General features: G+C 43.7%; 5 protein-coding genes across 6 annotated transcripts in view; 2 read left to right on the forward strand and 3 right to left on the reverse strand.

Moving 5' to 3' along the window:
- Positions 1-808, reverse strand: part of LOC308172477 (uncharacterized protein) — a 6,319-nt gene extending 5,511 nt beyond the window's left edge. Inside the window, exons 1-3 of the mRNA XM_080547377.1 lie at positions 741-808; positions 426-534; positions 117-261 (exon numbers count right to left, since the gene is read on the reverse strand). Of these exons, the coding sequence (XP_080403503.1) occupies positions 117-261; positions 426-525 (245 nt within the window). The 5' untranslated portion in view covers positions 526-534; positions 741-808. The remainder of the gene's footprint in view (positions 1-116; positions 262-425; positions 535-740) is intronic.
- A 16,114-nt stretch (positions 809-16,922) lies between these two features.
- kpna1 (karyopherin alpha 1 (importin alpha 5)) lies at positions 16,923-34,386 on the forward strand. 2 transcript variants are annotated; one of them, XM_080547546.1, is made up of 14 exons: positions 16,923-16,972; positions 17,842-18,001; positions 18,556-18,696; positions 18,906-19,005; positions 24,905-24,999; positions 25,197-25,328; positions 25,859-25,947; positions 26,620-26,719; positions 27,116-27,279; positions 28,797-28,875; positions 29,031-29,156; positions 29,447-29,574; positions 33,300-33,475; positions 33,667-34,386. In XM_080547546.1, the coding sequence occupies exons 2-14, from the start codon at positions 17,876-17,878 to the stop codon at positions 33,852-33,854; spliced, it is 1,644 nt and encodes a 547-aa protein (XP_080403672.1). In that variant the 5' UTR covers positions 16,923-16,972; positions 17,842-17,875; the 3' UTR covers positions 33,855-34,386. The 2 variants fall into 2 exon arrangements, with proteins under 2 accessions (XP_080403672.1, XP_080403673.1); XM_080547547.1 differs by having other exon boundaries at positions 18,583-18,696.
- Positions 34,387-34,576: 190 nt separating this feature from the next.
- On the reverse strand, positions 34,577-40,654 carry fam162a (family with sequence similarity 162 member A). Its single transcript, XM_080547548.1, has 5 exons — positions 40,510-40,654; positions 38,818-38,919; positions 38,167-38,278; positions 37,496-37,604; positions 34,577-37,269 (listed from the first exon to the last, which is right to left on the reverse strand). Exons 1-5 carry the CDS (start codon positions 40,550-40,552, stop codon positions 37,159-37,161), a joined length of 477 nt encoding a protein of 158 aa, XP_080403674.1. The 5' UTR covers positions 40,553-40,654; the 3' UTR covers positions 34,577-37,158.
- Positions 40,655-41,103: 449 nt separating this feature from the next.
- On the forward strand, positions 41,104-59,211 carry mix23 (mitochondrial matrix import factor 23). Its single transcript, XM_080547615.1, has 5 exons — positions 41,104-41,181; positions 57,240-57,365; positions 57,726-57,872; positions 58,207-58,266; positions 58,406-59,211. Exons 1-5 carry the CDS (start codon positions 41,131-41,133, stop codon positions 58,454-58,456), a joined length of 435 nt encoding a protein of 144 aa, XP_080403741.1. The 5' UTR covers positions 41,104-41,130; the 3' UTR covers positions 58,457-59,211.
- A 3,419-nt stretch (positions 59,212-62,630) lies between these two features.
- On the reverse strand, positions 62,631-66,121 carry LOC308172342 (cystatin-B-like). Its single transcript, XM_080547254.1, has 3 exons — positions 65,933-66,121; positions 63,468-63,569; positions 62,631-63,013 (listed from the first exon to the last, which is right to left on the reverse strand). Exons 1-3 carry the CDS (start codon positions 66,002-66,004, stop codon positions 62,885-62,887), a joined length of 303 nt encoding a protein of 100 aa, XP_080403380.1. The 5' UTR covers positions 66,005-66,121; the 3' UTR covers positions 62,631-62,884.
- Positions 66,122-72,089: the final 5,968 nt, after the last annotated feature.

Raw genomic sequence — 72,089 nt, forward strand, 5'->3', positions numbered from 1 at the left:
TCTTGATGTAGTTACAGTGCAACCATAATTATCAAAGGAAGATTCAAGCCTTGTGTGTGATACTACATTACACACTTTCTAAATGAAATAATATGGACAAAAGTTGATTATCTTACTTTCTGCACAGGCCAGATAGGATGTAGACAAACATTGAAGTCAGCATGGTATAAATCACCCCCCAGATGGAGAAGGTCCATCCTGAGGGGGTTATCTGGGTGTCAAACCTGTCTGACACATTACCTGTGCCATCTAGAAAGGGATCTGGGGAAGATAATACAAATATTGAATATTATTTATTTTTCCCAAACGTGTTTGTCTTGTGACTTGTTTGTCTGGCTCCCAATGGTAATAAGCAGTAATGACATGTCAATATGATCTACACACAGAATTATTTTTCAAAATCCTGGAAAATGCTTTGAACTTACAAATTCCAGGTCCTGCCAGTGCATTGAACACCAGTATAATGACAAAGAACAAAACTGACACCAGTATTACGGCCAGACGTCCAGCATTGTGTTTTCCCATTGTGGTCAACTACAACAACAAGAGGAGTTCATTATATATAGTAAATAGTAAACAGTAAACAGTAAACAGCTACATCATGTATATTGAGCACAGTCAGTTCAAAAGGTGCTACAGAATACTGAATACTGGTTTTAATATTCTCTTAGGTTAGTAACATTTACATCTTTAATATGTTCTCTAAAGTAAGTGGTCACCATCAGACATAACATACACACCTCTTTTTTTTGCTCCTCAATTTGAAAAAGTAGCTGGTGAACAACAGAAACAACAGTGCCTGAGGATTGGGCTTTGCTTACTTTATAAAACGGCAAATTGTGTAACTGGGTTATGACCTCCGCATACGTGCACCTCTTATCTCTCTTGCGACTGTGCATACACTTGTAGCAGCTTGTAAAAGGACATGTAAGCATATAGTCTTTTAAAATGCAGACTTTGTCCTGTCTTGCCATTGTCATTGCCATAAGGTATTTTCACCACCCAGTTCAACACAAAGCATACCTTAAGAGATTGAATCCAGACCAGCAGACCTATAGCAAAGAGAGTAAGTAGGAAAGGACACCAGTGGCGGCTGGTGATGATACTGAGTGGGGGGGCTAATAAATCCATACCCATCAATAGTTCACACTGCAGCAACAGCAGCATCACATCCGAGATACAGTGCCAACTAAGTTACAGTAATAATGCTCTACAACAAAACTAGAGAAGTAGGCTACCTACAAAAACGTTCTGATGCCAAAAGCGCTCTGTTTTTTCTCTCTCTCTCTCTCTCTCTCTCTCTCTCTCTCTCTCTCTCTCACACACACACACACACACACACACACACACACACAAACACACACACACACACACACACACACACACACACACACACATACATACACACTTTTCTCAGTACACATTATCCCATGCCATTTTTAACAAAAACACAATTCAAGAATGATGAAATGATAGGCTACATGATAGAAGAGACGCTCTAGCATAGCCTAAGCCTACAATATCAGAAAAGGTCCACCTATGCACTTGAGCCTACCTTATTTGAAGAGAAGCTCACATCGCCTTTCTAGGACGCAAACAGGTTAATCACCATGTCATGTGATCCCGTGATTTTTGGATGATGTTCCGCTCAATAGACAGCATAGCCAGGGCGTTCAGCCTATCTTGTCCCATAGTACTTCTGAGGGGAGCGTACCTATGTTCCCCGGGTCCTATGTTCCCCGGGTTCTATGTACCCCGGTTCCCCGCTTCCGAAAAAGGGTTCTATGTTCCCCTTTTTTTATTTTTATTTTTTATTTATTTTATTTAAAAAACAACATACACAAATACATAATCATACTGTCTTTTTTTTATTTGTATTTTTTTTATTTAAAAAACAACATACACAAATACATACACAAATACATAATTATATGTATCAATGTCAATCATATGTATCAATGTCAATATCAATATCAATGTCCTGAGGTTGATACACTAATGTATGCTGACGACACTGTACTATTTGTACATGGTCAGACCAAGACGGAGGTAGCTGCTGTACTTACCAAATCTATGGCTCAGGTGACTACATGGTTGAACCACTGTCGTCTCCAACTTAATGTTTCCAAGACGGTCAGCATGTTTTTTTACCAAAACAAACCGTTCTGCTGAAGAAGCATATGTCATTATCTCAGGAGAACAACTACAAGTTGTGAACGAGTTCAAATATCTTGGGGTGCTGTTAGATTCCAACCTCTCTTTTAAGGCACATATCAAAAAGGTCTGTAAAATTGTCAAGTTCAATCTGTCCAACTTCCGCTTTATAAGGGACTACATGTCAACAGAGGCAGCTACCATGTATGTCCACGCCATGATCTTCACACACATCAACTACTGCATAACAAGCTGGTCACAAGCAAATCCCACAACCTGCAAAGCACTCGAGTCACTATACAAACAAACAATCAAAACACTAGACAAGACACTAGCCAAGACACTTTCACCACTGCATAATACTGAAGAAACACAACATTCTAAGCTGGGACAATCTGAAAACCTACACAAACCTCTGCCGTGTCTATAAAACTATCCACAATTTAGCCCCACCACCACTTAACACCTTCATCTCACGACCAGGTACAGCACGCACCACAAGGGGTGTCACCAGAGGGGACTGCACCATCCCATTTAAGAGGAGTGCCTTTAGTCAGTCTGCCTGGTCAGTTAGAGAGGCACGTGAATGGAACCTGATTCCAGGGCACCTTAAAGAATTAGGCACCTTTAAATCATTTAGAAAGCACCTAAAACAGTGGATGATCAACACACACACCTGCCAACATTGAAATGTCCTGTCCTATACCTGTATGTCATGTGTACCGCCTTTCTGTGTACCGCCTAATGCCGCTTTTCCATTACAGGGCCAAAGCAGGCCAGCCCGCTTTGGCCCTGCTTTGGCCTGCTTCTTTTTCCTTTTCCATTTGTCGGCCCAGGTCGCGTCAGCTCGGTTCGGCTCGCTTCTTTAGCTCCACATCGAGTCCAGGGTCTAAATGTTGATATCCGGATCTTTTTGCCAGGCTGCGTGTGACGTGTGACGCTGCACACCGTTGATTGGTCAATGGAAATCGTCATCCCATGTCCCATCCCATAGATTTCTTCAATAACCGCCATGTTAAAATACCACATTCACTCTTGGAAAATGTCACTACAGTTTCTGTAATAGCTTATTAATAAAGATTCGAAAAATGATGCTGACCATCGTATTATCTTAGTTTAATGTCATTTCAATTAATCATAGAACTTTTATTTACAACAAGCACAACACAAAAATCGCTATTATGCACCGTCTTTGCCCGTGAATAACACCGGCTGTGGAGGTGGTACAAACACAATACTCCTTTGCTAACTTCACCATCGGTCTACGGTCATTTTGAGCCCTTAACCACCACGCTGACACCCCGAGAAGATATGCTTTTAACCGTAAACTCGATGAACCGGGAGTTCACCCTCTGCTGCTGCTGTGCTGTCCAGCCATTTTCGCCGTTCACTCATGAGTCAAATGCCGGTAGATTCGCGTCTTGTCGGCGTTTCCCGATGATGATACTACAGTTCATAAAGCAGACAAGTGAAGGCAGTGGTTTTAAGGGTTCAAAAAACATGACTTTATTATGTGTACATAGCTTCCTCTCTCTCTTTCTCTTTCTCTCCCCAAAAATCACGGCTGTTGTTGCTGTGTACACCCGGAAGCTTTTTGCCAGGCTGCGTGTGACGCGTAACTCCGCCTACTATCGTCTACTCCTCCTCCTAGTCCGGGTCGGTTTGTGTATAATGGAAAACCAGAACTGATCTAAACCGAACTGGGCCGACCTGACGCGAACCGAACTGGGCCGACCTGGGCTGCTGATGGAAAAGCCCCATTACATGTCTTACCTGTACAGTCTGTGTGCTTGTTTTTAGTCTGCTTACCGAATATGTACCCTCCCTTTAACCGCCTATGATTAATGTATGCTCTTTTAACCCTCCGCTGAAATGTACCCTCCTTTTAACCGCCTATGATTAATGTATGCTCTTTTAACCCCCTATGTTATGCCCTTAAGCTAAATGCTTGTCCTGTCTACTTTTTTGAGCCTAGGTCTACCTATATTTTATCTTTTAAATGTATTTTTTTCGGGACTGCGGATGAAAACTAGCTTTCGGGCTAACTCTGGCGTATTTACAATTTATTTTTGTTTTATTAATATGCACTGTCCCTTGAATAAATAAATGAAACTGAATCTGAAATCTGAAATTTAAAAAACAACATACACAAATACATAATCATATGTATCAATATACATAATATATAATATGTAATAATCAATGTCATAGTATTGTCTCAGCATTTTATATAACTCCCTAGATAGATCATTTTCGAGATGGAATTAAAAATCTTATATTCCTAAAAGAACACCAGTGATATATATAATATATATATACACATTATTAAATATTTTTTCTATATTTTTGTCAAACGGAATCAAATAAATACAGTAGAGATATCAATCCAAAATATAGGCTTTTATTGCAACCAACCCAAAAAAATAGACTATGTTTGTGCATACATAATAACAATAATAACAATAACAATATTTAGGCCAATAACAATAACAATAACATAATAATAACAATAACAATAATAATAACAATAACAAAATTAGGCCAATAACAATAATAATAACAACAACATAGGCCAAAGTGCTATCAAAATAAATGTGGAAAAATGAAAAAATCAAAAAGATCTAGCCCATACGGACGCTACGGCTGACAGCCCTCCAGTACGAAGCCAGATCTCTGAGGCCCTGCATATACTGTCCTTTCAGCCTCAGTAGACGGGCCTCAAGCAGCACAGAGACACACTAAATATCAGAGTGCAACATTGTCCCCTGAAACATACAAGTATATTATATCAATGTGTTTCTATGCAATATCAATAGCATCTAATTTAGATTTTTATTTTAGTTGTTTATCTAAAGAAAATAATATTTTAAAATAATGAATTATCTAAAATAATAAATTAAAAACAATCTAAATGATATGCTATTATCAATAGCATACCCCTTTTATAATTAGCATACTGAATTTCATTCTCAGATTTGATATAAAGACTATCAGAGTTGGGTCATTTGTGGAGACAACCCCAACCCAACTCAACCCAACCCTACTTGGTGAAGACAGGAACCACAGGCCACCGGTGAAAATCACAGGCATATGGGCTACCTGGAATACTTGACTGTTAAATGCCGACCCACATACCTCCCTAGGGAGTTTAACGCGGTGCTAATTACATGTGTGTATATAGCGCCTAGCGCAGACAGCAAAGTAGCATTGGCGCGACTATATGAAGTCATTAGTAGCCAACAAAGCACTGATCCACAGGCTATTCACATCATAGCGGGGGACTTTAATCATGTCGACCTGAAGGCAGTACTACCCAAGTTCTATCAGCATGTAAAATGTGCAACGAGAGGAGAAAAAACACTGGATAAGGTATACACCAACATCAAACGTGCTTACAAGGCTAGTCCGCTAGCTCATCTAGGCATGTCTGACCATGTGTCAATCCTCCTGATTCCTGCATACACTACAATGGGGAAAAGTGCTCCCATCACCACTAAGACTGTCAGAACCTGGCCAGAAGGGTCCGCTCCACTGCAGATCTGCCTAAATTACACCCTATGGCAGGAATATGAGCATGAGGACCTGGAACAGTACACGTCGTCGGTTCTGAACCACATAGTGAACTGCACCAACTCAGTCACCGTGGACAAACGGGTCCGGGTCTACCCCAACACGAAGCCATGGATGACTGGGAAGGTCCAAAAATTGATAAATGAGAGGGACAACGCCTTCTTCGCAGGGAAGCGCACACCGCTGTACAGCTCCACCAGGGCCAACCTAAAGCGCGGCATCAAAGCGGCCAAGGCAGAGCACAGAGAGAAGATTGAGGAATGCCTCCTGAGCAACGACTCCAGGCGGATGTGGCAGGGGGTTCAGCAGATGACAAACTTCAGAGCCAACAGGCTCACAGCCGCAGAGGACGACCCCCTGCTGGCGGGAAAGCTGAACACCTTCTACGCCCGGTTCGACGAGGGGCGAACGGAGGTAATCACAACACAAACACCACTCTCTCCAGCTCTCAGCAGCCTCACCCTCACAGAGCATGAGGTGAGACGCGTACTGAAGGCGGTGGACCCCAGGAAAGCCTCGGGGCTGGATGGCGTCCTGGGACGGGTGCTGAGAGACTGCGCCGACCAGCTGGCCGGGGTTTTCACCAACATCTTTAACCAGTCCCGGTCCCAGGCCACCGTCCCACCCTGCCAGAAAACCTCAACTATCATCCCAGTCCCGAAGAAAAGCACGGTGAGCTGCCTAAACGACTACCGCCCGGTGGCACTCACACCAATCATCATGAAGTGCTTCGAGAAACTAGTCCGGGCCCACATACTCACACGCCTCCCGCCCAACCTGGATCCATACCAGTTCGCCTACAGAGCCCACAGGTCCACAGAGGACGCCATAGCGACGACTCTCCACGCCACTCTATCCCACCTGGAGAGGGGAAACAGCTACGCGAGACTGCTCTTCGTGGACTTCAGCTCCGCCTTCAACACCATCCTTCCAGACAGGCTAGTGACCAAACTACTAGACCTGGGTCTATCACACTCTATATGTGCGTGGATCAAGGACTTCCTGACCGACCACCCCCAGAGGGTGCGGGTGGGCCCCCACACCTCCACAGCCCTCAGCCTCAGCACTGGGTCCCCCCAGGGCTGCGTGCTAAGCCCCATCCTCTACAACCTCTACACCCACGACTTCACCCCCGTCCACTCCAGCAACTACATCGTAAAGTTTGCAGACGACACCACCGTGGTGGGATGTATCTCGGGGGGGGACGAGGCGGCGTACAGGGATGAGGTAGAGCAACTGAGCAAGCTGTGCAAGGTTAACAACCTGCTGCTAAACAAGTCAAAGACCCAGGAATTCATCGTAGACTTCAGGAGGAAAAAGTCCGAGATCCAGCCCCTGCTCATCGACGGAGAGAGCGTGGAGAGAGTCTCAACCCTCCGATTCCTGTACCATCACATGCGGGATGACCTGGCCTGGAAGGACAACACAAAAGGCACCATCAAGAGGGCACAACAGCGGCTATACACCCTGAGATGCCTCAGGAAAGAACACAACAAGCAGGAGATACTGGTGGCCTACCACGGCGCAGTGGAGAGCATCCTCACCTACGGCATCTGCAACTGGTTCCACAGCTGCACAACAGCGGAGAGAAACGCGCTACAGAGAGTCGTGAGAACAGCACAGAAGATCACCGGCGCCCCCCTCCCCTCTCTGGAGGAGCTGTACAACACACGCTGTCTCAGGAGGGCCTCCAAGATCTCCAGGGACCCGACCCACCCTGGGCACGTACACTTTGTCAGGCTGCCCTCGAACAGGAGGTACAGGACCCCGGCCGCTAAGACAAACAGACTGAAGAACTGCTTCTACCACAGGGCCGTCAAGGCCCTGAACACAGAAAAGGCCTAAGTTCTGGGCCCAGGACAGTCCGGACGGATTGTATAGCAGCTAGTGCTGAGGCACAAACATGTCAATTTTCAAGCCTGCAAACTGTGACACTTTAAAATAACGTGAAAAAATACTTTTGTGCAATATGACAACCCTAGTTGACTATCTGTGCAGTATAGCACAGTGGATTGTGTACATAGCCTTTATTGATGTAAACCAGCTCCTTACCTTCTTGTGATTTTATGCTTTTATGCTTTTTCTAAAAAAAATAAAAATAATTCCCTTTCCTAACACCAGGGGAGCCACCCCTCCTAAATTTCGTTGTTTGGTACCTGTACTGTAGCAATGACAAATAAAGTCCATTCCATTCCATGTCAGGTAAAATAGTCTTACTGAAAGACCTTGTATAAAAAATATTGATGGGAATCTATAGCCTACCTTAATACTTGATGTCTTTTATTTTCAGAGAATCCACAGCTCCTGTTTGAAGGGACCGTGTTCCTGCCACTCCACAGAGAAGATCCCCTGACAGGCTGTGAAGAGTACAAGGAGGGAGCAAAGCTTCTCTTCCCACCCTCAGCCATCACTGACACCCTCCTGTTCCTACATCATAAATGTTTTTGGGAACCACGCCAACTTGTTGGGATAGGTATGAATTCAACTGCCACCAATGGGCAATACTGTGAAATTGTTGATAAAAGAGTAGTCCACAACATCAGGAACACATGCTACCTGAAGAATACGTTTCTCCACTCTCATATGGAGTAACTCTCCCATGTCACACTGTGATGGTGGACATTGTAGTCTGTCTGGGATGGAGGATGTCAGTGTAGTCTCTTTCAGAAGGACAGTTTAGTCTCTCTGTGGTGGAGGGGAATCTTGGGGGAGTTGTTACACAACACATTCTTGTTTATTTATTTATTTGTATTTTAAATAATTAGAGCAACCTGGTCTCACACGTTTATGGACAAACGTCGAATTCTGACGTGTGATCGCATCCAAACGTCGAATTCCGACGTGACATTTGCATCCAAACGTCGAATTCCGACGTGACATTGGGGTATCTCGTCCTGTTATGTGCGCCTGTCGGGGCTTCTCTCGGGATTATTCCATTTTGAATTGCACTTGCATTAATTAGTTAGGCCACATTTAGGGTTAGGGTTAGGGTTAAGGTTAGTGAAGAAGACTCCTCAATGTCTGTTTATAATATTTATTTAGACAAAGATGTCAACACCCTGTGGGTGAGAATACAGCGTATGGGTAAATACAATTACCATAACAAGACATACATAACAAGATATAAACAAACATGAACGATTACTGTTCACCAAAATCTGATAACAAGATACATATAACTAATAACAGACTTACGTATAACAGGCAAACACGTCCTAAAGAGAGAGGAGAAACACCGTGTATCCTCTGACCACCTGGCATCCACAATGGCAGCCACAACTTCTCCTAACTCTAACCTCTTAACAGAGAGTACTAAACACATAACCCAATACTATCGCCCCCTAGCGGTCGGGAGTACACTCCACCCTGCATCCCCCCCAGACCGGGGAGCCACGAATCCACGTGGGTCCACGGGCTCAAATCCATTGGCCAGACTCAGCGTCATACTGCTTAGGTGGCCTCCTAGCACGGGCCGGCCGGGCGGGCCGCAGTGGCGACGGCGCAGGAAGAGGTGTAGCGGGAGCCACACCAGCGGGAACTAGGGGCGCGGGGAGAGACGACGCCCTGCCTGAAGGCCCTAGCAGAGAGGGGCCCAGAACAGCAACACGGGGCCCATCCGTCCCCAGCCGGGCGTCACCCTGGGGCACCACTGGACCAGAGGGGGTAGCTAGGGGCAGAGAGTCCAGGGAGGGAGGAGGCAGGGGAGGCGGCGACGGCAGCCGCTGGGTACATGGGGCGACTGGCGTGTAGCCACGGAGGAACCGCCGGTTGCGCAACGTCAGGCGTCCTGAGCCATCAACTCTCACCCGATACTGATCGTGGCCAAGCGACTCCACCACCACCCCAGACCTGTCCCACTTATTGGGGCTCGGGCCCTGCTGATTCTGGATAAACACCCTCTCACCGAGTGCCAGAGGGCGAAGTGGTCTTGAATGAACCCCCAGAGACTCGGTGGTACGGGACATCCGCGTACGAAGGGCATCCTCCTTCACAGCCCATGCCTGACGCCAGAGAGGACGGATATGCGGGTTCGAAAACTTCTCCAGCCTGTTAACGAAGGAGAGCGAACCTCGAAGGGGGTGACCGAAAATGATCTGTGCTGGTGAGAGGTTGCAGTCTGGGTCGGGTGTGTTACGCAACTGTATCATCGCGCGCAAGAAGCGATCCTGGTCGAGACTGCCCGCCGGGCCACTGTTGGACATCAGAAGCCGCTTCGCAGTCTTAACAGCGACCTCCGCTCTCCCGTTAGACTGTGGGAAACTGACGGAGGACACACGATGCCTGATCTGCCATAGGCGGAGGAAGTCCTGAGTGTGGCTTGCCATAAATTCCGGGCCGCCATCGCTTGAAAGCTCCTCAGGCACCCCAAAGGTCCGAAAGAATGAGCGGAGGTGGCGAACAAGGCCAGCTGCGCCTCCAGCATCAGTCCCGGCCGCAGCGCCCAGGACCTCCACCCAGCCTGAGAGCCGATCCCCGACGACCAGGTAGTGGCGGCCCCCGTAATCAAAGAAGTCAGCAAACACTGCCTCGAACGGGGTGGACGGTGGCGGAGATGACAGAGGGGGCGTAGCTGCCTGTGATGGAGCATTGCGGTTGCAGTCCGCGCACCCGGTCCTGACAGTGCGGATATCCCCAGACATCCCAGGCCAGTAGACTATGGCCCGGGCGTGCTGCTCCATCGCCGAAACCCCCTGGTGGGCAGCATGAAGGTGTCGAAGGACTCTCTCGCGGAGGGATAGGGGAATCACGACGCGATCCTGATACAGCAAGACCCCGTCCTGCGCATAGATGGAGTCACAGACCGGCGACAAACTCACCACGGCAAGGTCATGCGCGTCCACTCCGTCCCCGTGCTCAATCATGTCCAGCAGGCGGCCGAGGCATGCGTCAGCCGCTGTCTCTTGCGCGAGGAGGGGCCAGGAGACGGCGCCGAGCTCCTGAGCATCGATGCAGATGGAAGCCATGAGTGCCAACTCGACAGTGTCAGGCACGCCTGGCGGTTCCAGGGAGAGGCCGCTAGCCGAGCCCGAGGGGGAAGGGTGCCTTGAGGCAGCGTCAGCGGCATGGTTGCTCACGCCAGGGAGGTAAACAATCTCGAAACGCCATGGGAGGGTACGCTGTTTGAGCCTGAACAAGCGTGAGTTTGTGATCTTGTCGAGTGTGTGGTCCCCGAAGATCTTCACCAGGGGCTTGTGGTCGGTGACCACGACGAGATCGTCGCATCCCTGCGTGAAGTATCGTGCCTGCTCCAGACCCCAGGCCACGGCCAGGGCCTCCCCTTCGATAGCCGCATAACGCTGATCCGCGGAGGACAGGAAGCGAGACCCAGCGAGTGTGATTCTCCAACCTCCCGGGCAGCAGTCCGGCACGCCCGAGGCACAGCTGCAATGCTGTTGGAGAAGGAAGTAGCCAATGCCTCGCCTGGACCAGTCGGGGCGGAGGCAGGTGCGCTTCTGCATGTCATAGATCTCTACACCTTCGCGAATGGCCCCAATTATGGCATGCTTAGACGCCTGGAAGGCCTCCTCCAGCTCGGTTGACCATGCAAACTTGCAATATGGGCTGAGGAAGGGCTTGAAAGGAGCCATAGTATCGCGCAACTGGGCGTAGTTAGTCACTTGATTGACAAGGCCGAACCAGCTTCTGATATCTGTCGTGGAGACCGGGCTGGGGAAGTCCCGGATGGCGTCCAGGTATTTGGGAAGTGGCTCGATGGTAGCGTCCGACACCCTGAAGCCAGCGAAGTCCACGCTCCTCTGCGCAAACTGAAACTTGCCCGGGTTCAACACGACGCCTGACCGCCCGACACGTGTCAGGAAATCGATGGTCCTCCACCAGTGCTGCTCCAAGTCGGTGTCGTAGTGGACCGTGTCATCCACACACCGTTCCTTGCGTTCAAAGTCTGAGAGGATAGCGTCAAAACGGCGGTTGTAGCCATCACCCGACGAGAGGAAACCCTGTGGTGCCCTGGTGTAACGCCACCGGCCAAAGGGAGTGATGAAAGTTGTCAGATGACGGTCAGACTCGCGCAGTGGCACACTGTGATAACCATTCCAAGCGTCCGTGACTGTCTTCCAGGTGCCCTTCGGGACACGACGTGCGAGGTGGAATGGGGACTCAGTGGCGAACGTCTCACGCTGGCAGAACTTATTTAGAGGGGAAAGGTCCACGGTCCTGCGGGGGGACCCGACGTGCTTCCGGGTAACCACCATCCGGTGGCACCATGTAACCGGTTCGCCGTACGGCACACGCTCGATGACACCAAGGGCCTCGTCCCGGAGAAGGTCGTCGTGGACCTTCTGCTGCCAGTGGAGAGGCACACCGGCTGCGGTGTGGCACGCTTTCGGCGCGGCAGCAGGGTCCACATGCATCTCGACGGGCGGCCCCTCCATGCAAGGCAATGCCCGATGGGGGCACGTGTTAAATGTAGATGAGGCATACCTCTCAATCAACCACCCCTTCATCCGGCTATTGTTCTCAGGCTCGCAAGAGAATGGCAGCGCCGCGGGGCGTGACGGAGGGACTGCACGCTGTGGACACGAGCACCTGGCGTCATGGGGGTCGCTCGGGCCGTCGCAGCCGCCGTTGGCGGACTTCAATGCATTCACAGACAAGGGCCGATCCGGCGAGGAAGGGGGGGCAGGATCGTGCGTGTCCCTGGGTCGCCCCGCACCACCTGTTGGGAAGTCCTTAGGCAGGAGGCTGAGGTTGAGCAGCGACTCATAGGAGAGGTACATTCCCCGGACCGAGCTGCTCACATACACCATTGAGCGGCAGGACGACACCTCGCCGCCGTTGGAGACCGCCGAGAGTGTAGCAAAGAATGCGCCATCAATGGCTATGGGGGAGCGATTTGCAGCCGAGAGGCTGAGGCTAACAGGGCGCAGGTCGTCACGCGAGAATCCGCAGGACAGGTACTCCTCTAACGACCAAATGTCCGACTGCGCACCTGTGTCTGCGATGGCGGACACCTCCACCATGTTCCCCGAGGGCCGACAGCCGGCGCCGCCCCCCTGACCCACCGGATTGTCAATCGAGACGGAGATCAGTGCCCGGGGGTGTTCCCTCAGCCTGGCCCGCCTCCATTCGCCCTTGGAGAAGATATGGTGCTCGAGTCTGAGTGGTGCCGTTGTGCGGCGCCGACGATGGTTCCCGTAGTGTCGATCTGGGCGCGCCTCAGACTGAATGACCGAGAGCTGGGAGATTGGCTCCGACTCCAGGGCGGCCTGCTGATAGTTAGACGGCGTCCGCAACCACACCTCGGATCCCATGGTAGCCTGCTGACCGTCAAATGGTGGCAGCCGCCGCTTGCGTCGACGGGCCTTGAAGCAGTCGACACAGAGCTGGTGAGGCCTGATGTTCCATCCGCGAGACCCCTCTGTAAAGACATGGAACGTGTTCTGACACCCTGGGCACACGGCTCGTTTTGCCACATCAGCTGGACTCGGGGCCAAGGAGGGGCTCCGCTGTGGGCTTGGCTGTGGGTCCTTCCTCAAGCGCTGGAATGAGGAGACAGCCGACAGGGCGGATGATGGAAGGGCGTTACGAGCCATCTCCTTGCCCTCGACGAGCGCGACCACATCATTAACGGGCTTCAGAAGAATGTCAGGCGTCCCTAACGCCTCGCGGCGTATGTCCGGGTCGTAGATCCCATTAACAAGGACATCGCGGATGATTGATTGATTGATTGATTGAAAACTTTATTAGAAGATTTGCAGAAGTAGGTACATGAAAGTACATATTACATACAAGGTCAACTAACAGGATAAAAACCCAAGAAAGCCACTGGCTTATTTCAATTGGGGTCCTTGATTCTCAATTCATCGTTACATGTAAGACAGACAAAAAAGCTAGTACTATCTACAAGATAATACAGACAAATAACTATTACTATCTACAAGATAAACACACATCCATCATGGGAAGAACAATACAACAAAACATAAGGTATGTACAGCGGGTAGGACAGGTGGGGACATACACCACAGGTGGGGGCGGGGGACAAAACACAAAGTATGTACAGTTGGTAGTTCGGGTCTTTTAATCTGATTTTTGATTTAGAGGGTCCAGTTACGGATTGCAGCCTCCTGTAAATGTTTTTTGAGAGTGGTTTTGAAGGTGGGCAGTGTTTTGCACTCCTTTAAGATTATAGGAAGGGCGTTCCACATTTTTACTGCATAGTTTGCAAACGAGTTTAACCCCTTGTTTGTGGTGCAACGCGGTTGAACGTGGTTCGTGGAGCTTCCTCTGGTGTTGTATGTGTGGACGTTGTTCACTTTTTGGAAGTATGTTGACAGGTACTTGGGTGTCTTTGTGGTGTAGCGTATCTTGAAGACCAGGCCCAGTGCAAGCTGCTGCACTCTGTCAACTACTCGTAGCCAATCAAGGCTCAAAAAATGAGCAGCGGTTAGATGTGTCCTAGGGTTGAGGCCTAGCAGAAGCCTAACCAGTTTATTTTGGGCTGTCTGGAGTCTTGTTTTATGGGCCTTTGTGGTTCTATAGTACCATGATGTTACGGCATAGTCGAAGTGACATTGAATGAGAGCTCCTGATAGGGTCCTCAGTGTGTTTTTACTGACAAGTGAGGATATCCTGTACAAGAATCTAGTTCTATGGTTAACTTTTTTGATGTGATCAGTGTAGCTCACACTCTTGCCACACTCGCACACAGCCACGTAAGAGCACGTCTCCGCCTTCCCACGCACTCTGGCAGTAAAGGCGCGGAATGTCTCATCGCGTTCCTGGCGCAGCTGAAGCAGCTCTGTGCGCAGGACGCATGTGGCGACCGGGACAACGGCCAGCAAGCGCATAGCAGCAAGTAGTTCCTCTAGAGCCCCAGAGGCGACGTCCGGGTCCGCTTTCAACAGGCTGTCTCCAAGTTCGATCCCCGCGCACTGAAACAGCTGGAACGGGGCCTGGGCCGCTCCAATGCCCGACCCCGCCCGGAAGACCTCCCACCGCCGGACGAACACGTTCCACTCCTCCGTTGAGATGCCGGTGTCAACCCTAGGCCGCTCCATCCTCGGGCCTCGGGGAGCTGGGGTCTGAACCGCCGCACCTCGATGGAAATGTCCATGGTTTGTCAGCAAGACGATGGCGAGTGCTTCGGACACGTCTCTGGTCTCGAAGTCGCAGCCGGGGAAGGGGCATTCCACCTTCATGGTGTTGACATGAAGAAGACTCCTCAATGTCTGTTTATAATATTTATTTAGACAAAGATGTCAACACCCTGTGGGTGAGAATACAGCGTATGGGTAAATACAATTACCATAACAAGACATACATAACAAGATATAAACAAACATCTGATAACAAGATACATATAAGATACATATAACTAATAACAGACTTACGTATAACAGGCAAACACGTCCTAAAGAGAGAGGAGAAACACCGTGTATCCTCTGACCACCTGGCATCCACAATGGCAGCCACAACTTCTCCTAACTCTAACCTCTTAACAGAGAGTACTAAACACATAACCCAATACTATCGCCCCCTAGCGGTCGGGAGTACACTCCACCCTGCAGTTAGGGTTAGGGTTAGGGTTAAGGTTAGGGTTAGGGTTAGGGTTAAGGTTAGGGTTAGGGTTAGGGTTAAGGTTAGGGTTAGGGTTAGGGTAACCATAGGGTTTCCAATTCAAAATGGAATAATCCCGAGAGAAGCCCTGACAGGCGCACATAACAGGCGCACCCCTGCGCTATCAGAACGAGCTACCCCAATGTCACGTCGGAATTCGACGTTTGGATGCAAATGTCACGTCGGAATTCGACGTTTGGATGCAATCTCACGTCAGAATTCGACGTTTGTCCATAAACGTCGAATTCTGACGTCTGCCGTGTGAGACCAGGCTGATTAGAGTTAGTAGATTTGTGACAGCCCCCCAGTGTGTCTGAATTGGAGTCCTAGTATACTGTACTTCCAAATGGTTTAGCATGGGGGGTCAGCTTCAGTACTAGATTTGGGCCGAGGTCCAATAGTGTCCTACCTACAAAAGGTTTTGTACATATAATCATTTTGTTCATATAATAATGTTGTACACATAATAATGTTGTTCCTATGTATAATAGTTCCTGCAATTTCCTGTAAATGTCTATCAATTAGTAATCCACAGTATGATTATGTATTTGTGTATGTTGTTTAAAAAAATAAATAAAATAAAAAAATTAAAAAATCTCACGGAAGCGGGGAACATAGAACCCTTTTTTTTCTTCTTCTAAGAAATCGGGGAACATAGGACCCGGGGATAGGGATGACCCCCTTCTGGGAAATGATTTGAAGGGTACTGAAACACCTCTCTGACTCTGCGATGTCATAGGGGTATTTGCGTCAATTTCAATGTCTCCGAAAAAGTGTTCTGAAGATTGTTCTCAGTAATCATCCTCAAAAGTGACACCTGTCAATCACGATGTGACAACAATGATTGGAAGATGATGCTAGGAGTTTGGGCTGTAAAAAATCAGCCCATTTAGATATATCCTGCGTTCTTTGTGACTATTCTGTGCGGTTGCTTCTCTAGGTTCCACCAAAATCGTCTTTAATTTAATAACTTTCTCATATTTATTGTAAAAGATAGGTGGGGGGGCTTAGCTGTCTGGTAGGCATGCTCCATTCATTCGAACTCATGTTTCTCCTCAACTGAAGATTGAAACACTTTGGTATATGTTAGTTAGAGATCAAATATTATAATTTAATAAACCAAACGAAATATAATTTATTTGTCACTTATATCGCATATAGTTGTAATTGACAAAGTGAAATGTTTTGGGAACTTGCCCCATGCTGAACAACAACAGCAACAACATTCAATAAGAATAGTAGTGCAATAATACCAGCAGCTTCTGTGTGGGACAACGACGACGGAAATGGTTCCAGAGCCTGTTGATCCATAAAGTATACCAGGTCTGGATGCACCTTTTGCCAGAAGGCAGCATGGAGAACAGGGCATGACATGTTCAAGGACCCCAATTGAACCCCAATTGAAATAAGCCAGTGGCTTTCTTGGGTTTTTATCCTGTTAGTTGACCTTGTATGTAATATGTACTGTCATGTACCTACTTCTGCAAATCTTCTAATAAAGTTTTTCAATCATTCAATCAAACCGTGGACGGAAGCCTGGTCTAGCCAAACTCAGGCGCAGGAAAAAAGAAAAGAAAACATGTTTACTGGACATGCGCAGTATGACACCGGCGGCGGTTGTGGAAGCGGTGGCCTAGCGTAGTTGGGGATTATAAACGGAATTTGACAGGTCAGTGACTTTTACGATGTTTATCCAGAGACATGTATTATTATGGCGCTTGAACTCGTTGCCTCTTTCTGTGTAACCAGGCTGTTAGCTGGCTTGTTCGTTTGTTTATACGTAACGTAAGCTTCCTTTCGCAGAGGAATATACATACCGTTAGCTCCGGATAACAGTTAGCTGGATAGCTTTCATGCTAGCTGATATAGAAGCTAACAGCGGTGGTTACTATGGCTCTGGTCTGCTAGCTTTGAGTAGTTGAAATACGTGTTGGGTAATAGACAGATTCATTGATGTTTCCTAGCTGCCGACAGTTATCGACGACGCGTGTAAATCAGACGACGAGAGAATCAATATTCTCACCCTAAATGCCCTTAGTTCTAAATGCCCTTAGTTCTAAATGCCCTTAGTTCTAAATGCCCTTAGTTATAAATGCTCTTAGTTAGCCAACGTTTGACAGCGCAGTTGACACCCGCCTCACTCTTCATCATTAATTCGTCTGTGTGAATAATGTCTTGTATGTCTGGCATCCAATCCAGATAGTGTTAGATGTCAGATAATGTTTACGTTATTAGAACAATATGATATCCTGTGTCAATTCTAACAGTAGGCTATGTAGGTGTCCACCATGTCATGCGCTTTGTGTGTGGATAACATTAATCACAACAATGCATTTTTTTGTCTTGGTGACTAGTAGATGAATGTTGGAAGTATTTAAATTTGATCAGTGTAGAGTGTAGACTGTAGAAGAAGATTGTATTAATTGCTGTCAGAGTTATATTTGACTAAACTAGTTACGAGTTTAATTTACTTGCCATAGTTCATAGCAATTCATGTTGGTTACTCAATGAATCTGAACTGCATCCCTGTGCTTACAGCCTGCTTGTAATCACCGGCTTGTAGACTGTCAGGATGAGTCAGGCTAAGGACAATGCACGGCTCAAGAGCTACAAGAACAAGTCGCTTAACACAGACGAGATGAGGAGAAGGAGGGAAGAGGAAGGCCTACAGCTACGCAAACAAAAGAAGGATGAACAGGTGAGCCATGAATGCAGGAGGAGATGGCCTCAGAGCATAACATGCTGTTGCTTTGCAGTTCCAGTGCCATATAGTGTTCCCTTTCCTTAGAGGTTGTTGGCATTGATTCTTGGATGACCTGTTTTCGGGAGTTTCAGTAGTCTTCTTTGGAGTCGTAATGAGTTGTAACCTAAGCCTTTGATGTAGGTGTAGCTTCGACACGAGTCCACAGTATCATGTTTGGAGTTTACCACCTCTGTTTCAGGTATAAAGTATATGGATAGGATATTGTATGGATGTTAAGCTGCCTTTTGTTTATTTTGTGAGGCCGATGAAAATCTCAAATGATGGAGAGTACCGTACGTGGATACTTTCAAAACTGGGATACGTAGATGTAGAACCAGGTAAGGGCACTTGGCTGAATTAAGTCGAACGCTCCAGCGTTCATTACCACCATATTCCATCTCATGAAATGATATGGAGTGTTGTGTCAAAAGTAATGCAGGTGTAGTAGGGAGGGAATGTGCTAAATCTTAACCTGGCCTGTTGAGTTCCCCTTTTAAATGTTCCCAAAGGTGCTTATTGTGCTGGAACCTTTACAGCTGTTCAAACGGAGGAATGTTGCAACGGTGGAGGAGGATGGAGCACTGGAGGATGATGGGATGGTGGATAGCGGGTACCTGGAGTCCCAGGCCCACAACATGGACCAGCTCACGGTGAGAGATTTTTCTCACACACACATACACACACAAACGAAACACATGTAGATAGTGGAATAAAGACGCATAAAGTACATAGTACTTAGTAGTGCATGTACACCATTTAGATCACAACATCTAGATCAGAATTCAGTAAACACACACACATATACACACACACTCACACACTCACACACTGACAATCTCCTTCTCCCTCTGTCCTACAGGGGGGGGCAATCACAGAGGACATGACTCAGATGATCTTCTCCAGCTCTCCCGAGCAGCAGCTGATGGGCACACAGCGCTTCAGGAAGCTCTTGTCTAAAGGTAACGTCTTACCAGAGATACTGTTTTACCTCAGGCCCTCTTACCTCTCCTCAATGACACTTTGACGCACGTCTCCCAGACTATCTCAACAAACATCCTTTGTTTCAGCGATTCCAGATCTTTTATGGATTGTACTACTCTTTTAACTGTTTTACTGTCGATGCAAATGAACAGTAATCTCAATATACTGAGATAAACTAGAAGCCTGATTGCTGTTTTAATTCGGCGTGTTCTTGCTTGGACAACAAACTTTTACCTGTTCGACGGTCGTTGGATCCCTGTTAGAACACCCGCTCGCTAACCAACAGGGGACTACTACTCCACGACATACTGGATGATCGTAAGGTTGATTTCTTGGTGGTCTAAATATCAACCTGAACGATGTCTACCTGTAAAAAGATGCCTCCACTTACCCCAGAGGAATCCGAACTGGACATCTTAAGGTCCGAGCTCCATACCATCGAGGGAGTACTGAAGGATGTCCTCCGAAGGAAGACGGCGGTTCAATCCAGGCTGGACAAACTGGATCCAAATGGACCCCGCTGTTCCAGTCCCACTCCGGGTCCATCCTGGGTGTCGGTTGTGAGGAACGGGAGAAAGCGTTCCATCCCCTGGTTCTCTCCGGGAGGCCCCGACAGCCCTATCCCACTGGACAATTTCTTCTCTCCACTGGCTCGTTTTCCTGAGCCTCAGGCATCCTCGGAGCCGGCGGCTAGCAGCGGGCTAGCTTTGGCTAACGAGACGCTAACACCTGCCACATTGGAGTGTGTGGCTAACGGGCTGTCACCAGTCCCTCGCCTGCTAGCTGACCACAAGCAACAGGTCCGCTCCAAACCCAATAGGAAGCGTTCCTGTCCCTCGTCCCCGGTAATCCACCGTAAATGTTCACGACGGTTTACCCCCTCACCTCCTTTTGTCCCTCTGTCCGAGACTGTTTCCACTCCTAGCCTGCAGCTCTCTCCCCCACTGCCCAACGGAGTTTCGGACACAGGTGTGTCCAATCGTGACGTCACCAACTCTATCGACGTCATCATCAGTAAGGGAATCCCTGTCGACTCTCCGGTGTCTATCACTGCTGTCCGCAACGTTAATGGTTGTCTACCCAACGACGTGCCCGACACAGATGCGGCGAACCATGACGTCACCGACGCAATGTCCGAAACCCCAGCCACAGAGTCTGTCTCCACTGCCACCAATGCCACCGTGACCAGTATTGCTGAGGGCAATCCACTATGGTCCAAACTCTCTGTTGATAAGGGAGGATATAAGGACAGGTTTCCAGAGATAATTATTATGGGTGATTCTATAATTAGAGCAGTTATGATCCCTGGCGCCATCACATATTGTCTTCCAGGTGGTAAAGTCACTGATCTCATAGAGCTGGTCCCTGTTGTCTTAGACCTTCATCCCACAGCACATATCCTGATTTTTCACGTTGGCTCTAATGATGTGCTGAACAGACTCTCGGTTAAACTCAGGGAAGATCTCGAGTCATTAGCCACCACTGTACAAAGCCTGGGCAAAACTTGTGTGTTCTCTGGCCCCATCCCAGCCCCCTCAAAGAGTCCTGAACATTTTAGTAGACTTGTGAGCCTGCACGAATGGCTAAAAGCCTTCTGTCAGGCCACATCAGCAGATTTCATTAGCAATTTCGACATGTTCTGGACCAGAAACCACCTGTATAAACCCGATGGCCTGCACCTCAATCTAAAAGGCCCAAAGCTATTAATCATTCAATTGATTAATTACATCGCTTTCAGCTGTAAATGACATGCACCACAGCATGATCCCACCATAGCTTCACACTGCATTCATCACAAGCATCTCCCATTGGGTCATGCTAACTCTATATCCCTTTCCTGTCCTCTGACCATCCCTGTTCTTATTAGGACCAGACACCTTTCACTCAACAACTTCACCCCTCGCACAGTCATTCCATCAAACCTCACTCACATTCCTTGTCTACCTACAGCTCCTCGGACTAAAGGCCGGTTTAGGCTTCTGCGTAAAGTCGACGCCGTAGGCTACGCGTAAGCTTACGTAGTCCCGCGTGACCGTGCGTAGCCTTGACGCGCTCCTCTCAAAAAATCTAACCACGCGTCAGAGCGCACGTAACCGTAAGCTCTGTGATTGGTCCGCTTGGTTGCGTCACATGATTCTATTTCCGTTTCGCATCGCAGCGAAAACCGAAACCGGCATATTTGAACAAACACTGCACTAGTATACTGCACTACTTATTAATAAAGATTTGAAAAATTATGATAACCATCGTATTATCTTAGTTTAATGTCATTTCAATGCATCATAGAACTTTTATTTACAACAAGCATTAAAAAAAAAAACGCTATTATGCCGCTTTGAGTAGAGCGCCCTATGGAAGCGTCAGGCACAACCCGGAGGCACCCTCTGCGGGTTAATAACTGTGGTTTACTGTGGGTTAGGATAACAATTCAAACGTGTCCGGATAGGGGAGAGGACAGGGAATCTGAAACAACGATCGACACAGCTAGGAGCGAATTCCCGGGAAGAACTTGTCTCTCCCCCCGCTGTCAACGGTAGTTTCATCCACCAGGAAGCGGTGGTGCGCGCAGCAGCGGGGGGGGGGGGGGGACCCGTCACTTACGGCCGAATATCTCCGCGTCACAATGGGTTAGAATTCCAAACAAAAATTCTCCATGACCAGAATAGCATGCTGAACACACTGAACTTTGAATGGAGTCGTAGTCATGTACCGTTAACGAGATAGAATAAGAAAAGCATATTTTTCTATGCCGTTATGAGTACACCGACCAACGCGACGCGGTCCGCGTAGAACGTAGAACTATAAACTTGGAGACCCCTTACGTAGGCTACGGCGTAGACGTGCGTAAATTCGACGCAGAAGCTTAAATCGGCCTTAAGTCTGTACCATTTAAGATGGCATTAATTAATGCTAGGTCAGTGAACAACAAGCCCTATATTATAAGGGACTTTTTTAAAATCCCATGAGCTTGATTTTCTATTTTTAACAGAGACCTGGCTGAAAAACAATGACAACATCACTATAAATAAGCTCTGTCCTGCCGCATGTAGTGTTATCAGTTCTCCTAGGATGTCTGGCCGTGCAGGTGGTTTAGCCGTTATCTTCTCCATAGCCGCTCTGTAGACATTGGTAATTTTAGAACTTTTGAAGCACTGCTGCTTAGAATAGGATCAGCTAACCCTCTCTTTACTTTGCTATGTTATCGCCCACCAGAAAAGTCAAAAAGTGAGTTTTTAACAGAATTTCCTGAGTTTTTATCATCTGTTGTGATGAAAGTCGACAACCTGGTGCTGGCCGGAGATTTTAATGCGCATATTGATAATGCCTCTGACAACTTCGCGAATGAGTTCATTAGTTTTACCCAATCACTGAATTTGACTCAGCATGTCTCTGGACCGACCCATGACCGGGGCCACACGCTGGATTTGATTTTTACACTGGGCTTGAACATCAATAAGCTATGTATAGGTGAGTTTTTTATTTCTGACCACAAATATATTACTTTTAATATTGATTTTATTGCTGAGTCCCTACCAAGCAAACGGTCAGTCAGCTCCCGTACACTCAACAGCTCCTCTGCTCTCAAATTTTCCTCTGCCTTCGCAGACCTCAGTAATGATGTGACAGTGTCAACTGACACAAATGGCCTGGTCCACCATTTTAATCACCTCTGTTTGTCTGCCCTAGAAATAGTTGCCCCCCTCAGAACAGTGCAGCTAACTCATCCCCATGGATAAATGATGACATCCGCAACCTAAAAAGAGAGTGTAGAATAGTTGAACGGCGGTGGAAGAAGACTAAGGGGACAGTTCACTTCATTCACATGAAGGAACTCCTCACCTCTTTCAACCTAAAAGTTGAGGATGCAAGAACCATATATTTCTCCAACCTGATCCACCTTAATAAGAATAAGCCTAAAGCTCTTTTTGCAGTTATAAACACCCTGGTTAATCCACCTCCTCCCCCAGTTCCTGTCTACTCTGATAATGACTGTGAACTATTCGTATCATTTTTTCTAGAAGAACAATATAAGATCCAAGATAACACCTCCAAACATCATCATTGTCGACCAGCCTCCTCCAGCTCCCTCGCTACGCCAGTTCAACATTATCTCCTTAGATGATCTTACCCCAATTATCTCACTCATGAACCCCTCCTCTAGTCCTGTTGACACCATCCCAACCACACTTTTAAAAGCTGTCTTCAATAGCCTCAGTCCCTACATTTTGTCTATTATTAACAGTTCCATATCCTCTGGGTGTGTGCCTGATCATTTCAAACATGCCATCATCCAACCTCTCCTGAAAAAACCAGGCCTTGATCCCCTAGTCCACAGTAATTACCGGCCAATCTCCAAACTCCCATTCATTTCGAAGGTCCTGGAAAAAGTTGTTTGTAACCAACTTTTACAATTTCTTGACAATAACAAGTTGTTTGATAAATTTCAGTCTGGCTTCCGTCAGAAGCACAGCACCGAGACTGCACTTCTTAGAGTGTCGAGTGACATCATTATGAGGGCTGATGTCGGAGAGTGCTCAGTGCTGCTGCTGCTTGACTTAAGCGCAGCATTTGACACTATTGACCACGACATCCTTTTAAATGGGCTCCAACAGTGGGTGGGTTTAGATGGGGTAGCTCTGAAATGGTTTTCGTCCTATCTGTCAGGGAGAAGTGTGGCTGTCGCTATCGACAGCTATGTCTCCTCCACATCTCCCTTGGCCTGTGGGGTCCCCCAGGGTTCAATCCTTGGTCCAATCCTGTTCTCCCTCTACATGTTACCCCTTGGTGCTCTTATTAATAGTTTTGATGGCATATCCTATCACTGTTATGCAGATGATACACAATTATATGTTTCTTTTAAACCAAGTGATCCCAGCAGACTGTATTGCTGGAATAAATAATTGGATGGCACAAAACTTCCTACAGTTAAATGCAGATAAAACTGAGATACTAGTTATAGGCCCTGAGAGTACCTCGAATGAAATTCGGCGGTCCCTCGGTTCATTGGCATCCAATGTAAGTAACACCGCCAAACATCTGGGAGTCTTTTTTGATAGCCACTTGAATTTTGAATACCATGTAAAAAAGGTCACACAGTCATGTTTCTACCATCTTCTCAATATCGCAAAAATCAAACCAATCCTTACTTCTCAAGACCTCGAAAAAATTATGCACGCATTTATCTCCTCACGTCTAGACTACTGTAACGGACTCTACTCTATCCTCAGCCGCTCTTCTATTAACAGACTACAATTAGTACAAAACACAGCTGCCAGAATTCTCACTAACACACATCGCAGAGCTCATATAACCCCGGTTTTGGCCGCTCTTCACTGGCTACCCGTTAAATCCAGAATTGATTTTAAAATCCTTTTAATAACTTGTAAGGCATTACACGGGCTGGCCCCTCTCTATATCTCGGAATTATTACAGGCAAAGCCCAATGTGAGATCTCTCAGGTCCTCGGACAAGGGCCTCCTGGTCATACCCTCGACCAACCTCAGAACCAAGGGTGACCGAGCTTTTGTAGTAGTGGCTCCCACACTGTGGAACGCTCTCCCAGTGTCGATAAAGAATGCTCGATCTGTTAACTGTTTTAAGAACTTGTTAAAAACACACCTGTTTTGTTTGCACTTTATTCTATGATATTTTCACCTGACCCACTTCTATAGGTCATTGTTTTGTTTTATCTCTTGTTGTTTTATTGCTCTTATGCCCTTATGTGCCCTATGTGAACTTGTTTTTACCTGATTGTTTTTGTTTTGTCCACTGTACAGCACTTTGTAACTTCGTTTTGAAAGGTGCTTTATAAATAAAATGTACTTACTTACCTGATCTAGGACCGGTCTCTCAATCTGCGGTGTGTTTGTAATATAGAACCCAACCCACCCATTGATGAGGTCATTGCCACCCAAGGAGTGGTGGAGCGTTTTGTTGAGTTCCTGAAGAGGAGAGAAAACTGCACACTCCAGGTATACACACACACACACACACACACACACACACACACACACACACACACACACACACACACACACCCACACACACCCTTAGTGCAATGTCACCTCCGAGAGATAACTCTGAAAGAGTTAAAATAAAATGAGCATTAGTTTCAAGTTGTTACAGTGGACATGGTGGTGATAGTGGTGTTTGATGTCTGTGTGTGCAGTTTGAAGCTGCCTGGGTTCTGACCAACATTGCTTCAGGGACGTCCCACCAGACGCGTGTTGTGATCCAGGCGGGAGCCGTGCCCGTCTTCATACAGATGCTCTGCTCCGACTTTGAGGACGTCCAGGAACAGGTACAGGAGGAAACAAATCAATCATTCATGTTTTTATGATGGCAGTGCTGTTTTGCCATATATGCATCCTATCATTAAAATGTACCACTAGCTTTTCTACGCTGGTGTTTCTATGCTGTGCTCTATACATCTCTTACTGCTGCTATTACTACTCGTTCTACTTTAACTCCATTCTGGCATAATGCAAACATGATGTCACACCGTTGATGTCTCTTGGAACAGGTGTTCTGTTTAATGTCAGTGTACTCTATATAGATCATTTCACCAGTGATATTGAGTGTGTGTAATATGTCATACCAGTCGTATATGGTGGTGTCTGTATAGTAAATGGCTGCGTTTGTAAAAGTTGTGCTGGAAATCACTCCTGATCAGCACTCCTGGAATGCCCCTTGTCCAATCAAATTAATTGGTCCCTTTATGACATTAAACCCAGTGTGCACTCTGGCACTCTTAGAACTAATTTATGAACGCGATGTCCAAAATCCAATGTTGCTGGTTAACATCCTTGTTAATATGTGTTGACACTGCAGGCAGTGTGGGCCCTGGGTAACATAGCAGGCGACAGCACAGAGTGCAGAGACTACGTAGTGGACTGCAACATCCTGCCCTCCTTAATACAGTAAGTGTATGAACTCACCTGATTCTCCTGTGGTAGACATTCTTCTATCTGTATTTGAGGCTATTTGAATAGCAAAACTACCACATTCGATCGGAACGGCCCACTGTGTCCATTCCACAATTGCTAGATTCTCCAGTTCCTGGAGAACATGGGGGTTATTCACCTGGGAAGTGAGGCAAATGTATGAATGAATGAGATGTCCTGTGCCCGCATGCAGTCCGCTGTCGCATTTGCGAGAGAAATAGAGTGACCAGTCAGGAAATCAACCGTGCCAACCGGATTGCATTTGCAGCAGCAACCACACCAGACAACTCTGAATTTACATGAAACCTGTCTACCATCATCTAATACATTGAAATGACATTAACTAAGATAATACGATGGTTATCATAATTTGTCAAATCTTTATTAACGAAGAATACAAATTATTACATTTGTGGTTGTCTTCCTCATTGCAAGAGCAACATCAGATTCTTGTAGATGATTCGCAAGGCATTCTGGGATTTCATAAGACGTAGGCCTATGGCTACCCCTACCCTACACATGAACGTGCAAAACGGAGCTGTAGGGCTGAAGACGGAGCTGTAGGGGTGAATTGGGATTGGGCCTTTGTCTAAGTAGCAATTGCTGAAAAACTTGCCATAGGTAAATATCCTGTTGGTTTCCTCTTAGGCTGTTGGCCAAACAGAACCGTCTGACAATGATGAGGAATGCAGTGTGGGCTCTATCCAACCTGTGCAGAGGAAAGAACCCGCCCCCAGATTTCACCAAGGTAACAGCCCACCTTTCACTTTACCTAAGTAACAGGCCACCTATGAGGCATCCAGGGTATAAAATACAGTTTTGGTGTCTGGTGGATTGAAATAAAATTCACCTGCCATTCAGATCTTTTTACCAGGCACATTTTTTTAAAACCAATTTGCAAAGATCACAAAAAACATTAGCCTGACTTCTGACACATTGAAAATTACTGCCTGCACAGAATTAACCTCCTGTAGTAGGCTTTAAGTTTTGAGCCTATCCCTGTTAAAATACCGCAAACATATTTCCCCCTGCACATTTTCTATCCCATGCTATTAGAGGTGGTTTGTCAGCGTGTCTTTGCGTGTATGTATCTGAGTAAACTCCTTTTAACCCATCTCTCTCCCTCCCCCCCTACACCGAGCAGGTGTCCCCTTGTCTGAGTGTGCTGTCCTGGCTGCTGTTTGTCAATGACACTGACATCCTGGCTGATGCATGCTGGGCTCTCTCCTACCTGTCTGATGGCCCCAATGACAAGATCCAGGCTGTCATTGACTCAGGAGTCTGTCGCAGGCTGGTGGAGTTGCTGCTGTAAGACCTCTTACTACAACTGTAATCATGATGTTGAAATGACCAGTGTTCAGTTCTGATCCTGGACACAGAGGTCAGATTCGACAGCTGAGATGAGACTAGACAATACTGGCCAGCAGAGGTGGCTCAAGTTGCAAATTTGAGGACTCGAGACTTGCCTGAATAACTATAACTAATTATGTTTAGCAATTCTAGGTATTGAGAAGTTATAATGTTTTGTTTTGAAACGCAATTGGGTGACTTCTAGCGCAATGAGCGTAACCTGTTACCTGGCAACCTACTGGACGCAGCACACCAGTAGAGGCCAATGGGCAGCTGTCATGGCACAGTGATTATTTTGTCGACAATGGTAATAACAAGTGAGCAGTGTTATGAAAAGTCTGCAGCTCAGAAATCTGTGACACGACCACTACCACAACATCCAACTTCATCTGTCACTAGAAAACCCAGAAAGAAAGGTAGCTAAGTGAAGGTGTCTTTTTAGCTAACTTATTGGCTGGTTACGTTTAAGCTGGTATGTCTGTGTTCAAGGTGGCAATAGTTATAGCAGTACCTGCATCATAGGGCTGGGTATCGCCACTGATTTCCTAAAACGATTCGATTCCGATTCACAGCTCCGGATTCGATTCGATTCGATTCCGATTCGATCTAGTTACAATATACATTTTTTGCTTGAATATGAAAGAGATTCTCCGAACTAATGCTATAAATGGTTCAAGGAACCATATAACATGTAGCATTGTTAAACATATCAATGAATTGACTCCAAAGCAGTTACATGAATGTACTTTTTATTTACATATGACTTTGCTTTTGTCCAGCTCATCTCTATCGTCACATTTTTTAAATCCAAAATGCACCCAGACATCTGACTTTAAGCCTGGTGGTGACTTGAGTGTCCCTGCCATCGCCATGTTTTTAGATTTTAGTGTTGAGACCTCACGTTGCGTGAGATACATTCTTGTAAAAAAAAAAAAAGAAAAAAAAAGCGATCTCGGGATTTATGAATCGATAAATCGCTCATTTAATGAAGATCGATTCAGAATCGGGAAATCGATTTTTTGAACCCAGCCCTACTGCATCAAGTGCACCAGTTGAACGTGGTGATAATGCGACCGTGTTATTGAATGCCACAAAATGTAAAAAAAAACGTTTCATGACCGCTGTCTATTAACTGATTTAAATGTAGAAACTGGGGTAGATCATCAGAATCATATCAAACATTCATATTAATTGACTTGTGACTTGCTTGACCTGAGCAATGACTTGACTTGACTTACTTGACTTATAGCAGGGACTCCACTTGACTTGCTTGATTCTCACCACAGTAACTTGGGACTTGCTTGAGACTTGAAGGTTAAGACTTGAGACTTGCTTGTTACTTGCACATGTATGACTTACTCCCACCTCTGCTGGCCAGTTTTAGAATGTTTTGGTAGACACAGTCTTGCTAGTTAGCTGAATTGCTGTAGCAATGTCATGGTTACAACAGTGTCTTCCCTGCTCTGTTATTTCAGACACTCAGATTATAAGGTGGTCTCACCAGCACTGCGAGCTGTGGGCAATATTGTCACAGGAGATGACCTGCAGACCCAGGTAATAAGAACATACAAAACGTTGTGCTTGTATTAATCATTGCAAATCAGTTGCTTTGTGTTAGTGTTTTTATATATATATATATAGTATGTCTGTCGTCTGTATGTGTGTGTGTGTGTGTGTTTTCTCATGTACTCTCTTTCCCTACTCCCCAGGTGATCCTGAACTGCTCAGCCCTACAGTCTCTGTTCCACCTACTCAGCAGCCCAAAGGAGTCCATCAAGAAGGAGGCCTGCTGGACCATCTCCAACATCACTGCAGGGAACCGAGCTCAGATACAGGTGTGTGGGAGCATGCACAGTGTGAGTTTATAGGTCAATGGCTCATTTGGGGCTCTTGGAGATGGTGTCAAAGAGGAACAGATGGTTGTGCCTAAATGCGCTAAAACACAGCAAAATAATTGCACTTTCGCTTTTAAACAATGTCATTGGCAATCAAAGATAGTTACTCAATCAAATACCATTTCATTTGCTCTGACATGTTAACATAATGGCTGAGTCAAGTCAACAAGGTGGCACAATGCCCTGCTTACATTCTCTCTCTCCCTCCCTCTCCCTCCCTCTCTCTGTAGTTGGTGATGGATGCAGGGCTGCTGCCCCCACTCATCAGTATCCTGCAGGTGGCAGAGTTCCGGACACGGAAGGAGGCAGCCTGGGCCATCACTAACGCCACCTCAGGGGGCTCCCCAGAGCAGATCAGGTACATGCTTATGTCTAGGGCTGGTCTCAAACCGGTTTACCTTCTTAAAATACCTGCTACACTATATACATTATTATATATATATATATATATATATATATATATATATATATATATATATATATATGTATTACATTTATATTAAGTGGAATGCAGGGCTTAAAGTACTCCGGCACAGTGCCGGATTTCCGGCGCGGGAGAATAATAAAAAAAAAAAACTGCAATTGCGCCGACGTGGTGGCGGGGGCGCTGTTTCACAAATAACTTAGCTTTCGTGTTTGCTAGCGAAACAGCTGATAGTTGATGTTGACTGCTCAAGGAGAATACATATTTGAAAGTACAGAATGCCTGAGAGCCTTATATTGCATTATATTACATTATATTTTGAGTGGCCATCTGGTGCCTGAATATTGTTTTTTCCTTTACATATATAATGACATTTCCACCATAAATTGATGGCGAAAGGGCACAAATTGGTGCATATAAATTCACCAGAATGCAAGAAATTAAGTGTTTGATGCTCTTTTAAGGACCCCCAGACAGCCCTGCTTCATGGGTCCCCCCCGATGTCAAACACCACTGGTACCACCTCCGCCTCATTTTGAGCCAGGAAAAACCCTGAGTAGTGACGGGAAGCCTTATGGGACGTGGTGCCAAGAAGGAGAATATAAGTGATAGTGGCTTAATAAGTAATCAGTTTGTTCTTTTAAAGACATGTATATAAGTTCTGGGCCCTGGACAGTCTGGACGGATTGTATGGCAGCTGCTGGACTGAAAAAATCAGGTGTAGTGCTGAGGCACAAACATGTACATTTCAAGCCTGCAAACTGTGACACTTTAAATAACGTGAAAAAATACTATTGTGCAATATGACAACCCTAGTTGACTATCTGTGCAGTATAGTACAGTGGATTGTGTACATAGCCTTTTTTTTATGTAAACCAGCTCCTTACCTTCTTGTGATTTTTTCTTTTTCTAAAAGTTTTTGTTTTTTTTCCCTTTCCTAACACCAGGGGAGCCACCCCTCCTAAATTTCGTTGTTTGGTACCTGTACTGTAGCAATGACAATAAAGTCCATTCATTCATTCATATTTTATTCTGTATTGTTATAGTGATAGTGGCTTAATAAGTGATGCAATCAGTTTGGCCTTTTAAAGACATCTATTTTTTATTTTATTTTATTAAGTATAAAACAGTATTATGAATGAATGAATGAATGAATGGTCTTTATTGTCATTACAGTTTTTCCCAATTGCTAAAACACAAAAGCCAATTCTCTAAACCAAATGACCAGTTCTCTAAACACATTTAATAAAACTAGCTCCCATTTGCCAAAACCATAAACACATTTCACATGAAGACACAATTCACAAAACACAATCCTCCTTTTCTCATAAATCTAAACACATTTTGTCTTGCTAAAACACAAGTTGCAAAAAACTCTGCTCAAAATGTCAAATTCTCAAATTAAAGCTCATGTGATGCAAAATGCTTGCCACAGTCAGCAACATTTTAACACAATGAACACACCTGGCTTCATTCATTAAACATAACGACTCAAAATTTAAGACACTTGTTGCAAATGATTGTGGTGTGTGTGTGTGTGGTATAGTTCCATAAATAAATAAAAAAACATCACACCCTGAACATTGTTTTCAGTGAGTATTGTTGTGTGTAATGGATCCTCTGTAGTGTTTGCATTGAGTTGTGATACAGTACAGTATTGTACATGTTACAGTACATGTGGGAATACGGTAACATTTTTCAAACCTTTATTTACGTAAAACTCGATAGGACAACAGTGCAACAACTTCGCGGCTGAACTTTAGTAAAATTTCTGACATCATATGCCATTTAAAGGGGGGAAATAGATATCTAAAAATGCATGACTATCATGCAAAATCAGCCTTACTGTAATGTAAAATATGTAATGTTAGATATAACGTTAGACAGGGAGCGCAGATTTATTTTTATGCATGACTATCATACATGTGGGAAAACTAGGGTTAGGGTTAGGTGCTAGGGTTACAGTAAGGTTAGGGTTAGGATTAGGGGTAGGGTTTGAGTTTGAGTTTTGAAGAGGGAAGGTGTGGTTTTGCTTATGTAGCTTTAGAAAAGTGTGTTGTGTTTAGAGTTTTGGGAAAATGGAGGAAAGTTTTGTGAAATGTGTTTTAGCAATTGAGAAAAACTGTAATACAGTACAGGTACCATACAACGACATTTAGGAGGGGGGGCTCCCCTGGTGCTTGGAAAAAGACTAAAAACACGAGGGCCAAGGGTAAAATAAAAAAGGAAAAAGAGCTGGTTTACATAAATAAAGGCTATGTACACTATCTACTATACTACTATACTATACAATAAAACACTGTGCTGTACTCTATGCTATGCTATAAATATCCTAACTTTTCCTATATCTGAACCTTATGTACACAAGGGTTGTCATATTGCACATAGTATTGTTGCACATTCATTTAAAGTATTAATGCATTTTAACATTGAGACATATATTTTGTATTGACTATAAAATAGTATTAATGCATTTAAACATTGAGACAAGAAGCTGTCTTCTGTACCCGCTCTCCCAATATGGAATGGAATGGAATGGAATGGAATGGAATGGACTTTATTTGTCATTGCTACAGTACAGGTAACAAACAACGAAATTTAGGAGGGGTGGCTCCCCTGGTGTTAGGAAAGGAAAAAAAAAAAACACATTTTAGAAAAAGCATAGATGCATAAAATCACAAGAGGGTAAGGAGCTGGTTTACATCAATAAAGGCTATGTACACAATCCACTGTACTATACTGCACAGATAGTCAACTAGGGTTGTCATATTGCACAAAGAGTATTTTTTCACATTATTTTAAAGTGTCACAGTTTGCAGGCTTGAAAATGTACATGTTTGTGCCTCAGCACTAGCTGCCATACAATCCGTCCGGACTGTCCTGGGCCCAGAACTTAGGCCTTTTCTGTGTTCAGGGCCTTGACGGCCCTGTGGTAGAAGCAGTCCTTCAGTCTGTTTGTATTAGCGGCCGGGGTCCTGTACCTCCTGTTCGAGGGCAGCTTGACAAAGTGTACGTGCCCAGGGGGCCAATATCTCAAACTGTGACCCCCCTCCCCAAGAAAAAGTTTCAGGCACAGGATCTTTTCCCACTTTAAGCCCTGGGAATGTTTGTGCCACCTGCCACAGCAGCAGTATTTTACAGTGTGTTAGTATTTTATAAGACTATTCTCTACATTTCTAATGTTGGTTAACATACACATACACACATATAAAGCCAGGTCTTTGTGCACAACACACACATACTTGCATTGCAGAAATGATAGGGCTCTGCCTTTGTCCTCTGGTTTGTTCTAAATTTTTGTCAAAATTGAGTTTTTTACATAATCTGATCCATTAGGTTTATTAATGCCTGTGTGGTGTTATTTTTAAAATGTGGACATTTTTTAGTTAGTAATTCATAAAATACAAAGGTTCCATCTCACAAAACATAATGGAATGTAAAAACTTTGACACTCAATATCTCTGAACTACCCTAAACGGAGATAGAACCTTATAATTCTAAGCTCACGAAGTCACTTCACACCAGTTTATTTTAATATGAAATGGCATCATTTCCTTGTCTCCTTTTCTTTCATAACAACCAATACTGTGAAATAGCTGTTGAGATTTTAGCATAGTGCTTGCACCCTCCTTTCAGAGTGTGTGTATTGCCCCCTGCAGGCATCTGGTGGATCTGGGATGTATTAAGCCTCTGTGTGACCTGCTGACCCTGATGGACTCCAAGATTGTGCAGGTGGCTCTAAACGGCCTGGAGAACATCCTCCGACTGGGAGAGCTGGAGGCCAAGAGAGGAGGGGGAATCAACCCCTACTGCGCCTTCATAGAGGAAGCTTATGGTAAATACTGTAAACATTAACTTACCCGTACCCTGCCCTGAAAGGCGCACACACACACACACACACACACACACACACACCCCCCCCCCCCTCATTTCCTCTATGCAGATCTGAAAACATTGGAGGAGGAAGCAACATTTGACCATTAAGATGTCCCTTGAGAACAGGTCTGATCTGATGCTCTTCCCCAGGTCTGGACAAGCTGGAGTTCCTGCAGGGCCATGAGAACCAGGACATCTATCAGAAGGCCTTTGACCTGATCGAGCGCTACTTCAGCCCTGAGGACGAGGATCCTTCCCTGGCCCCGGCAGTTGACCTGCAGCAGCAACAGTTCCTCTTCCAGCAGTGCGAGGCCCCCATGGAAGGCTTCCAGCTATGATCCTAACCCACAACTGTCTCTCCTCTTGACCCTCGCCCACCCAACACCACTGTCCCCCTCACTCCCCTCCCACCAACAATGGGGAAAGCAACCCCAAGTACCCCCTGCTCCCCACCCCCAAAGAGATTGATTTAATCATTATCATGATTATGAAGTGTAATATTACAGGAGCGCGTGCGTGCGTGCGAGCGTGTGCAATACAGGTGGAGTCCTGCAGACTTGTCAGCCAGTTTGAGGGATTAGCTCTCATATTCTTCCCTCTGTGAGACATCCCAACCCCCCTGCTCTGACTCCCAACCACCAGTCAAAATATACCCAACTGACTGCACCCCTTTGACACCATGTTCAAGTGCCCCAAATAAGCCCAGGACCCATAAACCCACACCACAAATTCACATGGCCACACCATGACCTGAACCCTACCCCAGAGTGGATGGGAGTAGGCCCGCACGTCTGACAGAACTGCATTAATGACTCTTGAGACAGGCATGGACGTGATTTCCTCCTTTCCCGAGAGACCCATCCAACGTAAACACTGGACTGACCATACGACCATGTCTCAACCGTGGTTGCTGGACTGAAACCCCTACAGAGGCACGACGTGGCTAGGCCACCACCTAAGGATTGAATGACTTCTACTGAAGGCACTTAAGCTACTCAAAATGAAAGTAGCTACTTCTTCCCTCTTTCTAAGACCATTGATTGGTCATCAAGGATGAATGAATCAGGAGCATAACAGTGGTGGTGAGGGGTGGAGCCTGTTATGTGAATCTCCTCGCCTCCATATCATGCATTCCTTTCTACAGTGACAGAACGCTCCCCATCTGTACAGGCTCCATCCCCAAGAGTTTGGGCTGGCTCCTGCCTCTGACACACTTACCCCATGGAATCATGGGAATTGTAGTCTTCCCTCGCACTGAGACAAATGAACAGACGTAGACCAGAAAATAGATTATTTAACCCTCAAGCTTGTCCAACAGACCATGGGGATCTATAAGACACTTAACGCAATTCCATTTCATTTGCAGCACTTTAAGTTCAGGACTGATGCCTGTCCATTCAGAAAATGACAGTATAACGCACAATCTGTTTTACAGCGGCTCTTTCTGCCTCAGGAAATGAGACATGAAGATGTTCTGTATCCTGTGTCCCCCTTCTCTCTGACAAGGAACACATTACACCTTACTGCATAGTGCATACCTGCCCCAATGGGACTCAAACATACCTAAACAGCGGACTGAAATGCTAACACACTAATAACCAACGACTGATCACTTTGACTCCTCAAAGTACTGAGAATGTCTGCCCTTTTTGAAGCTTCCTCCACCAATCGGTCTCTGGAACATTGGCTGTCGATGAGTGAGCTGTGAGCTTGGCTTCCTTTTGTGTGTTCCAAATTCTAAATCAATCATGATAAACGCTGAGGCACACTATTTCGGACAAGAAAGTTCAATAAAAAAAAAGGACCAAGATATTCATATTTTAAAACATTTATATTGGTTTTATTTAATGGGGATAGAATCTGTCACAACCGAAGGTGCCATATTCCTCATAAACAATTTGAGGTGGAAATGTTTAACAAAAGAAAAGAAAAAACTATATCCAAATTAAACTTGAAAATAATGATTTTATTTTAACAAAGCTTAAAGATTGTTTACCAATTTCTCCTTTTTCTTTGTCAGACAACATTCTCTGAGAGAAAATGAGTCACCAGCTCATGTTCAATGATGCTGTCGTATTGAGTTTGTGTATCTTTCCTCTGTTATGCCATTTGCATAAATGCTGTTTCATGAACTCCAGTGGTTGTAAATTGGTCTTATTGCGGTCAAAACACACGATTTCCAATAATACAGTTGTTGGATTTAATATCTGGCTCTAGTTGAATGGATGAACTTGCTGGAGATGGGATAATAGATTTACAAGCATACATTCCATTGATGGCCAGAGGTTTTTATTTTCATGATCAACTTGTTGACTCAAAGGTCAGATCTTTGCACATCCTAGGATTGGAGTAAGGATGAGTCTACTGGGACAGGACCAACCAGTGCACATCCAGGGCTAATCTGATGCCCTTCTCAACATGTTTGAATCAAAACAAAGCATGGGCCTACTGTGCACCATAGAAACCACTGGGCCCCACTAGTGGTCTTAACAAAGCTGGGAGTTAAACACCCATCATTTATTTTAATTCAAACATTACAGTTACAGTATTACCTTCAAACTAAAAGCAATGAGCTATACTTTTGCTAGGCATTTGCATAGGAGAGAGAGAGAGTGAGTGAGAAGTATATCTGCTGGATAGTCACTGGTTAAGCTACAGCAGGTGCTAATCAGGCAGTAGGCTAGGAGCACGGGATGATTTAGCTCACCAGAACAGGGGGGTATTCCATCAATGTTAAAGATTTTCATACATTTCATGAGACTCATAAAACAATCCAGGCTTATTCCTTTTCCTTGGAATAAGCGATGCAATGTTGATGGAACCCCCTTGGTCAGTGGAAAAATAAGTTTTTGGTTTCCTCATCTGACAAGTATCCTTCAATTATCCAACTATTGGCCAATCTGCAATGTCTACTGGGTTCTCTCTTATGTGTGACCCTCTTAAGCAAATGCCGCTTCTACCAAAATATAGCCATCATAAACCTTTCAATAATAGGCCTTTGTAAGGTGGATCTCCAAACATCTTTTCATAGCACTGGATCCTCAACACAGGCCCAAGTCACAAGGGGGGGGGGGGTCATTTTTACATCTTATACCTTCATTTAAAGACATGTTGGAGTTAAGCTTTTACCATATCTCCAGCAGCAGGATGACTATGTGGTCCTCTGTAGCTCAGTTGGTAGAGCATGGCGCTAACAACACTTAGGTTGTGGGTTCGATTCCCGCCGGGACCATATATACTGAAATGTATTGAAATTGATTGATTGAAAACGTTATTAGAAGATTTGCAGAAGTAGGTACATGAAAGTACATATTACATACAAGGTCAACTAACAGGATAAAAACCCAAGAAAGCCACTGGCTTATTTCAATTGGGGTCCTTGATGCACTCACTGCAATGTAAGTCACTTTGGATAAAAGCGTCAGCTAAATGGCATATATTATATTATTACTATGTACCCTTTTCTTATGTACTGCTGTACATTCCTGCTTCCTGGTTGGAGAGACACTACTATGCTACTAGAGATCCTGATCCTGTGTTGGGCGGCTTTGGGCTATGTTTCCTGCAGTACCTATATGGCCCAGTGCTCTAACGGTGTGACAAAGTATACAAATACGAAAGGGCCCTCTGGATTGCAGTCCCTTATTGAGCCTTCTCAGCTGCAGCCTGCTCTTTCTCTCTCAGTGCCTCTTCCCTCCATCGTGCTTTCTTCTCCATGTTCTGGCTGGTTAGAGACTCATGTCTGCCTGCAGCCTGAAGGAGATAAGTGAAACAAATAACCTGTCACACACAGGAGCTCAGTAGTCACTCTAGATGACTGGATTGGAGCATGGTTCTGACAACACTAATGTTACAGGTAACTTTGCAGTACAAATTGCTGTTCATCTATGATCCCCAATCAACTGTCAACCGTCAAGAACAATGGCTAAATATTGGCCCACCGTGGTGTATTCAATTGCTAGAGACTACTGGTACTCACATTTTTACCCATGATGACCGTGCCTATACAAGCCCCTATGGTGAGCAAGATCATACCATAGCAGGCTTTCACCCGAACTCTGTTCCTGGCAGCATCAATCATCTCAAACCTGATGGCACAAATACATTGTACTGTATATCAACTGAGTTCAATCCAAAAATGTAAATCTATACAATGCCTCCAGTGGGTGAGAATTGTACATAAGAAATACGTTGTTTTGTAATATTTATCCTGGTAATTGTTCTTCTAATGCCATATCTGGATATAAAGGCTTCTCAATTCCAAGCAATCAATCTTCCAGAATACAGAGGGTGTGAGTATGAGTATGAGTGTATGAGTGTGTGTGTGTGTGTGTGTGTGTGTGTGTGTGTGTGTGTGTGTGTGTGTGTGTGTGTGTGTGTGTGTGTGTGTGTGTGTGTGTGTGTGTGTGCTGCTTCATATCAAACCAGCAGATCTGTTCTCAGATCCTCTCCCAGATGTCAGGAAATCACTGCAATTACCTCCAGCTACAGAGGAAGAGACCTCCTTTGAACTACTGTTCTGTCCTGGAACATCAGCCTCCACCAATTAACTGGCACAGTGTTTGTGATGCGACTCAATCAAATAGTATTAAGAGCCAATCAGGGGCAAGCGTTCTGGGACACAGGTGTAAACAGGAAGTGGCCACTTACGACACAAACTCTGGGATCTGATCTGGGGTCTTGAAGCGTCCGGACCAGAGCAGCATCCTCTTATCCATGTCGGTCGGTTTGTAGCCTGGGAGCTTAAACCCAGGACTGGCAGCTGTGAGTGCACACATAATGACAGTAAAATAATGCAGGTCCAACCCTCTAGTAGTCCACTGTGTACAGACAGAAATCATTTGATTTCACATGCTCCAGCCATTAGCTTTGACCCAATTGTGACCCAACTTCCCTTGTCTGTCTTTCTCAGGGGACAGTAGAGTGAACTTTCACCCAGTTTCTACAACAATGGTAGGCACCCCTCTAGCTCAACATGAATGAATGAATGAATGAATGAATGGTCTTTATTGTCATTGCTACAGTACAGGTACCAAACAACGAAATTTAGGAGGGGTGGCTCCCCTGGTGTTAGGAAAGAGAGAAAAAAAACACTTTTAAAAAAAATCACAAGAAGGGAAGGAGCTGGTTTACATAAATAAAGGCTATGTACACTATCCACTGTACTATACTGTACAGATAGACGACTCTAGCTCAACATGATATTCAGTGCCACCAAGGTTTGTGTGTGTGTGTGTGTGTGTGTGTGTGTGTGTGTGTGTGTGTGTGTGTGTGTGTGTGTGTGTTGGTAAGGGCTCCTACCGGGTGCTGGGGTGGCAGGTGGGATCTCTGGCTTTACCTCCTGAGGTTTATTACACATCCTTCTCCGGCCACCCACTTCCACCACCTGTCTGCGCCATTGACCTGTGGGGAAATCAAACTAGTGAGAATGATCACTCCATAACAAGTACTAGCATCTGATAATGCCAAACTCTCAGTGCTGACAACAATCAAGCTTGCTTGTACCCTACACTGGTTGGTATTGTTATCTTCTATGTTTTTTAATTGAATGAACCATGAGGTAGAGTTGGAGGTATATTGTCTTCTTTTTGCTCTATACTCCAACAGTCCAACTACAGTTGCAATCAAAATTATTCAACCCCCATTGCTTATTAGGCTTATTGGCAAACATCAATCGCAAACGGGCTGGTACATAGCCCAAGGAAGAGTGCTACAGAGGGTGGTGCGGATAGCCGAGCGCATCCATGGATGTGAACTTCCCTCCATCCAGGATATATACAACAAACGGTGTGTCTGTAAAGCCCGGAGGATAATCAAAGATCCCAGCCACCCCAACCACAGTTGAGCTGTTTGAACCGATGCCGTCCAAAAGGTGAAGCCTCTTCCGGAGCCTCAGGGTCAAAGGCCAAAAGACCAACCAACAGCTACTTCACCCAGGCGATCAGGCTCATGAACAAGCACACTGTAGACAATTGACTATCATCCCCAAGCACAAGCCACTTTACTACTTGAACTATATATTGTATTACTAGTAGGCCTACTGCTTGAATTGCATCCTGTCTTATTTGTCACTTATGTCCTGTACTACTGTCACTTTTTTATCTGGAATTATGTCTATTGCCTTATTGTCTTTTATTCTCTTACACTTGTGTAATGTGACATAACAATAAACTTGAAATTTGAAACCTTGTTCTGTACATATCATAACTGTACACAATCATATTGATATGCACACTCTACTACTGTTTGCACACTACTGCGTGTTTGCACAAGACCAATTGCCTTTGTTCTGTACATACCATACTGGACTGCACCTATATAAGTGCAGTCCATACTGTAATCATAATTGATCCTCATCTCATGTTCAAATGTTATATTTATGTATTTATATTTACTGTAATACCATGCACTGTGTACATATCAGGTATTTTGCACTATGACACTATTTGCACTGGTTAGATGTTTGTCACCAATTCACACAAGGAAGGGCATGAGATCATTCGTGGTTTGAGGCACATTCATGGCATACAGCTTACAAACTAGATATTGTATAATTTGTTTCACAATGATTTGAAATGGATCAACATTCACATATAGGCCAATTGTACAGACCATTCCCAAACAAAGATTGGAAAGCGAACAACTGTACACACAACTGTAACGCAGTAGGCTAAGCATGAGTACACAAATCAAAACACACTTTGATCTAGAGAGAAACTGTCATAACACCACGGATTAATATGACAAGTAAATCATACAAGTAAATCATTAACTTGCTAAATTCGACAGTATTCCAACTGCACAACTGGGGAACAAGAAGTCACTATCTGGTTCACCACACAGCTAACCTAACCCAACCCTAACCCTAACCCTAACCTTAACCCTAACCCAACTCCACCCTAACCCTACTGCCACTAGGAGCTCTGGGACATGTTGTCCTTTCATTTAGCCTAAACAACACAGGACATGACTCAGGAGACATTCCCCACTAACCTATGAACGTGCCAATGGCACTGCGACATCTGATGAAGTTCATGTTGAAAGGTTGTTAATAACAGAAAGGTTGTTAATAACAGGCGACTGGTTCATTAAGCCATGAAAACGTGACAGAAACTTCGTCTCTGCTGAAAGTCAACCAAGACAGACATGTCCGGGAAATCAGGACCCTTGATTGCGAGCAAGGGAGGCCTGGCCTATGCCTGCGTATTTTACCAGGGTTGCCAACTCAAATCAATACATACTCTACCGCTAGCCTTAGCATACAAATCTCACTCCAGCCAGGTACCCACAGTTGGCAACCCTGAGTGTACATCATTAATTCCCTGCATGCATTGTCTGGACATTATGTTAATGGACTCTATGAATCGATATTGTTAGAATATTATGTAATGTCAGAATTATTAAACTCTCCAGAGCACATCGGTCTTAACTGTCAAACTGTCGAAACATGTTTAGCACATTGTGTGCTTTTGATCACATAATCCGTCTTGGAAATGTTACCAGAGACGTTGTACGATTCAGTGTCTTTTGCTATTTAATTCCAAGTAATTCATTCAGGCATTCAGGCAGGGCAGTTATGTCTTGTGTTGAGCGCGGAGGACCTTGTAGTCCAGTATGGCGGCGCCCGATGGAACTTTAAACTGTGAGGACTTTTCAATGTTTCAGGTAATACTCATGTCATTAATACTCGTGTGATGTTGTTCTGTCCCCGGTGGAGTATGGTAGAATGTTATTCACTCGTGCCGAAACATTCAGAGAATTGTCAAACTGCTGTTCCGTCCATTGTAGTCGGGTTGAATGGTTGACCCCCTCCACGGAACAGCAGATTAGGGTTCAACGTGCAGTTTGATCATAAGCAATGACTCCAAATTGTTTGGCGTTAGGGAAATGTATAAATGTATAGGGTTGTCAACAACATGCATTGCATTACGTTTCCCCTCCTGACAGATTTTGCAGAGGATAATGCTAATGGGCTTGCACACATCATGTCTTAGGTAGGGTTGCCACCTTTCAGTCAGAGAAATAAGGGACACCCCTCGCAGTAGGGGCCCCGCTCCTCGGGACCACGACCACCACGGGCCCAAGGGCGGGGTGGGGGCCCCAGTGCTAGTAAATCATAAGTTAAACATCGTTTCAATAAAGCATTTAGATTCATACTTAAAGTTTCAAGTGCTTTATTAACACTGACTGAACGTATCTTAATACAAAATGTATTAAACAAAAAGCTTTAGCATACAGTATATGCACCATAACTTAACTCAATAACTTACAATTAAACAAAGCTTTGCCACTTTCAAATATAGTGCAACAATGGTTGTGCAAATAATAATTTATGAAACTAAGAAATGGTCGTCTCGTCTTTGTGTGAGTTTTTGCTTGAAGTTATCCATGATGGAATATAACTCAACACAGGTGGTTGAATTGCTTTCCAGCTTCTTAACAACTTCCTCAAAGAGGGAGAGGATATTGTTGCAGAACAGGAGGTAAACCTCCACAATGTCAGGGTCTTCCCCAGTTGAGTCTTCACTGAGATTTAACAAATCTCTGATCTGTCTGGGACACTCATCCCCCAGGCTGATGAAGTAAGACTTGAGAGCAGTCCAGGTTTGCATAAGCCGGGTGATGGCTGGATTGAGGGAGAGCCACCTTGTTGTGACATGTCGTAGAATCTCCCTGAATTCCACATCACAAAATTCACAAAACTCTTTGAGGGATTCTCTTCGTTTGGCTGATACGGAGAAGTGCCCATAGACCTTCAGCACAATGTTTTCGACATCTACAGTGAGCTGGTCCAGAGCATGTTTCACTGTGTTGTGCATAATGTGGGCATGACAGTTCCCTTGCAGCAGATCCTTTTGCTTTTTCTTCAGGTTTGTGAAGACCGAGTTGTGGATTCCATAATTTACATTAGTATTTGTTTGCACTATATGCTATCACTTGATCTAATGATAAGCCAAATTTATCAAGTGATTGTTGTATGGAATCTATAATCCCAGCGGCTGACTCATCTGCATTTTCTATGAAGTCATTATAGGGCTGTCCCAAACGACTATTTTTCTAACGATTAATCTAGCGATTATTTTTTCGGCTAGTCGATTAGTCTAACGACTAATTTAGCAATATATTTTTTTACTGTTAAAAAAAAACTAAACAAAAAACATGTGTAGGCCCCTTAATTTCCACCTCACTGCTATGTTTAGCCAACTTGAATGCCAACATGGCCATTTAGAAGTCTGTCCATCACCACAACACATAGCTAGCTAGTAGCTACATAGCTAGCTAACGTTACTCTCGCTGCTATGTTATGATTAGCTAAATTGATGCTAACGTAGCATGCGAGCTACGAGCTAGATAACATACAGTAGGTGCGAGCACCACAATGACAATAGGCTACCGTAGCTAGCCAGCTACATAGCTAACGTTACTAACACCAGAAGACAAGACATACAAACTGTGGTGAGCTACATTGCTTGTGTAACATTAGCTAGTAGCTATCCATTTTTCACTCATACACGGCCGGAAAAGTGAACAGAAATACAATGGTGACTTACGGTGGTGCTATCTTGTGGCTGTCTTCACAAAGAGCTCCAGGATGCTTTCGCTTGAGGTGCTCGTTCATTGCAGACGTACTGCTGTGATAGGCCATTCCATTGTTGCTTATTTTTTTTGCTTATTTAAAAAAAAAAAAAAAAAAAATTTTTTAAATGTACGACTAACCGACGCATATTACGCAAACCGACGTATTGACGTTGTCGATGACGTCGACTAATCGTAACAGCCCTAGAAGTCAAGCATTCTGTTGGTGACCCCAGTTTCTGGCTGAAAGAATTGTACAGCAAGGGGAAACATCTTCCTGTTCCCCTTATTTGATGCATCCGTCTGGATGGAGAATGGGAGGGGTCCTGATGTCAAGACATTAGGAACTTCACCCACTGCCTTCGGCGCAAGGACGTCTTTGACCATTGCTTCTGCCTTTGTTCTCCCTAGAGACATTTTCTTTACGATTTTGGAATCATGCAGAATCGTTTGATTGAGTTTGTGTCCACAGTCCACACTATTGTAGCTGAGGTTGTGCTTAACCGTGTGGTACACATGCGTCAATTCCGCTGCTGTAACCTAGAGGGGGGAGAGGATGACAAATTGTTAATGAAATTCAACAGTATTAATTGTAGTGTTGTTTGGACACAGTTATGAAAGTCACACCAGTTTCTGTTTCCAAACAGTGAAACAACAGAAATCTTCACAAACATTTTTAATGTGAGAAAAACATATTAATACATTTTTTTAAATATATTTTTCTCTGAGCATTTGTCTGTATCCTGTTAATCCATTAGTATTGAAAATGCCATTTTCCAGATGAGTCGAGCATATAACATAATAATATATATATATAACATCAGAGTTGTTTATTTTATTATTTTAATATTGTGCACTATATTTATATTGATGATACATCGATCAGTACTTGTATCATTGCTATGACAACCACCCCCCCTTGCATCACGTGACACACACTAGGGACGATTCTGCCCACATCGACTACTAACAACAACAACAACCGTCACACATGGTAGAATGGATTCAAAATCGATCATTACCTTATCTGCTTCAGGAGATGCCTGTGGCACGAAATACTGTGTCACTGCAGCTTGGTTCATCTGGATCCTGGCATTACGGGAGTGCTGCTCTCCAGAAGCACGCTGTTTCACGTCTGACAGGCCGCCGTGTGCGATAGAAAAGATTAAAGGGACGGGCGATTTCCTGAAATCCAAATGTCCCGCTAAATTCGGACCAATCACAAAACTGTTTTATAAGCGCGTCGCCTCGCGCCGCGCGCCTGTTCAGTCTCGATTGCAGTGTGGGCCGCCACGAATCAATGCATATAGAGGAAACACGGATATTGCCCAGCGCTGCAGTAAGATATATTGGAGCAATCACGCAATGCGGGTGGATTGAAAATACGGAACAAACAGCGTTCCGTATTGGTTCAAAACGGAACGCATCTTTTAACTGTCAAATAAGGAACGATTCCGTATTTCAAGGTACGGGTGGCAACCCTAGTTAGGTCATGTTCTCACATGAAAGTCCGAATCGAGACCCGGAGCAATACAATACACGTGGATGAGTTCGCAACAGTGTTGCATAAATTATTTATCTGATTTGCGTTCTCACACCTAGGGCTTTCACACCTAGGGCTTTCACACCGGCAAAGAACCGTGCCGGTTCGCGTTCGGAAACCTCCGAACGTTGCCGCTGTCTGGCGAACGATACACTGGTACGAACGATCCACTGGTATGAACAGATACACTGGTATGAACGATCCACTGGTATGAACAGATACACTGGTATGAACGATCCACTGGTATGAACGATCCACTGGTATGAACAGATACACTGGTATGAACGATCCACTGGTATGAACAGATACACTGGTATGAACCGATACACTGGTACGAACAGATACACTGGTACGAACGATACACTGGTACGAACGATACACTGGTACGAACGATACACTGGTATGAACGATCTAGGGGTGGGCATCAATGATCGACGATCGATAATTGATCGATAAGGATCTTGGTCGATCACAAAATATTTTGATCGATAATCATTCATATATATATATATTTTTTAATAATAATAATAATAATGGAAATTAGTTTGTCCACTTGTGGTCACCAGATTGCGTTCGTCTCTCACCCCTGAACATGATCATCTTTCTGAACAAGAACCAGTAGGCCTGCCGCCTACAGTCTGGAGTTTAAATTTAAGTTAAGCTGGACGCTCTTAAGGACACTAACGTTTTCAGTCATCCTCCTATTTGTGAGTAACTGTTTTTTTACTGTTCCTATGGTGAGTTACTTATTTTCTATATTTTTATTTATAACGTAAAATGTGTTTTTAAGTTAAACAATTGTTTAAGAGGATTGTTATCTGACTGTAGTGTCTAGTTTAAATGTGAATGAATGAATGTGTGCAATAGCAACACAAATAAAGTTTTCCCCCCAAGGGGAAAAATGCTTGTTATTTCTGCCCTAGTTTTTATTTATTTTATTTTTTTATGAAAAAAAAGCTTATCAATTAATCGATAATTGATCGTTAATTCTTGCGATTATCGAAAAAGAAATGTTGATCGTTTGCCCAGCCCTAAACGATACACTGGTATGAACGATACACTGGTATGACCGATACACTGGTATGATCGATACACTGGTATGATACACTGGTATGAACTAGGGCTGCAACGAACGATTATTTTGATAATTGATTAATCTGCCGATTATTTTTCCGATTAATCGGATAAAAATGACAAACAGATTTTTATTTATTTTATTTTATTTTATAAATAATATAAATAAAAAAGGCTTTGCTACATCAAATAGGTTTAACAACAGGCCATGGACTATGGCGGTAGATTGTTTCAATAAAGTAGTTGAACTCTAGCTCAATACATACATTGTTTTAGGTAATAACTTTGCTTAATGTAAAGGTCAGTAACCCAAAGTGCAATATAGGCTACAGACAAGACACTAATGTTTTTATATAACAGATATGCTCCAAAACAATGCAATGTGTCCTCTCACTCCATACAATAGGCTAGGCTACAGTCAGTGCCTCACTCTAACTCACGGGTAGCTTGGTAGGCTACCACTAGCTAGCCTTTAGCTTATCACCTCTGCTCTACCACTGACGTTAGCCAGCTAGCTAAATACACTTGTCATGCAATATTAAATTCATGAATGCGAGCTCAGCAAACACTCACTGGCTATCTGGCTAACACTCAACTGGCATACTCCAGTTCTGAAGGCATAGAATGCGAATAGCAAGCTAAAAATACAATAGGTCATTAAGAGGGAGAATCTATTAGATAAACGAGAAGAACTAACTTAGGCCTACAGCTGTGCCAGTGAAACGAACGATCCTCACTTCAAAACGCAACGTAGCTCTGCAAGACAGCGTGGCGTGCGTCAACAGGAAGTAGGTTTGTTATGGAACAAGACCCGACGAATCGATAATGGAATTCGTCGAATCGTCGCCAACGAATTTCATTATCGATTTTTATCAATTTCATCGATTCGTTGTTGCAGCCCTAGTATGAACGATACACTGGTATGATACACTGGTATGAAAGATACACTGGTATGAACGATACTCTGGTATGAACGATACTCTGGTATGAACGATACTCTGGTATGAACGCGGGCTCGTTCGCCAGACAGCGCCAACGTTCGGAGGTTTCCGAACGCGAACCGGCACGGTTCTTTGCCGGTGTGAAAGCCCTACCAGCCCTTCATGTAAACGAAGTAACATACGCAATCGAAGCAACAGACGTGGTAGTTGATTGGTCGGAAAAATTGCCTCTTATCCAGATCAACATGCGTGCGCTGTTGTTTTCCTATGGACTGCGTCGGGCAGCGTTCTCACCAAAAGCAAAGCGAAGCAAAGTGACTGATGCGTCGTTTGTAACCGAAGCGTTCTCACAGCTCCAAACGACGCAGAGCAAAGCAAACTTTATCCTAAACTCCGTTTCAAGTGAAGCAAATGTTCTAGTGAGAACACCCCCTTACTTATTATTACCGTTATTAAAGCAACTTTGTTACCAATAGTAGTCAGGAATACAAGTCTATATGGTCCACGTCCCATGCCATTTGTTGTGTAATATTATTCTTTCTTACAATTATATGATATCGGACGGTTGAGCAGAATTGTATCATAATAAGGCTTTGTTTGTGGGGTTTACTTAATATAGAAATAGATGTAGACCCAGACTAATGCATCATGTCCAGTCAGTGGTGGGCTGTCAGGGCCAGCAAGGCCTTCTCTGCTGGCCTAAACATCATCAGAATATAAATTTAATTTAGATATATTTTTTCCACAAATATGTATTAAATTATTCCCTTAGTCTATTCTCTTCATTTCATAGCTTTCCTCTTGGTTGCGCTGCTTCCAGCCATTTGGAGGGCTGTTAGAGCTTTTATCCAATCATATAATTTCAGCCATAATGTGATGCCAGGGTACCAAGAAATCTGCCCGCCTGCAGATTCAACAGTGGCGCGAGTACAGATTGTAATTTAAAGTGAACGAGAAAAGAACTGTGGCGTACCGTAGTCAGATCTCGAGTTGGCGAGCAAATCCAAGCAAATCCGACGAAGGAGCCTGTTGTATGGCGCACCACCTGATCAGCACCTGCACGTCTTTTGATTGGATACGAACTATTGGGAGGCAGAGCTAGCACACTGAACTTGATCGAGCTAATTTTTGTAGATGTAAGCTGTTGTTCTACAAGAAGCCACAATGGCTGAAGGAGGAGAAGAGGTAGATTTGGTGGCAGATATTACATGCCATTTTCAAGAAGAAACTTCTAAGAAAAGCTAGACATAATCAGAAGAGAACGGCCAACCCCGACGTTAGCGACGCTATCCATATAGAAAAGGACTTATTGGTGGAACTGATAAACTGTACAATAGAGACATTGAAGTCTTCTTGAGGAAAGAAAGGAGGATGGATTTTGTGTTCAAATAATCAGTTGTTTTGGTGAGTACAAAGCATTTTATTTTTTCGGCAAGAGACGTAGATATACGGAGCGACCCTGCTGTTCGTAGATAGATTCATAGAGTTCATAGAGTGTGTGGTGTGGTGCACTGGCTCAGCTGTGTGAGTAAGTGGGGCTTCAATGCAATCTTTTAATCACTTCCCGCCCGGGGTGCTATATATTGTAATATTGTATATATTGTACTTGTTAAAAGGGATGACACTTGTGTGGTAGTAAAGCAAACTTGTGATCTCTTTATTCCGTTCTACTCTCCGTGCTCCGATATGCTACCTAACTTCCGTGCCCTCTTAAAGGGTTATACCCAGGGGTGCACATAACTGGTGCGCCAGTGCGCATGCGTCGCCAAAATGCATGCTGCGTGGCAGATCAGCCGCATGAAGGCGCTCTTGCGCACCAACAGCTGGAACCGCTGGGAGAGGAATTTACTTCCTAAAAATCCAACTGCTGACTGCTGACTGCTGCATCACTGAGGCACCCGACGAGCCGTCAAAATGTCCAAGAAGCAAGCCCCACTAAGTAATTATTTTGGTGTTCCGCCACCTCGTAAAAAAAAAAACACTGGACTGAGCCATTACCTGAGCCGCACAGAAAACGTGCATTTGTTGAAAAGTGGCTGCAGGATGTCGGCTGGCTAATGGCTAATGATGAGCGCACCGTGATGTGGTGCAAAATATGCCGTGAGCATCCCCATCTGGCCGATAAAAGCAACGCTTTTTATTTGGGGACAAAGAATTTCAGTCATCCACCGTTTGATAAGCATGAGAATAGGGCTGTTACGATTATTCGACGTCGTCGACGTCAATACGTCGGTTAGCGTAATATGCGTCGGTTAGCCGTAAATAAACATTTTTTTTTTTTTTTTTTTTAAACCTTTATTTTACCAGGCGAGGCAATTAAGTGTATGAGTGAAAAATGGATAGCTACTAGCTAATGTTACACAAGCAATGTAGCTCACCACAGTTCGTATGTCTTGTCTTCTGGTGTTAGTAACGTTAGCTATGTAGCTGGCTAGCTACGGTAGCCTATTGTCATTGTGGTGCGAGCACCTACTGTACGTTATCTAGCTCGTAGCTCGCATGCTACGTTAGCATCAATTTAGCTAATCATAACATAGCAGCGAGAGTAACGTTAGCTAGCTATGTGTTGTGGTGATGGACAGACTTCTAAATGGCCATGTTGGCATTCAAGTTGGCTAAACATAGCAGTGAGGTGGAGACAAATAAGTTTTTTTTTTTTTTTTTTTTTACAGTACAAAAATTATCGTTAGACTTATCGATAAATTAGTCGTTAGACTAATCGAATAACCGATAAAATAATCGCTAGATTAATCGTTAGAAAAATAGTCGTTTGGGACAGCACTACATGAGAAAAGCAAAGAGCACATTAAGATAGTTGAAACTATTGATAACAGGAGCAGCCAGGATCGCAGTCGCCCGCTTGACAGGTGGCAGGACAACATTAGTGAAGAACAGCGTCAAGGACTGTGTAATATATATTTCTCCTGGCCTTTCACAAAGCGAAACATGCACGCCCAATGCGTTCATTTGAACAGGACATTCCTCTATTTGAGAGGCTTGGAGTTAATGTCGGGAGTGCATATCATACACGAGAAGCAGGGTCCCGCATCGTGCAGACTATCGCACAGACAATCAGCTCGGAACTGTTTAAGAAATTAAAAGCAGCAGAATTCTGGGGTCTGCTCTTTGACGGATCAGAAGACATCAACAAAACCGAGCGGGAAATCGTGTACATTGTGTCGGTGTCGAGCAACGGAGAGGTTAGCTCAGATTTCCTTGGATTAATTAATCTGGGGGTGAAGCGATCAGCACAGGACATAGTGGATGGACTTGTGCAACTATTCCAGGAATGTGCCTCGCGGAGGAGTGGCAGACGAAGTTAGTCTCTGTGTGCACCGACGGAGCGGCTGTCAACGTCGGAGTATACAACGGCGTCATTCCCAAATGACGTCAGAAGGTGGTCATCGGGGATTCCCTGGTGCACATAATGTGCACGGCCCACACCCTGGAGAACACCGCGAAGTCAGCAGATCGCATGGTACCATACTGTGAGTCATTCAATCGTTCTGTTGTCAAATTGCTTAGCTTTTATTTGCAGAAGGGGGAATTGACCATTTCAAATCAAACAATATCAAATCAAATTCAATGCTCAGGCTCAAGGCTCAAGGCAACTTCAAAATTGGAACAACAAAATACATGTCTTGCTTATCACAAGACATGTTTTGACGACAACATGGATATTGACAGAATAACGGAGAAGGTAAGCCTACTAGTTTACATTTCGCTTAACAGTTTTGAGAGTAAACAGGTTCGCAGTCTGCAAAAAGAACAGCACAACTACAGAAACTGTGTGATGAGAATGGCATTGCCTTCCTAAAACTAGGAAAGTTTCACAATATTAGATGGTCTGCATGGAGACAACAGACTCTCTTGAAAATATGGGGACTATTACCTGCCATAAAAATTCAACTGGCTACAAGTGATGACAGTGACCTGAAACATGTCTGCACTCAGCACTTTCACTGTTTCCTAGCCAACATGCTCGACACTGGAGGAATCTTACAGTTCCTCTCCCTCAAGTTCCAGCAAAATAAGTTGAGTATTGCTGAATGCAAAGATGAGCTCATGGTAGCTATTGGACAGCTGACACTTCTGCTTGACAGTGATGGCAAGTACAGGAAAGAGACTGTTGCAAATGTAGATGCTGACAGGGACAAGATTCATGTACTGAGAGGTCTAATTGAAGAGTTTGAAACCCGATATGAATCCCTCAAGTCATGTGATCAATTTCTAATTTTTGATCCTTCAACTTGGCCTCAGGAAATGAAAGGCCTCCACAGTTTTGGCAACACCACACTTGATGGCATCCTCCAGAATTATGAGGCCAGCATGTCTGTTGACAAAGACTCCACTCTAAGAGAATGGATGAGGTTAAAGCAGTCAGCAAAACGTTTAGCAGCCTCCTCAGTGTATGACTTGGTCAACATAGTGAAGACAAGCAACCCAGAGACTTACTCCAACATTTTGGAAAGTCATTCTGTTGTCCCTTACACTGCCCTTGAGCAGTGCTGCATGTGAGAGGGGATTTTCACACCTCAATATCATAAAAAACAAGTACAGATCCCCGCCTGTCAGACTCTCGCCTCTCATCCCTGATGCACATCTGCCTGTCTGAGATGACAACAGAGATGTTTGACCCAAAGCCAGCTGTTGACCTTTGGATGCAAACAGCTGATCGCAGGCTCAACCAGCAGGGGAGGAGTAAGCCTACAACATCCTCTACCATGGTTAAAATTGAGGACAGTGACAACAGCAGTCAAGAGAGCAGTGATGATTAAGCTTGTAGCATAAATAAATAAAGAGATTTCAGTTGATTTCATTGTGTTTAAAGGAGTCTGACAGACTTTCGTGCTTAAAGAGCAGTCATTTGATTTTGCATTTGTTTTGCACACAATGATTTGTTCGTTCATCTTTATTTATGAAAAAATGTCGTTTTGCTAATATAAGTTATCCATGTATCCCTTTTTGATCCATCCTGTGGGACGGGTCGTGACTCGCGAGCTCGGGGAGCACCAAGCAGCATCCCTAGGTGCTCCTCTGAGCACTGGCCCCCAAAAATGATGTGCACCCCTGGTTATACCCTATCAGATATGAACATCACAGCAACGCCCGGTTATACTGCGTTTCTGTCTAAATGTATAGTTTCTAGAGCCATGGCGTGTCATAATGATGGTATTAAGAGGTGGAATAATTCAGGTAGGACATCACTGAAGGCCTAGGTGTGAAATGCACCGCCCGCCACTGTGTCCAGTATATGCAACATGTTGAAGTAAGAGCTTTGTTTGGGTAGCTGGAGGACCTACAGTAGGCTATCCACCAGCTAGGAGGTTTGTCTTCTGTTTAACACTAGGAAAGCCGTGAGGTGTTGTAGAGCACCAGTGAGTACAAAAAAAAATCTACCTTTGCACTCGATCAAATTTCAGGACCCTCCTTTCATGACTTTTCCTAGATATGTGCGTTCTACCACCCAGCATCTTTACATGTTCAAAATCGAGTTAGTATAAAGCGATTTTGCAGTATTTCTGTGTGTGCCTGTGTATTTGCCTTGGAATTCGGCTGCCATCTTTTTCTCCAAGGCTGCAATTCTCTTTTATATCAGCAGAGGTAGCAAGGGGGCACACACTGTGCTCAACCTTCAGGCTTCAGTGCTGAATTAGATACAGTATAAGACTGATAAGTATGTAACATAATGTGTTTATATATAGGCTATATATAGCAATAGGGATACATAAGATATGTATATGTACAGACAGTTATGAAAATGATAAACAGTACAGTATGTCTCCCAATCCCTTCAGATTTGTTGGAGCTGAGGTTTTTTTTTCACCCAAGTTCCATGCAATAGTGATAAGATATTATGATATGTGTAGCCTATGTACAGTTATTAGGGATGCACGATATGCATTTTTCCCAACCGATACCGATACCGATATTTACCCGCTTCTCGTGGCCGATAACCGATACCAATACCGATATTATTATTATTATTTTATTTTTTCTTTCCTAGCACCAGGGGAGCTCCCCCTCCTAAATTTCGTTGTTTGGTACCTGTACTATATCAATGACAATAAAGACCATTCAGATATCATTTCACAGTTGATAACCTGTAGTTCATGCACACCTGAAAGTAAGAAAGGCTATGTAGTGAGCAAAGATTGATGATTTAATATTCCATAGTGATCTCACCAAATCTAACTTACATCACTATCGTTAACACAACAAAGAGAACACTTCTGAGTCTTCAAATGTTCATTTATTATTTCCTCTAACAAACAGAATCTGTTATACAGTGCACAATGCTTTTTTTAGCCAAGATCTGGCCTCCTTTTATGAAAACAAAAAAGGCTCACCTAAGAGTAATTAGATCAAAAAAGTGTCAAAAATAAAGTGCACCTTGTGCATCAGTCAATACAAAAATAAAGACTTTTAAAGAACCAAAAGTTGTATAGAACTTGTACAGAAACTAGTGCCAAATGGCTGCTTAGTCTGCAGATAAACAGAATGATACAAGGCACATAGTAGGCTACACTAGTATGCTTAATAAAGCAACTGAAAAGGGCTGGGCTATGCTACTTTTAGTGCATGAGGATGAGGTAGGTTGTGATAAAGCCCATCAAACGTTTTGCATAAGAATTCAAAATAAATTGCACTGACATGGAAAAACAAAAAGTGAATGTTTTCCTTGTAAACAACTTGTCTTGTATAGCCTACATTCACATTCTCACCTAAATAATAGACACGTTTTCCATTGGTGTTCCCTAATATACAAACTGAATACAATTCCTACCTCATAGAACCTTTGCAATGTAGGCCTACCACTCTGAGGCTACTTTACACTATGCTAGCCTACTTTGAGGGCATCAGGTGAATATTTTTCTTCATAAAAAGAAGCATCTCTGCTCTCTCGCATCCGAGTCGGTTTCTTTTTTCATCGATCACATGAGCAGCTGCAGAAAATAAACGTTCGCTGTCGACGCTAGTGCAAGGGGCTGACAGGTACGCCCTTGCAAGCAGGGCCAGGGTCGGGAAACGGGATTTGTTGCTTCTCCAGTATTCCATTGGGTTCTGAGTCCTGGGAATCGTTGACTGTGAGAGGTACATCTAAAAGGACAACAAAATCACAATATACTGTAAGTACAGATGTCGCTAGATTAGCCAAGCTCTCCACTTCCGCATAAACATCCGCCCCTCCTTACGTAACACCCTACATAGCAGCGCACATGTCACATTATCGTGATGTGGTGTATTTTTTAACAAGTTGAAAGCCAAACATTAAATTGAATAAATTACCTGCACTTCCGTTTGAGTTCTCGCCTGCTCTTCTGTGGGTTCAGTGTTTTCTTCCAAGATTTCGTCGTACATTTCCAGCAAAGAAGGGTTACCTGTGTGTATGTAATGTGTACATTTCAAGCCTGCAAACTGCGACACTTAAATGAATGTGCAACCAATAACACTATGTGCAATATGACAACCCTAGGGTACATAAGGTTGCAGAGAAATAGGAAATGTTAGAATAGGTATAGCATAGCATAGAGTACAGCACAGTGTTTTATCTGTACAGTATAGTATAGTGGATAGTGTACATAGCCTTTATTTATGTAAACCAGCTCTTTTCCCCTCTTGTTTTTTTAGTTTTTTTTTCTTTCCTAGCACCAGGGGAGCCCCCCCTCCCAAATGTCGTTGTTTGGTACCTGTCCTGTACTATAGCAATGACAATAAAGAGTCTTAAATAAATAAATAATAAAATAAAGACCATTCATTCATTACCGTCTGTCCTTGTCTTCTTTGCTTGCGGCTCGGCTGGCTGGTCAGCTGTTGCACAGCTGATCATCTTCTCTTGCAACATGTCTGCTGCTTGCACTTTTGTTCCAACCTTGAAGAAGCGGTCCTTGTATCTAGGGTCCAAGATTGTTGCGAGATAATACAGGGGCTCTTCATGGATGTGACCGAATCTCTGGTCTACTGCTTGTAACAGGGTGCTCTTGGAAGTTTTCACTCCCTGGTCTGTTGCAACGGCCTTGTTTAACAGACGTTTTAAGGCCTTCGACAGAGGGGATCACGTCTGCTGCTGTGGCCGTAGCTGAACTAATATCTCTAGTCACCTGTTCGCACGGATCGAGGATGGTCAGCATGTTTTCAACTAGCGCCCATTGGTATGCGTTTAGAGACGCAGGTAACGCGTAATCTACTCCATATGCTGTGAGCGCTCGCTTCTGCTCCAACAAACTCCTAAGCATATAAAACGTGCTGTTCCATCGCGTTGGTACGTCTTGTTGGAGCCGTGTGGTTTTCATTCCCAGTTGTGTCTGTAAATCTTTCAAACGGGAGGAGGCGAGTTGGGAGTGCTTAAAGTGTCCTACCATCTTCCTCCCGATCGCAACACAGTCGGATATACTTCTCTGGCTCAGTACAGCCTCATTAACGGCAAGCTGTAAACTGTGGGCCATACAGCCCAAGCTTGCAACTTCACATTCCTCACAAGCCCTGACCATATTGCGTGCATTGTCCCTTAGCACAACGTGCACCCGCTCCTTAGGTATATTCCACTGTCCAAACATGGTTTCAAAAGTGCCGCGGATGGCTGTCGATTAGCCGCGAAAAAAAAGCTGCTGTGCCTATTGAACACGCATTTGAAAACTGCAGGAAGTTCACTCGAGACAGCTCAAAGGCTCAAGCAATCAATGAAAAAATAATGGAGTTGATGGCCCTCGACGACCAGCCTTTCTCTGTAGTAGAAGATAAAGGATTTCGCCAGCTAATTTCACATTTAGAGCCCCGGTATACACTCCCAAGTCGCCGCTATTTTGCAGACGTGTGCCTGCCTGCTATGTATGATACAGTCGCCACACACATCCATAGTCTGATCGATACTAGCGTAAGCCAGATAAGTTTTACCACGGACATATGGACTTCTGACGTTAGTCCAGTCAGTATGCTTAGTTTGACGGCCCAGTGGCTGGATGGACTTCAATATGAAGAAGACACTGCTACATGCGCAGGAGTTCTCCGGTTCGCATACTGTGACAGCCATCCGTGGTAATAAATTACTCTTAGGTGAGCCTTTTTTGTTTTCATAAAAGGAGGCCAGATCTTGGCAAAAAAAAGCATTGTGCACTGTCTATAACAGATTCTGTTTGTTAGAGGAAATAATAAATGAACATTTGAAGAGTCAGAAGTGTTCTCTTTGTTGTGTTAACAATAGTGATGTAAGTTAGATTTGGTGATAATTTAATTAATTTTAATTTTGCCATTTAGCAGACGCCTTTATCCAAAGCGACTTACAATTACGAATTACAGGGACATTCCCCCTGGAGTAACTGAGGGCTAAGTGCCTTACTCAAGGGCACACTAGTAGTGGTGTGGCTTCAGGCGGGATTCAAACTCACAACCTTCCGATCACAAGTCCAACTCACTATCCACTAGACCACCACTAGTGAGATCACTATGGAATATTAAATCATCAATCTTTGCTCACTACATAGCCTTTCTTACCTTCAGGTGTGCATGAACTACAGATCAACTGTGAAATTATATCTGAATGGTCTTTATTGTCATTGATATAGTACAGGTACCAAACAACGAAATTTGGGAGGGGGGGCTCCCCTGGTGCTAAGAAAGAAAAAATAATAATAATAATAATAATATCGGTTATCATATCGGTTATCGGCCACGAGAAGCGGGTAAATATCGGTATCGGTATCGGTTGGAAAAAATGCATATCGTGCATCCCTAAAAAAAAGTAGAAAGTGAATAGGAGGTCGCCGGAGCGCTTTGCGTGGGCGCTGTCAGGTACAATTAGTAGTCTCCTAATCTTGCTACAGTTTGAGCGAGACTGTAACTGTCATTGTTTGAATGAATGAATGAATGGTCTTTATTTGTCATTGATATAGTACAGGTACCAAACAACGAAATTTGGGAGGGGGGGCTCCCCTGGTGCTAGGAAACTAGGTGCTAGGAACTGGTGCTATAACTGTGTTCATGTTATAATGTTTAGTGAACGAACAATTGTTGGGTGTTTGCCACAAATCGGAATTCTCTTGCCGTGAAATGTGTAGCCTACATCAAATAACATGATGTCGGCGATCTACTAGAACTGCGGGACGACTGCAATGTAGGCTACCATATATATCTGCCATATCATACCCTTTTATATTGAAAAATATGATGGTAAATAAATACATGTGGGACCGATGTATGATATGGCAGAGGTGTGGTGTGTATCAGTCTGTCTCGTTCCAGCGAGTGTTGACTCAATAAGACATGCGCTCTGCGCTGCGGGCAGTGGGGTGAGGGTTGATGGCTCTCGATCGTTTCCCATCAATGAACAAAGACATCGGGTTTCCCCCGCGGTGTGTTTCTGTTGCGTGTTCACGCTTCTTGCGTGACATCGCCATCCAGCGATTTTTGTGGGTCAGTAAACACTCCCCCATTGTGAATAGTGGTCGTGTGATTCCACACCTCGTCGTGCTTTAGTAGGTAAAAAAACGTCGCGCCTCTAGTGTTAAGCAAGCACATTTTATTTCACAGCTAAATGTCTCACTCTGATGAATGGCTGACTGACTGACTAATTTTCTCCCTGTACTCAACAGGAAGTGCTTAAGACGATGCGCACCATAGATGACCGCATTGTCCATTCTCTCAATACCACTGTGCCAACAGTCTCCTTCTCACGAAAAGTGGATGCCACGCAGACATGCAAACAACTCTATGAATCTGTGAGTGAAATTGTGTGAGAGAATGTGGCCTGGGGTGGTCCAGTGGTCAGCCTACAGTGCACACACATGCCCATGTCGGCATGGGTTGGAATCCGAACCCATGCCCTGCTGACATGCACTCTCCTCCTTACTTTCCTCTCTCTCTCCACTGTCTCTATCCAATAAAAAATAAGAGTGGGACTGACCCACTGAAACAAAAGTGTGTGAGAGAGACTCACTGACTGTGCTCAGGTTTTTGATGTGTGCCTGGGGTGGGTGACATTACTCTGTTCTTATCAATACTGGAAGAAGAGAGCCATTTAGCGTTCTTCCTCCAATAGTGTGACATGCTCTTGAGAGTTTGTTTTGTATATTTTGTAGTTGATGGAGAGCCACCTCAGCAGAGACCGAGTCATTAAGAAGTGTATAGCCCAGACCTCAAAGGTGGTGGGACAGCTGCGTGATGAGAGGGCCAAGGACCGTGGCAATATCTCACTCATCAAACAACTCAGGAAGGAGCAGACCAACGTAATGCCTCTTTGTACCACTAGAGGGATGCCAGCACCACATGTCAGCTAGAAATGGAATAAAAGAGATCATTAAATGTGTGTTATATTTCTTTGAATAGAATACTCAGATCATTGTGAAAGAGCACAAGCTAACAGACTTATCTGTTTTACATACACTATGTTGAAACATTTAATTATACCATACTATAGTTGATTTAAGTGCAGAGAAGAGAATTCAGTTGACAGTTGTAGCATTCAAAGTATTGAACCAGCCAAGTTTAGTTTCATGTTTAGGAACAGGTTCCACTTTTCAGTCATTATTTTTAGTGTACTTTGCTTTTCATTTCCTCTAGTTAAAACTCATGCAATCAGAGCTGAATGTTGAAGAGGTCATCAATGACAGAAGTCTGAAAGTAAGAGAGCATCTACGCATGACCTTTCACCCCATGGTTTGTTTGTTGTGCATTACTGTCAAAACACACACACACACACACACACACACACACACACACATGCACTCACACACCCATTTCTGTGCTGTTTTTCCCTTAGGTTTTCAATGAAAGGTGCAGAATCCACTACACCCCTCCCAAGGTGAAGTGAATGTCAGTTCTGGTCTGGTGAGAATACCTGCAGGTGTAAGTGGCTGCATCAGGACTGGGACAGGAACCAAGCCAGGGCCTGACCCAATGGACCTTTGCCATTCAGCCAACCATGACCCCTTTCCCCTCATGTATCGCCCATGGCGACCACTGCATTGTCTAAATAATGCAAGACCTCCTCTGTAAAGCAGTCACCTATGTGTTTATTTTCTAAAAACATTGTAACTTTATTTTTTATTTTTAAGAAAAACAATGAATTGTTTTCCAAATGGCCCTCTGGTTTCTATTATTCAAGTGGTTTAATGTTACTGACAGGAGGTTTAAGAGGAATGTCGCTGTATGGTTTCTGTTGTGAAATGTGTATATTTGCCACTGTGACATCATTGCATACACACACACACATTGACACACACTGTGAATGTGATAAAGACACGTTCAATGTCTCATGCAAGAGACTTGTCTCAGCACCGCCTGACTGAATGATTCATTGTGTCCATTGTGACTTTGGTCAGGGGTTGCAGCATTCCTAACCACAGATCCAAAGACTAGTCAAACCTGGCCCTCGTGAAATGTTTTGTTTGGGTGACAGCTAATTCCTCATGCCATTATCCTCAGTTAATTTCTAAGAGTTAGATGAACATAAATGTACACTGTGTGGCTATTTGTAAGGTGTGCAGTACTCCCCATGAAATAAAATAAGTATGTCTGATTTAAATACCTGCAACCTAAACGGTACATGAGAACCAGAACTGGAAAACAGAGGCCTAAAGAGATGGAGTCTATAATTCCTCTGTGGTCTTGCATACCTCTTGTAAGATAAAACAACAAGATTTTGGCCAGGACACAGATTTAGGCAAAATGTGGACTAAATAGCATATTCAATAATTTAAAAAATCTCAATTAAAAATACTTTTCAGTCTAGGATGAAACTTTGCTTATTCTATCTCGTTAACGGTACATGACTAAGACTCCATTCGAATTTCAGTGTGTTCAGCATGCTATTGTGATCATGAAAATTTTTAGTTTGGAATTATAACCCATTGTGACGCGGAGATATTCGGCCGTAAGTGACGGGTCGTCGTCGTCCCCCCGCTGCTGCTCGCAGCACCGCTTCCTGGTTGACGACTCCCGTTGACAGCGGGGGGAGAGACAATTTCTACCCGGGAAATCGCTCCGCGCTGTGTCGACCGTGATAAGAGTGTCGTATCGACACCATTCAAATGGTTTTGGATTCCCTGTCCTCTCCCCTATCCCGACACGTTTGAATTGTTATCCTAACCCACGGTAAATCACAGTTATTAACCCGCAAAGGGTGCCTCCGGGCACCGTCTTTGCCCGTGAATAACACCGGCTATGAAGGTGGTACAAACACAATACTCCTTTGCTAACTTCACCATCGGTATACGGTCATTTTGAGCCCTTAACCACCGCACTGACACCCTGAGAAGATATGCTTTTAACCGTAAACTCAATGAACCGGGAGTTCACCCGCTGCTGCCTGCAGCACCGCGCCTGCTGGTTGAAACTCCCGTTGACAGCGGGGGGAGAGAAAGGTTCTACCCGGGAATTCGCTCCGCGCTGTGTCGACCGTGATAAGAGTGTCGTATCGACACCATTCAAATGGTTTCAGATTTCCTGTCCTCTCCCCTCTCGGGACACGTTTGACTTTTTACCGCAACCCACGGTAAACCACAGTTATTAACCCGCAAAGGGTGCCTCCGGGCACCGTCTTTGCCCGTGAATAACACCGGCTATGAAGGTGGTACAAACACAATACTCCTTTGCTAACTTCACCATCGGTATACGGTCATTTTGAGCCCTTAACCACCGCGCTGACACCCCGAGAAGATATGCTTTTAACCGTAAACTCAATGAACCGGGAGTTCACCCGCTGCTGCCTGCAGCACCGCGCCTGCTGGTTGAAACTCCCGTTGACAGCGGGGGGAGAGAAAGGTTCTACCCGGGAATTCGCTCCGCGCTGTGTCGACCGTGATAAGAGTGTCGTATCGACACCATTCAAATGGTTTCAGATTTCCTGTCCTCTCCCCTCTCGGGACACGTTTGAATTTTTACCGTAACCCACGATAAACCACAGTTATTAACCCGCAAAGGGTGCCTCCAGGCACCGTGTTTGTCCGTGAATAACACCGGCTAGGAAGGTGGTAAAAAGACAAGACTATGCTCCACCATCGGTATACGGTCATTTTGAGCCCTGAACCACCGTGGTGCCACCCCGAGAAGTGAACCGGGAGTAAACTCAATGAACCAGGAGTTCAACATGCATCAAGTGCTTATATTCACTACGAGCAGTGTCGACATCGATCAGATCAACATAACAATGATACTACAGTTCATAAAGCAGACAAGTGAAGGCAGTGGTTTTAAGGGTTCAAAAAACATGACTTTATTATGTGTACATAGCTTCCTCTCTCTCTCCCTCTCTCTCTTTCTCTTTCTCTCCAAAAAATCACGGTTAATAATATACCACATGCCGAGGAAAAAGTATACGATAGCTTCAAGTTCCTCCATGTTGCTATTGTTGTGGCTGTGTTGTGTCTCGTGAAAATATACGTCACCACCATGGCGCGCTGTTATGACGCGTAACTCCGCCTACTATCTCCTACTCCTCCTACTCGTTCCTTGTGTCTTCTTGTGTAAAGTGGAAAACGTCTCGTATCCAGAACTGTTCAAAAGCGTGCCGAAGCGAGCCGTGCTGACCCGAGCCAGGCCCGGTAGTGGAAAAGCGCCATTAGTTTATTTTTGCATGCATAGTGCATACTGTATTTTCAGTTCGAGCCCAGGCTGGCCACATGTCTAAGTGTCCTTGGGCAAGACACTGACACTCAGCTATATAAATGTAATGAATTATTATTATTATTATTATTATTATTACTGAACCCCAAATTGCTCCCAGTGAGCGGGCCGGCGCCTTGCATGGTAGCTTGCCGCCATTGGTGTGTTAATGTGTGTGTGAATGGGTGAATGAGAGGCCGTTGTAAAGCGCTTTGGATAAAGGCGCTATATACTGTAAGTGTAGTCCATTTACCATTTTCTCCACTAGACTGAACCACACATTACAGGTTTACTGGTATTGAACATTCATATCTTGGAACTTTGACCTACTGGCATACAAAGACTGATCAATGTTCAGATTCAGAGTTTGATTGTAACTGACACAGGCCTCAAAAGAATCAGTGGACCACTAAGCAGCCTGTGGATATAAGCTGGACATGCAGAACACTTTCCTAGCGTATTACCTGACCAATGATATGTTGTAAACTGTCAATGAAGGATACTTATTGGTTCTTAAAGATTGAGCCTCATAGGCTTACCATGCCTTCCTTTTGTTGGGATAAATGTCTCTTCCAGTTCCTGTTTATCATGGTAATAGCTGACCTGAAATGACTGGATTGATGAAAGAAATGTAGGGTAGTGGAAACCTCACATTCTGAAATAATACTGGATCAACAACTAAGAAAGGGGAAGTAGGCATTGGAAAGTATGGAGCGTTGAATGTGCCCAAATGATGAGTCACTGTCAGGTGCTCTGAGTGAGCAGACCAGCTCAGTCTCTGTCTGGTTGGTTTAGGAGGGAGGGATTGGCTAGATGCCACACACACAAAACAGTGATGAGTCACTTGTAGACTGTGTTGATGGTTGTCTTGACAACCACCTCCGTCTATCAGAGATGAACACTGTATTAGAGCTAGCCGGACAGGCTAATAAATCTACCTTGCTGATGCACAGTATCCGTACATTATTACACTCAAATTGACATCACTGTCAGGTGCTCTGAGTGAGCAGACCAGCTCAGCTTCGGTCTGGTTGGTTTAGGAGGGAGGGATTGGCTAGATGCCACACACACACAAAACATACAGTGCTGTCCTGAAATATTCTTACAAAGATACATATCTATCTGTGAAACTAAATCCATCATCTCTGTTGGTACACAACTGGTGGGTTTACTTGCTACTTCACCTGATAAAAATTAAAGGGACACTTCTACCATTTGTAACACCACATTCATTATCTCCACCACACCAGTGTCTATAGATGTGAAAACAGCGATTTTATACATTCTGTAATCAAAGAGATTTAAAAAGTAAAGTAAAGAATCAAAAGCAATACTTTCAGGAAATAACAATCAAAACAAAAACCTTGCATGTCTTTTTTATTAACCATGTAGCAAAAGATGACCATGTTTGCATATTAGACAGTACGGTATTATTCTTTTTGAAGCCTAAATAAACACATTTTCGATCATCTATCCTAGATGTAAAAAAAACTATGTTATTGAGAGCATTGGCAAAAAAAGTAGCATTGGAATTAGGATCCTGATCAATCAGGTGTGCTGACATGTGTTGAGAGATTACAGCATAGAGGCACTAGGGGGGTTTAGGACCTCTGCATCCACCTGAGGTGTCTCCTTATCAGAAATACTCGATGGAGTCATGGTGAGCTTTGGAGTCCTGAATGCTGTGCACTGACAGTTTCCCTCCATTGTGGGGGAGCTCCTTAAACACACGCAGATGAATATAATCTTCAGCACCAACATGGACCTGTAAGACAAAAAAGGACATAAGTGGGATTTGACTAAATGTTAACTGTCAGGATAATACTGTATGCAATTTGTAGAAATTCTGTGTCCAATTTGGTGATTGGATCAGTGTAGCCTATGTAGCGGAGGTCATTTGAAATCACACTGAAAACTCAAGTGTCACCCTCTGGGATTTAGGATGTCCTCTTGGCCTAATAAAGTACACGCTTGGGTCTTCCTTGTGGGATATGGATTATCATGATGAGATCATTTCTCCCCAAATAGACAGGGTTCATTAATACATTTTACAGTGTTGGCTGTAAATTAACCCTGATTTACCTCCTTAAACACACGCAGATGAATATAATATGATTATAGAATGTGACTCAATCCACTATGTTGCAGCATGATGCAGTAAAGTTTGACCTTTAAGCGTGTAGAAGGCTACAGCCTGTGTCTTCTCCCCTATCTCTTACCTTGATGAAGTAGTTGGTCCCAGCCACTACCTGGGCCTTGTACGTCTTCGCTGTGAAAACATCAAACTTTCTATTTGCTTGTCCTTCTGCATGCGGCTTCACCTGTGCAGAATACAACATGAGTAGAGGGTCAGATATTTGACAGCTAGCTGCACATAACATACAAACTCTTAAAATATATGTAGGCACCCATAGGTCACATTTACCCAGCCCCATCTATGAACGGTGTCTATAACTACATAACATTTGGTTGAAAAATAATATAACTGATGAAAGAATAACGGATTGCACTTAATGGACTAGCACAGGGGTATTCAATTAAAATTCAAAAAGGTCCAGTTAGAGAAAATATATATATTGTTGATTTTCACATTGAACTGGAGGGATTATAAATAATAAGTACTCTAATAATAAATACATGTTCTTTTCTCATTTAAAGTCAAATAAGGGCTGCATTTAAAATGTAAAGATACATAAGAGAGCTTTTGAAAAATGTGCATCTAAAATAAAGTGCAATAAAAAGTAATAATAATAATAATAATTCATTACATTTATATAGCGCTTTTCCGAGGCTCAAAGACGCTGGTGTAGCTTGAGTTTCCTTTTCTCTTCTTTTTTGCTAGCACATCCTGGGTTAATATGTCACTTTTCCTTGACACTGATGATGCTGACATAGGTATCTGCTTGATTTTTTCACAAAACTCTTCTTTTTGTTTCCCCTCAAGTAATGTTTCAGCTACCAACTCATGCACTCCTTGGCCATCAGTAAACAGGGCTGCCAAGTCTCACGCAATCACCGTGAGACTCACTCATTTCAACCAGTTCTCACGCTCTCACGCCGCATCTCTATTTCTCACGTAGAGAAATAACAAAAAAAACAAAAAAATACGGGACTTTTTTTTTTGGAAATTCCTTGAAAGAAAGCTACCGGACATGAGTTTCGTGGCAACTTTCTGCACGAGCGTTAACTTGAGTCTGCAATTTATCAATTCCATCTGGCAACCATGGTAGCAAAATATGTGCATACATTACAACATCGTATCTGGTAGCCTACTGGACTGGGTTGCACCAATATGGCGTAAGTCATTACTAAATGCAGGCATTTAGTAGTTACTAAACCCCTAGTTGTTACTAGTTAGTTTCAAACTAGTTGTTTACTAATTTCAGTTGCACCACGCCAATCTTTTGCCAATCTTAGCTAGTAAATACTCAGTTTTGGTAACTGTTTTTTGTTTCTCTACTGTAACATAACCAGGTACATTAATAATAATAATAATTATTATTAATAATTACAATTTACAATACAAATACAACAATTGGGGGTCCCTCCCAAAAAATGTGGGCGCGCTGCGCGCGCACAGAATCACCCACCAAGTCCTCATTCTGACCCAGGAAAAACCCTGGTATGTACTGTATAACATGATAGCCATCTATGAGCAATGCACTGTATATAAGATGATGACCACGGGTCTTTCTGCTGCTGACCCATCCTGTTGATGGGGCCAATTTTTCTTTTAGAGTCTGTAGGCTACTGTATTTGTTTATTAAGATTTCATAAATATGATATATTGTCTGAATTTTTTTCTTGTTTTATAAAATGTTATTATTTATTCTTTTCATTTCTTGTGCTGGTTTATTATGAACAACATGTAAAATTGCAGGAAACTAGCACAAATAATTGGGTGGGAGAGAAGGGCCGCCGCTGCCAAAACGTGCACAGTTTTGGGTCGCTCCACCGCCAAAAAAATCTCCCTCCAAACTTTTGGTGAAACTTGGCAGCCCTGAGTAAATGTGTTTTATGTTGACCCAAAATCCAAGCAACTTTAGGGGAACATTCATTAGCACCTTGATGGGCAGTCAACGAATGTGTTTGGATTCTGGTGGATCGATCATATTGGGCTCTTAGATCGTGTATTGTCTGTGTCCTCAGTTCAGATTTGAGGACCGCATGTTTCTGTAGTGTTTCTGTAGTGGCGCTTCACCCTGCCGCCACGGTCTCCGAACAGATCAGACATACGGGTTTTGAACTGAACTGCCCATGGGAGGAATGAACATGTAAGAGTCTGTCCATTATTTCCTATTCATTAAATTCAGTTTTCGCTGTCTACTTTTCTCTGACTCACTTATTCCTCCGAATATTGTCTCTTGTCTCGTCTTTCCCCTGTTATGTGTGTCTCTCATCTCACTGACTGCGTATCAGAATGCACAGATTCCATTGGCTGAGTAGCATCACGTGAGATGATTTGAGTTTCCTGGGATGCTAAACCAGTGCCGTAAAGGCTAGAAAAGCTGCGCATAGAAACGCTCCGTCAAAATGTAATAATTCTCAATAATGTATCTGTTATAAGTCTGGGACTGGGACTGGGTCTGGACCGCGGTCCACCTATTAGTGACCTCTGGACCAGTGTATGCGCAGAGAAAATAGTAAGAGAAAAAATAGACAGAGAAAATAGTATTCAGCCCACCTCATCACAAATCGTCTGGATCTCTTCTGTGGCATCCTTCGCCTCGGTGGTTCCTCCACAAAGCATTGGCATGGCGGTTGTTGATGATTGACCGGACAACTGAACAATAGAGACGTAATTGTTGAATTTATAGGATATTGCTGTCTAGATCAACCCAATGAATCATAACAACCCTTTCGATTTAGGTAGATGATCCTATGATCTCTTTTTGGGACATACTATGAAAGAATTAGCCTAGGTAATAATGGCGCCCGTGATATAATGTGACCGAGCTGTAGACTGTTTATGCAGTACAGTATCCCCTTAAAAGACACATACAAATGGTTTTTGAGCTATCAGTTTGAAAACATGTATAGAGTGAACCTGTAATTACATTCAGCCTTTTTACGAGTTACAACTGACCTCCCCTGCATACTCCTTTTGGTTTATTCGAAGGAGTGGCTTGCTACAAAATTTGGATAGCCCCCACAAATCCAGGAAATCCCTGTCATCACAACAACCACGCCCCCTTTTGGGTAAAGTCGAGCTGCGTCCGCGTCCACGACACCCGCTTCACCCGGACGCATGTTGACCCATATTTGGTTCGGACTACGTCATCATACCGCGCCTACACCCGGACGCATGTAAATCATATTTGGTTCGGACTACGATTTCAAGTTCGTATTTCTACGATTTCAAGTTCGTATTTCAAGTATTTATGGATATGACAGATCATTCGCTTACTATGCATTTCGATATGAGATAGATGCATTTTTGTATTTCAAGTACTTATGGATATGACCGATCGTATTTATGGATGAGATAGATAATTTTCATATTTCAAGTATTTATGGATATGACAGATAATTTTCGTCCTATTCACTTTTAAAACAAACAAAATAAACACATTTACAGCAATGGATTCTACAGTTAGGTCCATATATATTTGGTCACAGAGTAGACAGAATTTGTGTTATTTTAGCTGTTTACCAAAACATCTTAGTTACAGTCATACACAAGTTACAGTCATATAATGAATATGGGCTTAAAGTGCAGACTCTCAGCTTTTAGGGTAAAGCCTGATTTATACTCCTGCGTCGAATTTACGTGCGGCTACGCCGTAGCCTACGCGAGGGCTCTCCAGTGTACTCATAGCGGCATAATGGTGATCAAAAAACTTATTTTTGTTATGCTGTTGTAAAGAAAATGTCTATAATGCATTGAAATGACAGTAAACTAAGACAATAAGATGGTTATCATACATTTTCAAATCTTTATTAATAAGTAATTACAGAAAAAGTAAATGACATTTCTGTCATGACTTCCGCATTTACGAGAGAGTCGGAATGTGACGCTACCAAGCGGACCAATCACAGTTCTTATAGTTAACTTTACATTAAATATGTCTATCATAAATATAATTTAAACCCAACGAACAGCCATGGGGCTCCCTGTAACTAATCATTTATTTCTAAATAAACAGGATTGTACATCTTGTGATTTTTTTTTCTCATGGCTTTCTTATTGGAAACACAGTCCACAGATAATTAAAAAAACAAGAATTAGACATAAATAGACATAAATAGGGGAGATATAAATACAAATAGAATAGAAATACATTAACTGTACATAGCTCATAACTGTATATAATTATCTTTGTTTTGTCACTATTTGCACTTCTGGTTATATGCCAAACTGCATTTTGTTGTTGGTACTTGTACTCAGCAATGACAATAAAGTTGAATCTAATCTAATATCTGATAACGCTAAACCACATAGGATTACCCAGTTAGCCAAGCCTGATTTATGAACAAAACTAAGTGCGAAACAGCCAAATGCATAACACATCCAACAACCTAAATAATAAATACATATATGAAAACTATAACATGTTCATTAATCATATTTCGAAATTCTCACCTGAGCTGTATTTGCCATTGTCCTTTAAAATCTCGCGGTCCTCTAACGTCCTTTAAAATCTTGAGGTTTCTCGCGGTTACTTCTGTGATGACGCGCTCGAACCAAATATGGTCTTCATGCGTCCGGGTGTCGCGACAGCTGGACCCTTATCGTCGAGTACGGAAAAGTGCCGCTGCCAAATTATTCAAAAGTAAGCTAGTCACATTAGACAGACTATCAAAACAGCAAAAATAAAGTTTCTTAAACATTACGACTCAACATTTAAGACACTTGTTGCAAATGATTGTGGTGTGTGTGTGTGTGTGTGTGTGTGTGTGTGTGTGTGTGTGTGTGTGTGTGTGTGTGTGGCAGTAGAGGCTCCTCCATAGAGGTGGAGGAGGCCTGGCCTCCCCAATAATTTGAGAGAAGAGAGAGAGATTTAAAAAAGCAATAATTGTATTTATTTATTTAACAAAAAACATATATTATTTTGTTCATAAATCTGAATTTTTCCATGGCTAAAACCCAATATTGCAATTGTAAAGCACCTACAGGCCAGAATCCCTATCCGTTTGTATTGAGGAGGCCAGGCCTCCCCCAGGAAAGTGGTTTCTCATAGAAGTCAATGTAATGCAAATTTTTTCATGGCAATATGTGATTGGCCAAATCACTGAAAATGGGTTGGCAGAGGAGGCCTTGCCTCACCATGCATTGAGTCCAGGGCTGAAAGATTGACATTTTGTTCGTCCAATCACATGAAGCCATTTTTCCCTGAAAATAATAGCTCATTTGGCCAAATACTTTTGCTTAAAATGACCTCGGAGGTCGGCGAGATTCTGGCGCGATTTATACATCGAATAGGTAGACAACATTTAGGATTTATTGAACAGTTTTATTTTTAATATTAATAATTAATAATTGTATGTAGTATGTTGTGGTGAATGTTGTGAGCCTGAGCAGAAGGGACAATAGCTGCTGTAGGCGGACCAGAGATTCATGCCAATTGTTTTGTTTATTTGATGCAGGTAACTTATTACGTTGTTTGAGTTCTATGTTTTGGTGCATTTTGTAAGAGTCCACTCATGGTGTTGCTAGCATTCGTGATCTAGGGCATGGCTAGTCAGTAACGTCATGTTGCATTCCACATGTAGTACCTTTTTCCGCCACACGCGTGTATGAGTGCTGTTCTGCAGGATAAATATTAGAAATGGATGAAGTATTGTTCTGAATTGTATGTTGTGTGTCTGATTGACATAGTGTTTGAGCGCTTTTGACATGTCATTGATTGTATGTAGTATGTTGTGGTGAATGTTGTGAGCCTGAGCAGAAGGGACAATAGCTGCTGCAGGCGGACCAGAGATTCATGCCAATTGTTTTGTTTATTTGATGACCCATTGTGCAGGCAATAAAAGCTTTTTCATCCACCATCCTGAGAGTGTCCCAATCCCTTCAGTACCGCCAAACACAAATTAATAATTTTTAACAAAGACAGATAAGAAGAACAGGGAACATTCCATCGCGAGTGAATCGAGCAAGCGGAAAAAAAATTGGCCTCCTCAATTCTGGAAGTCACCAGCCTCCACTGGTGTGTGGTATAGTTCCATAAATAAATAAATAAACATCACACCCTGAACATTGTTTTCAGTGGGTATTGTTGTGTGTAATGGATCCTATGTAGTGTTTGCATTGAGTTGTGATACAGTACAGTAGGCTATTGTACATGTTACGGTACATGTGGGAATACGGTACATTTTTCAAACCTTTATTTAAAACTCGATAGGACAACAGTGCAACAACTTCGCGGCTGAACTTTAGTAACATTTCCGACATCATATGCCATTTAAAGGGGGGAAATAGATATCAAAAAATGCATGACTATCATGCAAAATCAGCCTTAAAATATGTAACGTTAGATATAACGTTAGACAGGGAGCGCAGATTTATTTTTTTATGCATGACTATCATACATGTGGGAAAACTAAGGTTAGGGTTAGGTGCTAGGGTGCTAGGGTTACAGTAAGGTTAGGGTTACGGTTAGGGTTACGGTTAGGGTTAGACATGCCAGCATGTACCAAGTCACCCTAGCACCTAACCCTAACCCTAGTTTTCCCACATGTACCGTATTCCCACATGTACCGTAACATTGAAGGAAGTTAGACTATTTCAATTACTGTAACTCTCACCCACCCCTGTGGGTGAATGCGTACTTCAGAATGGTCAAGAGATCCCTTTAGAAAGAAGTCGATTGTCCACATGTAAGATCAAGTTTGAATTACTGTACTGTAATGTCTTTTAGTTATATAGTAAAATTAGCCAAGCATTACAGTAAAACATTCATGAAGAACATATACATACTGTAAAAGGATATTTTCCAACAACATACAGTACATACTGTATTTTCTGTAGATTTACATACTGTTCATATGAAACACACAAATCTATGAATGCCCAATACTGTACAGTGATATATTCTGAGAACAGATACTGTAAGGTTTCTAAAAATGTGCTTTGGCAGTTGTGAAAAAAAAGAACATTCTCACACACTGAACATTGTGTTTTCAGTTGTTTTGTTGTAGTCTGTAATGATGCTTATAGTGTTTACATTTTTGCAGGCTTTGAGCAGCTGTTTTGGTTGTGAAAGTTTGAGTTTTGAAGAGAGAAGGTGTGGTTTTGTTTATGTAGCTTTAGAAAAGTGTGTTGTGTTTAGAGTTTTGGGAAAATGGAGGAAAGTTTTGTGAAATGTGTTTTAGCAATTGAGAAAAACTGTAAAGGCTAATTTAAGTAATTGATTGTTAAAAAATGTGACACGTTCTAATGCTTTGACTTTTCTTTCGAAAAATGTACACATCGCTAGTCAACTAACACAGCTTGTTTTGTTAGCCTGCTAACAATGTCTTTACATTGTTATATATGTGTTATAGTTAACTAGTTAGCAGTCCAATCCATTGCATTGCAGTATGTTGGCGTGACTAGCGAGTTTGTGTTGTGATTCTCAACAACGTTGAAACATTTATTTTGAATAATAAATGTGTGGACTGACGATGTAGCGCAGCCTAACTTATTCTAATAATTATTTAACATACTTTTATTCTGATAATGATTCCCCCCTTCTCCCAGACAAGGTCACATTATTATTGGATTAACCTGTTCTTATCGGTCGTATTTTTCAGGTTTTCTGCTCGAAATGACATGCCCACAGTGAATATAGAATAGGGTTAGGGTTAGGGCTCATAGGGCCTAACCCTAGCAAATTACTAAACCGAGAGAACGAATTACTAAACAGAGGGAATGGATTACTAAACCGAGGGAACGAATTACTAAACCGAGGGAACGGAGTCACACATCAAATATTTTTTTTCTACCATGTGACCGAATGTGACAGAAAATTAAACTGAATTTGCTTTGTTACTGTTCATATGTGTGTTGCAGTCACATATAAGTAAACATTACGTTTGAATGATTTACTGAGCTGGTGTTATTTTTTTCAAACCACACACTGCATGTTGGCTATTTAAGCACCACGCGTTGTCCACCTACTTATGATTCACTATGAGGGGTTCAGCGTCAGTGCGCTTCGGTGCACCCCACTGCCTGATTGTCTGTCCCTGTGTCATTCACTCTCAACATGGATAAAAGTACAATAAGCATTATTCAGGTGGAGGTAGATTCTCTATTCTGACATTATAGCCGCTATATGTGGGACTGTCGGCTGGACCAAATATTATTGGTGATCGGCCAGCAATGGCCCGCGGGCCGCCTATTGCCGACCCCTGATTGTAGAGGATCCTGTGATCATCCACCACTCTTGTCTTCCCTGGATGTCCAGATGTTTTTGTGGTGCCGAGCTCACCAGTGCGTTCTTCTTCCCCCAGAATGTACCAAACAGTTAATTTGGCCACTACTAATGTTTCCGCTATCTCAGATGGATTTTCTGTTTGTTTTTGCAGCCTAAGGATGGCCTGTTACACTTGCATTGAGAGGTCCGTGACTGCATGTTGTGCGTATACAGCAACAGCTTCCAAATGCAAATGCCACACTTGGAATCAACTCAGACCTTTTAATGAATGAATGATGAATGAATGAATGAATGAATGAATGGTCTTTATTGTCATTGCTACAGTACAGGTACCAAACAACGAAATTTAGGAGGGGTGGCTCCCCTGGTGTTAGGAAAGAAAAAAAAGAAAAAAAAACTTTTAAAAAAATCACAAGAAGGGAAGGAGCTGGTTTACATAAATAAAGGCTATGTACACTATCCACTATACTATACTGTACAGAT

This window comes from Nansenia antarctica (genome assembly GCF_963989245.1).
Source record: "Nansenia antarctica genome assembly, chromosome: 17".
NCBI classification, from domain to species: domain Eukaryota; kingdom Metazoa; phylum Chordata; class Actinopteri; order Argentiniformes; family Microstomatidae; genus Nansenia; species Nansenia antarctica.

Bases quoted from the DNA above. Each gene is read 5' to 3' on its own strand.
- mix23 (XM_080547615.1), top strand. From the start codon at position 41,131: ATGGCGGCGCCCGATGGAACTTTAAACTGTGAGGACTTTTCAATGTTT. The intron at 41,182-57,239 runs GTAATACTCATG...TGTACTCAACAG, and splicing joins AGGACTTTTCAATGTTTCAG to GAAGTGCTTAAGACGATGCG. The intron at 57,873-58,206 runs GTAATGCCTCTT...CATTTCCTCTAG, and splicing joins TCAGGAAGGAGCAGACCAAC to TTAAAACTCATGCAATCAGA.
- LOC308172342 (XM_080547254.1), bottom strand. From the start codon at position 66,004: ATGCCAATGCTTTGTGGAGGAACCACCGAGGCGAAGGATGCCACAGAA. The intron at 63,570-65,932 runs GTGGGCTGAATA...TATTCTGCACAG, and splicing joins TCCAGACGATTTGTGATGAG to GTGAAGCCGCATGCAGAAGG. The intron at 63,014-63,467 runs GTAAGAGATAGG...TTTGTCTTACAG, and splicing joins GGACCAACTACTTCATCAAG to GTCCATGTTGGTGCTGAAGA.
- fam162a (XM_080547548.1), bottom strand. From the start codon at position 40,552: ATGAACTTCATCAGATGTCGCAGTGCCATTGGCACGTTCATAG. The intron at 38,279-38,817 runs GTAGGAGCCCTT...GTGCACTCACAG, and splicing joins ACCTGCCACCCCAGCACCCG to CTGCCAGTCCTGGGTTTAAG. The intron at 37,270-37,495 runs GTGAGTACCAGT...TATCTCCTTCAG, and splicing joins CGGTCATCATGGGTAAAAAT to GCTGCAGGCAGACATGAGTC.
- kpna1 (XM_080547546.1), top strand. From the start codon at position 17,876: ATGAGTCAGGCTAAGGACAATGCACGGCTCAAGAGCTACAAGAACAAG. The intron at 18,002-18,555 runs GTGAGCCATGAA...ATGTTCCCAAAG, and splicing joins AACAAAAGAAGGATGAACAG to GTGCTTATTGTGCTGGAACC. The intron at 26,720-27,115 runs GTAACAGCCCAC...TACACCGAGCAG, and splicing joins CGCCCCCAGATTTCACCAAG to GTGTCCCCTTGTCTGAGTGT.